This window comes from Anser cygnoides, chromosome 1, assembly GCF_040182565.1.
Source record: "Anser cygnoides isolate HZ-2024a breed goose chromosome 1, Taihu_goose_T2T_genome, whole genome shotgun sequence".
NCBI lineage: Eukaryota > Metazoa > Chordata > Aves > Anseriformes > Anatidae > Anser > Anser cygnoides.
In genome coordinates this window covers 119,541,881-119,601,212 of record NC_089873.1, presented here as the reverse complement: position 1 = coordinate 119,601,212, position 59,332 = coordinate 119,541,881, and the positions used below count along the sequence as shown (strand labels likewise).

The 59,332-nt window shown below is 42.5% G+C and overlaps 1 protein-coding gene across 1 annotated transcript; it reads left to right on the top strand.

Annotated features, from left to right (window-relative positions):
- The first annotated feature begins 19,098 nt into the window (after positions 1-19,098).
- Positions 19,099-56,800, top strand: LOC106036047 (amine oxidase [flavin-containing] A-like). Its single transcript, XM_013181224.3, has 15 exons — positions 19,099-19,285; positions 30,946-31,040; positions 32,941-33,078; positions 40,184-40,288; positions 40,640-40,731; positions 44,256-44,397; positions 46,047-46,196; positions 47,495-47,654; positions 48,996-49,092; positions 50,452-50,505; positions 51,390-51,447; positions 51,865-51,962; positions 53,400-53,511; positions 54,976-55,038; positions 55,429-56,800. The coding sequence occupies exons 1-15, from the start codon at positions 19,210-19,212 to the stop codon at positions 55,582-55,584; spliced, it is 1,596 nt and encodes a 531-aa protein (XP_013036678.2). The 5' UTR covers positions 19,099-19,209; the 3' UTR covers positions 55,585-56,800.
- The last annotated feature ends 2,532 nt before the right edge of the window (positions 56,801-59,332 follow it).

Here is a 59,332-nt window from a genome sequence, read left to right as displayed (position 1 = left end):
AGTGTGGTGATCAGTGAAACAAAGTCTAGTCGGAGCCAGTTAAATGCTGCACACCTCAGGTATTTATACCAGGTTCCATCCTATTCAACACCTTCATTAATATTCTGGATGAAATGTGCCCTCAACAAGTTGGTTGATGATACAGAACTGGGGGGAGTGGTTGATACATCAGATGGGTCATGCTTCTATCCACAGGGACGTGGACAGGCTGGAGAAATGGTCGGGCAGGAACCTCCTGAAGTTCAGTAAGGGAAAGTGTAAAGTCCTGGAGGTGGAAAGGAACAACCCCAGGCACCAGCACCTGCTGGGGGCCACCCAGCTGGAAGGCAGATTGGCAGAATAGTCTCTGGCTGAACATGAGCCAGCAATGTGCCCTTGTGGCAAAGAAGGTTAATGGTATCCTGGGGTGCTCGAGCAGGGGTTGGAGCAGGTGACTTCCAGAGCTCCCTTCCAGCTCCAACCATCCTGTGATCCTATGAAACCTGGCTCCTCTTTGTAAGAGTGTAATCCTAAAATGACTTCTTCAAAGGAATAATATATAACCCTGAGAGCAGACATAATGGAAGTTTCTCACGCACCTGCCATGTTAAATTCTTGCAGGTTCAGGACCATAGTCTCAGCTAGTACCAGTCAGTATCACACCTCTATAGGCAAGCCTAGTCAATGTCACCTAGAGCTGGTCCAGTGACTCTTCTCAGGTGGGTACTCTATTTTTTCCCACTAACTCCCCATTCCTTTGTGTTCATACAGTTTTCTTCTTAACAGCATTTGAGAAGGGACAGGGTGAATTCCTCACCTCTGGTTCCTCATACATTGGTTACTCCTTCCAGATTGTCCTGTCAGGTAGATTTAAATAAGATGCACCAAAGAGAAAGCTATATTTTGTAGTTTCATTTTATATTTTATTGATCCATGTGTTCAGTGACTATGTAAACATTTGGGCAAAGTCAGTCAGAGATTCTTTTTTTCTATTTTAGTTCCTTTTCTTAGTAATCCAAGTCATGCATGTGAAATAAGGGTTAGGGATGTAATTTCATTCTTAATGAAGCTTGAAATTATTGGTGGTGTCCATTGAAGAATTAATAGTGGACATTGATCCAATTCACGGAGTTTAGACATTTTTAGTTCAGCAATTCATTAGCAACAATTAGCATACAACATGTGGGACATCAGGCATTCTTCATTAAAGCAACCAGTTAACTTTCTGTATAGCCTGCCTAACAAACCATCTTAGCGTGCAGTTCTGACACCACATGTGGGGAATGGCCTGAGTCTAAATACAAACCAACAGAGCTGAGGAGGAGAGAGCATGCACAACAACCTGACCCTGCATTAATTAGAGCATTGCTACGTAACTGCCACATTACTCGTTGATGAGGACAACATCTAATCCAGGTCATCCAGGGCATGTCCTTCCCTGTCCTGTTCTTCTTCATGTTTGACTCTCATGAGGCATTAAGTAACCCCAGAGACATCCTGAGACTTAATGAGTGGGGACTCCTGGCTGTGCCTTGACCTTCAGCAGGGACATTTCTCAAACTCTCAGGTCAGCACAGCCCAATTTTTATGCCCTATCCTGAAACTAAGAATACAACAGGACTCAGAACATCTTCAGTTCAACAGCTATTTGCAGAAGTCTTTCAACAGCACTGAAGCATCTGAGATGGGTGCACAGGCTTATGTACCCATGCTTTTTCTAAATTCTTCCCCAGCAGGGTCTGTTTCTTCACCCAGGCCCTACACTTTGCTGTCCTCTTGCATGAACAACTTACAGCTGGAAGCATAGAAATGAATTTTGTTTCATAGCATATTTATTCTCAGGTACCTAGTATATTGATTTAGCATAGCCTAGCCTACTTAGCTGACCACCACTGTGCAGTGAAGTGACCATGAAATATATATTAGAAAAATGCCCATTTTTTATGCTTACTCCTCATAACCCCAAATAGAGCTCTTCACACAAAACAAACACTGCTGAAAACCTTAAAACGTGAGGTTAGACCGCACAGATAACACCACACACTAAACACAGAATTCTGTGGGAAAATTTTCCCCGTTCCCTCCCCAAGGGAGCCACTAACCTCTCACAGCAATGAAAGCTAAACAGGCAGAAGTGGCCAAGGAGCTTCCAGTGCATGACCACAGTTTTTTTCTCCAGACCTCTCTCCATCCCCTTGCCTCCCTCCACTCACATCTCACATCCCTCCCTGGGCTACTCAGCACTGCCACAGCTGGAGTTTGGCCGTGTCTGTCCCCCTGCCCAGACCCCTGGTGAGAACCTTCACTCCAGCTAGACATGGTTAACAGCTTTTTCTCTGCAGCATCTATGCTCCTGGGGGATCAACTAGTGGGAGTGTACATCATGACATCAGCCTAAACTATCCCTAGACATTCTCTATCAACATTAAACATGCTGTACAGGGTTTTTCTTGGAGCACACCAAAGTGGTAAAATAATATCCAAAGTGGAAGCGATCTGTCACCTGCTATTCAAGTTTTGTTGTTGTTGTTGTTGTTGTTGTTGTTTGTTTGTTTGTTTAAATCTGTGGGAATTAAATGTTCAATTACAATAGAGTGGGGCTGTGTCAATGATATTGGAGGTTGGTCAGGCACAGTGTTTGAGAAAATATTCTGAGGCAGGGTCCCCCTGGCAATGGTCTACACGGTATGCAGGACTAAGAAATGCCATCTGAGTGGCTTTTGATGTCTCTAAAGAGCACTGTCCAGGAGGATCCACAAGAACACAGGTTCCCATAGACTTCCCAAGGAAAAAAAAAATCATCAAATTTTTAAAGTTATAAAAACTGTGAAGTTTTTGTGGTATTACATGTTAAGATAAGTTTTGAAAGAGATTATGGCATTTTGTGTTTAACTATTGTTTATCTGATGTGGTTCTGTGCAAGAACTCACTTGGGAAAGGAGTTTGAGTATGTTAACAGTATTATTTTTTTTTAGGAAAAAAGCAAACAAAAAACAACAACAAACAAACAATGTTTTATGTCCATTAATGTCTAAAATCTCAATTTGAGTTTAAATATCCTCAGTGTTGTTACGGATCTGGTACAGCTCTGGAGTTCTGCTTTTCAGGCAGGCAGCCATGTGTGACAAATTATGCCATTGCCTTTACAGAACTATTTCTGAAGCTTTCAAAGAATCACACTCTATCTCCTGAAAACTTGCAATAAAAGATGCGGGACAGCAAAGTATATTCCAGCAGCAGAAAGTTGCAGGATATTTAAAAGCCTCATTATACAAGCCCGTTCCTCATCCATCAGCCATGGGGCCGAGTGCTGGAGCATGCCTTTCACAGCTGAGAAGTGACCCATTGGGAAAGCAAATGCCTCAGCTTTTCCAGCCAGTTGGTCAGGAGCAGCATGGGACCCTGCAGCAGCCCGCTCAGCATCTAGGTACCACAGGAAGCAGCTCCCCAAAACCCAGCTTGGCTGCTTTCCCATGTGGCATGGAGGCAGAGCACCCAGGGCATCCCACAAGCTGCCCTCCCATATGGGATGGTGCCATCCTTGCTCCCAGCTTACTCAGCTAATTGCATCCCTAAGGCCATTTAAAGGAGTCTGCTCAGCAGAAGTGGAGATGGCATAATCTGTCCCTGGTCCAGGTTGCAAACACAAACTATGACCACATCTGTGTTGTCCTGGGGAGCCCAGAACTGGACCGGGCACTCCAGGGGTGGTCTCACCAGGGCTGAGCAGAGGGGAAGGATCATTTCCCTCCACCCACTGGCAACACTTTGCCCAATGCAGCCCAGGATACCGTTAGCCCTCTTTGCCACAAGGGCACATTTCTGACTCGTGCTCGGCTTAGTGTCCACCAGGAACACCAGCTCCTTTTCTGCCAATCTGCTTTCCAAATGGATGGCCCCCAGCATATTCTCAGAGAGTGAGAATAAAAGTCAAGTTGAGACCAAAATCTTGATCCTTTGCTTTCCTGGAGTGCATATTTTTTTTTCAATTTACTGCTTTTAGAAAGAAGCAAGCTGACTCTGGAAAAAAAAAAAAAAAAAAAAAGAATAAATAAATAAAAAGCACAGGAGTTACAGTTTACTTCTTTGGAGGCATCAGACTAAACAAAGGAGGCATTTGCTTTGCATGTCTGCCCCTAGACAAGTGGGGGAATCCCCCTTTGTGGAACACGACTGATCACCCACCAAACGCAAGTTACAGCACACAGACTGATAGGTCAAGGACCAAGACAAGGAGAGAACGAGGTGGTGAGTGACAACCCATGACTGGATAACTCTTTATTTTCACTGCTTTGGCTTAGATAGCTTCCTTGCTCCTATTTAGTAGCAATGGTCTAACCACCAAGCAATGGTCTAACCACCAACGTCATACCCTGGACATTGAACAGCTGATTCAGGATGACCACAGGAATGTTATTCTTAGCCTGTGAGGTATCTGTCATCTGCTATTTAAGGTTTGTTACAAGGAGCAGCTACAGCCCCTGATATTAGTTCTATAGGTTAAACTGAACCAGCTTATGGTTTTATCTTTGGTTAGCTACATATAAGTCACCAGTGTCTCAGCTGAGATGGTGGCTGTCACACAAGCACATATTCTATTTTAAATCTCTCTCCAGATACAACTGAGATTGAAAATTCCCTCAGAAAGGCCATGATGCTGGCTAAATCTTTATAAAGACAACTCCTTTCTGGTATGTTTAACAGTATGAAGTCTGTCACATTCCTGCTCACTCCTGTATTTTCAAAATGTCTCAGCTGCATGACACTGAAGCCAAGGAGATGAGCATCATTATTTCAATTAAAAACTTATGTGGAAGACCAGTAATGTCCTCTGCTGCTGCTGGTGAAATCTGCAACCTCAGAAAGCTTGTTCCATGCCTGTGAATCTTAGCACTCACTGGATTTAAATAGAAACAAAGGTGAAGCTCCACCGCCTGCTCACTTCTCCCAGCAGCACTTCTGCTACACCTGTGTTACAGCCCACACCCTAAACGCAGGAGCACCCCGAGGAAGGGCGCCTGGTGGCTGTGAGAGCTGCCCCCCAGGTTTACACAAGGCTTCTGAGGCTTTGGGACAGGAGTCCCCTGGTACCATGGGGTTCAAACCAGTGCAACAGCCCTTCCGTGGGCAGTGTCTGTGGGCTGGGGGTGTACAGCCTGGAGAAGAGAAGGCTTTGGGGAGACCTCATTGCAGCTTTTCAAAGCTTAAAGGGGGCTTATAAAAAAGATGGAGAGCAACTTTTTGCTCAGTCAGATAGTGATAGGACAAGGAGGAATGGTTTTGAACTAAAAGAGGGGAGATTTAGAACAGATGTTAGGAGAAAATTCTTCACTGTGAGGGCGGTGAGGCCCTGGCACAGGTTGCCCAGAGAAGCTGTGGATGCCCCATCCCTGGAGGTGTTCAAGGCCAGGCTGGATGGGGCTTTGGGCAGCCTGGTCTGGTGGGAGGTGTCCCTGCCCATGGCAGGGGTTTGGAAACAGGTGGTCTTTAAGGTCCCTTCCAACCCACACCAGTCTGCGATTCTGTGATTCTATTAATGTCAGCACTGGTTTGTCTACTACCCAGCCCCATGGCCTTATATTCCCACACACCCACACCACATCTTGGCCTCCACCGCCATGGCGGTGCCCAGGGGAAGAAGCATGGGACGTTGCAGGACTGGCTTTGGCAGGATCCGTCTATCCAGGATACACAAGGAGTAGATAAAGGACAAGGAGATAGGTGAACACAGTAAGGCAGCCAGTGTCCAGATGGCCTGGGGGCCTGTTCTTGCTGCAGTCCCTGGGAGATAACTTGCTGTTTGTTTTGCCAGCTGTGTCTGTCCCTGTCTGGAAAGCAACACCTGCTTTATAGTACCTGTCTTATAATGCCAACATAGTACATTAAGTGGATCTTGCAAAACATATTTGCAAATCTTTTATAAATATTCCATATGTCATTCAGCCTGTGACTTGGTCTGGAAAGAAAGAAGGAAAGCATTTATTATGACTGAGTATTAGAACAAGTGCTGTAGATTGATGTGGAAGGAGATCCATATTTTTACTTGTCATAAAACATCTTGTTTCCAGAAGCTTGATCCTGAGGGTGCCATAAGTTTCTGTATAAGTGATTACACTTGGGCAGAAATCATAATTGCATTACTGGAAATGCTGTATTTTTGTACCAGCTGCCTCAAGCTTGAATATAGAGAAACAGGAATAAAGAAAGCCACACTTGAAAGCTCAGGATTTCTCTTCTAAGAGGCATGCCAAATATCTGGGGTGTTACTACAACTGCTGCATTCTCCACAGGGGCATATAACTGAGACAGAAAGCAAGTACTGACAGTTCTTGTGACTCCACCAAAAATTTTGTGTTTTCTATACTTTGTCTTTAAAGCTTCAGATTCCAGGTTCTTATGATTGTATGAAAATCTCAGACTGTGCTATTTTTAAAGAAGACAACAATGCAGAAGAAACAATAGAAATGCCTCTTTTCTTTCTGGGGTTTTCCTTTTTTTTTTTTTACCTCCTAATTCTCATCAGTTTTAAGCCCATTCCATGACTTTGTAGGCCCTATTGGATGGTGCTTGGACATATGCAGTCTAGAGTCCTGGAAACTTTGTGAGAATGAAGCCACATGTACCCAAAGATTCAGGGGCAACTGCTGCCCGAGTGGTTCCGTTGTGCCACCTGCCCACATCTCTGCTCATCAGGCTTCATCCATCAAATAATCTTTGTACTAGGAACAACAGAGATGCCTTTACAGCAAAACCCTTTCCTTGTTCTCAGCCTCGCCTTCATGGGTAACTAGCTGGAGGGTGACTGCAAAGCCACGAGAAGAACATTTCTCTCAGCTAACAAATTGTCAGAGGGGCTGGAGCGGCAGGGCAAGGAGAACATCACATTCACGGGTAGTTAGGCTTCAGAAACGCTTCCAACAATCCTTCCAGAGTACTGATGAAGAAGAGGCACGAGCAGATGCAGAATCTCTGCATGAGAGGTGAGGTGACCCTCCTCGTCCCCAGCCTGCAGCCTGACCAAACCCGGTGCTGGGAGCTGCAAAGCCTCTGGAAGTAAACGTGGAGCCAGGCTCCTGTGAGAACAGCCACCTCTGTGTAATATCTCAGCATTTTATATCCCAGCTTATTCAGATGGAGCATGGCAAAAGATGCATGAAAATGGAAAATAATAGGGGAGAACTATTGCATTTACAAGCCTCAAAGGCTGGAATTACCATGAAATCCGACTTTGTGGAAGTTCAAACAGGTTCATCAGAAGTGTTTCACCCCCCCGCACTGGAGCTGCACATCTGCTTTTGCAACAGAAGCTGTGAGCGTGGCAGTCACACTAGCAGCCACAGGTTGTCTCTGCATCAGGCCTGTTCTGACAGTAAATAAAAGACTATGCCATGAACTGTGTACACCAAATTATACAAGGAAAAGTGCCACCTTATGGCACTGCATCACTTAAATCACAGCTTTGTATCACCAGTATGATGATTAGATTTTAGCCTTGCCTGTGCAGTTCCCAAGACATCGGGCTTGCTTCAGAAATAAGGAAGGGTAAGAAAAATACATTTTTCTTGCTTGCCTACTTTTGCAGTAAGTGTTGCAGGCACCTAGTTGCTATTCATGATAATGAGAGAAAAGTTCAGCTAAATGCTGCATTAGTTGTTCTAAAAAAAGCTCCACAGCTGCTAACAAAAAATCAGAAATAATGTCTTTTAGGAAATGAAATTATCAGTTAATCAAATGTTTAACAGGTACTCCAAGATTTTGAAGTTTTCTATTTTCATGCCACCACAGCTGCAATCCTAGACAAGGGAAAAGCATCCTAGCTTTTTTTTTTTTTTTTTAGTAGGTCTTTAAAAATACCTGCTGCCTTCTGGAACAGATTTCTGCTAGATAGCCAGAAAACACATTTGTTAACTCTTTAAGTGTTCTGTTAGTTAATGCATTGGCTTATATATAATGAGCTATTCATTTTTTTGAATTAACGTTTTAATTTTTAAAGGCATTCTCAGCTTCTGATGTAATGAATTGTGGAAGTGATCTTAGTACATGGACATTGTTTACTCTATATTCCTTCAGTGTAATGTGTCTTTGAACCCAAGGCTTTTTGTGTCCTTGTGTGTGTACATATACACATACACAAAAAAAAATTATGTGCGTGCAGTTCCTCTGCTACAGGGATCTGGGAATGAGGATGAGATTTTGGCTGCAGTCATCACTGCCAAGTGTTTGCTAGACATAATCTTGTCTGACAGATTTTGACAGGCTGATGGTTTGCAACTATCAAAACACAGGTAAAACCAGAAGCATGGAAGTTGTACAGTTACCTGAGTCATCCGTATATCTCAAACTAAAAAACAATCCTACCTGATATATTTAGACAAACATGGTACGGGCTCAATAAGAAATTTCCCAGAGGAAGCACAATAAAGTCAGCAAATATCCCGTGGGGATAATAAATTGGGAAATTTTTCTCTTGGGATCTCAGCACTCCCCTTTCCACTCTCAGCCATGCTGAAGAAGCACCAAGTGCCCCAAAATGTAAGCAGCAGCCTTGAGCCTACCTCTTGAGCTCCTGCACCTCACTGTTCTGTATCCGTAAAGTTGGCGGTGAACCCAGAGGCAGCGTCCCTACAGGCTGTGCAGGGACTCCTGGGGTCACTGCTGTTTCCCTCCCCATTTTCAATGATGCTGGAAAGAAAGGTCTTATTTTCCTGGAGGATCTCTATTTTTTTTGCAAGAATGTATTTATAATGCCGACCAATGTCACACATTTACCTGTAAGTACAATTCAGGAGGGATAAATCGTGCTTACAAAATATACCCCTCTCTCTGAAATGTAGAGACAGCCTCATGTCTTCTTGGTAGACAGGTGAGGTCAGGTGAGATGGGTTGTGCTGGGTCACTCTCTCTTATTTGGCTGGACACTGAAAGAGGCCTTTGATTATGGGTGTCCTAGAAATAAAGCAGTAATGCCTTTTCACATACAGGGTGGTTGAAATTGTTTAGTGCCTCCAGGCACTTAAGCAAAGTCACGCAGGCTGGAGATGCAAGGCAAGGCCACAGCAAAGTGCCAGAGATGCAGTCCACTGGAGGACTGTCCCTACTCTGACCTGATGGCTGAATGGCCAGGTCAGCAGCAGGTTTCCTGAGAGCCAGAGGCTCAGCCAACGATGGGAGGGGGGAAGCAGGGAGGCAGCATGAGCAGGTGATGGAGGAGGGAGAAGCTGCAAGGAAACTGCATCCATCCTTGCACGTGGGAATGGCCCCTCTGCTTGAGCTGCCCAGTGCAGCCAGCCCTTATTTGTCTGGCCTGGGCAGACAGAGTGACACCCAACAAGTCCATCCGTACCTGTTTCCTGGCATTGGATCACTGCAAGGCGCTTCTCAAATCATCGCCCCGTGCTGCTCCACCCAAGCAGCCGTTTGCTCTCAGACCGCTTTAATGTCAGCTCTGCATCTGCGCTGACCACTGGCTGCAGCAAGGGGGATAACCAAAGCTTGTGTAACAAGGATTTCCTACATCGTTGCTTAGTCCTGGACAATATATGCACACACACACACACACACACATTAAAAAAGAAAAAAAGCATATGCACATAATCTGTGTGTTTAACTCCATAAGTATATAAATTACATGACAAAATAGGTGAACAGCCATTCTTTTTCTGTGGAAAATAAGATAAAAAAGACCAGAGGAGTCCTGATAGGAGAATATTTAATAGATGGGATTATTTGCAATCAGATTAGTCACCAGGGGATCTGAATGTGGTCAGCACACTTCAGACAAAACAAGGAGCTTGAAGAGATGGCAAGCATGGACTAGAAAAGCATACCTACTGCAATGCAAATAGCATGGCTCTTTCACAAAGTTGCTGTTCAAACAGGCACAGAAAAAAAATGTAATAAACTGTTCTGGGAGTGGCTCACACTAATACAAGTGTCATAGCCCACTAATACACAAAAATCATACACCCAAAGATGTATTGTAATTTTGTTCAGTGCCTTTCCTAACGGAATCTCCTGTCAACAGCTGTTCCATTATCATGTGAACATTTTCTCAGGAAAAGTTTGTACATGGGTATCCTCTCCTTAGGAAAACATTTGAAAGAGGAGGTAAAATTCTTCTTTGAAGAGATTCAGTGATTTACTATTGTGTAACTTTCAGTGCTTGCAAACAATGTTCTGCAGGTAAAAAGTTCAGGCAGATATAAAACTTCACGTATGTGATAATTCAGCAGTTCAAAGTATGCACTTTCACGCTAAGAGGAAACATGCCAAATTGTTTATTGTTATGGGCTCATTTTAATCTCTATAGTATTAAAGATAGAGAAAATAAAAACTGCCAGAAGGCAAAATCCAGAGGGCACCACCTAAGATATATGCTTATCAAGCATTGTACAAGTGATATGCAGAAATTGTCTTTACGATGAGGTGTTGCCTTACTTGAGGCAAGCTGCTCAGGGGTTTGGCACCCCAAATTGCTAGATGTTCATGAGGCTTCAGGAACCAGGCTCAGGGCCCCTGGCCTCTCCTCTGATGCACGCATGCTGGTGGACCAGGCACAACCTCCAGCCTGCAGCAGACCCCAAAGCAGCACCTGCCCTGAAAAAAAAAAAAAAAGTGCCTGTTGATTCAAGGCAAATGCACAAGAGAAGATGCTGTGAATCACTCCTCATGGCCAGATGCCTCTGTTTCCAAACCCTAGGATCAGGTGGACAGAGGTTTTCGCCGTGAGAAACGGCCCCAGCAGGCACTGCTGATGGAGCCATCCCCATGCCTGTCCAGACTGGGTGGCCTTTTGTCTCCTGCAGAACTGAGCAAAAAGTAGATGTACATTCCCGTATCTGGTTTTCCTTCAGTCTTCTTTTCACATGTGTAAGATGAGTGTTGATCATCTTTTCTCTTCACAGGTGTAAGATGACGGTTGATCTCCTGATGATGCTTATATCTTATAAGATATGGCATACAAGAAAGAAAATCATTTTTACAGCTACTTAACAAACACCCAAAAATCTTTAGAAGATTACACTAAGATTGCCCTTTTGCTTCAACAACTAAGGAAAGAGACAACAGGCGATGCATTTTCCTAGTGACCCAGGAGCAGAAGGTGCCTGTAAAGCTGCCCACTGATGCACCCCACATTTCCAGCCCTGCAGACAGATGTGCAGCTTCGTGTCCTGGTTGCACAGAGTGACAGCAAAGCCTTAGCTGCCCTGACCAGGCACCTGGTACCACAAGTACTGCACTGCACACCTGTGCTAAAGACAGAAGCAGCATATAAATAAAGTGGCCTCCTGCTGCTGCTGTTCATTAAGCTTGTATCTGTGCATGGCATTTTGGACCTAAGCAAATCAACACCCCAGAGTCAAGCAGCAAGCAGCCCCCTTTTGAGGAAAGTGCTCCTGTCCTCCCTTTCTGTTGCCCCAGTGCTACAAATTGAACTTTGATTCCTTTGCCCTCTGTACCCTAAAAAACCCTCTGAGGCCCTGCAGACTCACACTGCTTGCTGTCTAGAGTTGCATGCAGCAGGGCATCAGCACAGCTGCATGCGCATTTATTAATCAAGATTTGTGCAGCCAGGCAATGCCATTTACCTTCTCGGATGACCTTTTTGGAAGCTGGCAGCTGAGAAACTATGTAAAGTGGCAATGTCAGTGGCTACCCATCATAGGACACAGTCAGGTTTTTGTTCTTTCACAGAAAACATGTTGCCAGGCTTGCCTTAAACAGAGATTCAATTCATTATTATTATTATTTATTTATTTTTCCTATTTTACAACCATATCTGAGACACTTCTTCCCTAAAGCAGTCAAAAAGTTTAATAGTTTACCAGATGGCATGAAGCAAAGCAATTAACAATATTCTAGATCAAGTTTTGATATCACCAGATAAGTGATAGTGACTATTGTAAGTACTGCTGAGGTCAAATGTTTTACAGCAGAGGACAATAAAAATTGCTATCAATTCTTTTTATTTTAACCTTAACCATTTTTTTTTTCACAATTGTCAGTAACAAAATCTGTTAATTTGTTGCTTTGGTCAACTACTAGTAGTTTATTTAAATTTGAGTAATTATTCAGGGCAAAAAGATGCACTTCTCTAAGTCAGTCTTATGCATGAGTACCTTGCAATTTCCAGGGCCTGCTTTAACACCCAAAATTATTGTTTGCAAGGTTAAAACGGTTTTAGGATCAGAGATTCTCTGTTTGGGTTTGCAAAAAGGAAAACATGTAATGGACATTATTTATTCAATATAGAAATGTGAATCCTCCGGTCACACTAGAAAGAGTGCTCAATCCATGGGGTAACTTCCAGTCAAGGACTTGTCAGAAAAGCTGAAATGAACCTTTCTGTCCTTCTTAGTTCAGCTGCCTGACAGAGATGGGAAAACGTGTCTGTGTGCTGGATTTCCACCTGATGGTACTTAGGGCTGGGTCCAACTGCAAAGTGCCCAGGGTCACTGCACAGACAGAGGAGAAAGGGCTGAAATCTCCCAAACTCCTGCAGTGAGTTTGCTTCTTGAAAGGCAGCGAAGGTTTTGTGTATACAGTGAATTCCTCACTAATGTAAAAGGGAGACAAATCTCTCCACACCAGTTGCCTACATCCCATGCAGGGTTTGCAGAGGAGAACAGTCTTTAACTATTTCTGGATGCTTTCAATATGTTTCCAACTCTGTTTTACCTGATAGGAAGTGAAAAGACACGACTAACTTCTCTGACCTACTTCTAGCAAAGGTTTTTTTTGTTGTTGTTGTTGTATCAAAAGCTGGAGTTCAATGGCTCTAACTGGATACTTTATTCTGGCTGGTTTTTCTACCAGGCTTTTCCTTACTCTCAGATCAGATTTTATTGTACTTATTTGCTTTTTAACTGTCTCCACTAATGGTCTTCTCTGATCTCCCAATGTCTCTATAATGGCTGCTCTGCTTCTAAAATCCTGTTCAGACTGCAGTCAGGTTCTGTGATCTCTAACCAACTCTCATGCTTCAAATGTACTATCATATTCAGATTGTAGTTATATCTTATGTGAGCTTTGATCTAATCTTGAATTACACCGGCAATCCACGAGCTGTGTACGAACTACTTTTCTATGGAGCTGGTAATCAGAGGAACATTTTCTTAGTATCACTGAAAGTGCGTTGTAAAACCTGATGCATAAAAATGATCTGATAGCGTGGTGGAGGTGAAGGGCACACAAAGAAACTTGATAACAGCTATGGCAGCGTACAGTATAGCCTGTTTCATGTGCTTTAACGAACGTGAGCAAAGTTCAGATCCTCACATAAAGCCGTATCTACTAGCTGGCGCATACATTGTGTAATACCAACACTCACCCCTCCAAAGGTCAGGAAGCACTTACAATGCATATGGTATCTGACGTGTGAGTCTAGGCAAATCAGCAGGGTCTGCAATACTAAGTATGGAATTAAGTCAATTTACCATGCCCTCAGAAACAAAGCAGTATGAGTTTGGTACACCTAAAACGTACAGGTTAAATGTTAAATCCACGTCTGGTTTAACATCTCTCCTCATTTCCAGAGGCAAAGGCTGCACCACCACAGCTGCTCCTTGCCATCACCTACACACCTGATGGGGTCTTTGCATGCATTTTGGTCAAAACCCTTGCAGATATCACCTGCTGGCAGCTATTTGGGCAGCTCCTTTCAGATGCAATCGAATGTTCCAAGCCACTTGCAATGACACTTCGCCTCTATTTTGCTCCTTCTCTTGTGCAATAAAAGCACTACAGCTGCTACCTTGTCAGCTCCTCTCTTGCGGAGGTAAGCAGAAGTTGCTCCAGCAGCCTGAGCACAGTCTGGAGCCCTGAAAGCGTTAGTAGAACTAAATATCCTGATGCATTTATTTAATTTCAGCTTGTTGAAAGCATTTCAGAGCTCCTTTTGCTTGAAAGCAAACAAAGACATGCATATGTATTTGAGATCCCTATTTCTACAACCAGTGAACATATTTTATCTTGTAGTTATTAAAATAAAATCCCTTTATAGGAAAATGAGTCATGAAGATAAATTAGAGAGAGGAAGAAAGACTTCATGTCTGTCTTAACACCAGCAGTTGAACTAACATCCATAATTAAAGACTAAGGTTAGAGAGCTAAAGAGATTAAAAATGAGCTTCCAGTGTAATGTTTTTAGTTACACATACTAACTTTAACTGGAATCGCTTCTATTTGTGCAGTTAGCATGAGTCATATATCCGAAATTACATTTCTCTCACATCTTATATTAAAAAAACATGTGGGAATTTTAAGTTTTTAAAGGCGTCAATAATACTTTGAGATCTGCTAGTACAGCCCCCACAAGATGTTTATCGAGAGGTTGTCTGAAATCTGTTGGTGCCACTATAATGGAACGTAGCTAGGTATTAAATAAAGATACCTAAAAATAGTCGTTTTCTTTCAGAAAAGCTGTAAATAGGAGGGGGCTGAGTCCTCACAAAGAAAAATGAGCTTATCACACTTCATCTACTTCTTCCCAAAGTACTGTGTACATGTCTTTTAATACTAGGAAGCAGATTATCCTTGCTCTGCCTGCAGCCACATCAAAGAACTATTTCTTTGTGTGAGAGCTGCTTGGGAATATTGGAGTTCTCCCAATATACAGAGATTTTAGTTTTGTTTCGCCCACTGGTGCAGCCTGCCCAGTGCTCATAATATGTTTCTTAAATTTTCAAGATCTATATCACTTAAAAATATTTGAAAATTTTGAAACTTATACAAAGAGGAAAATTTGGTACTGTTAAAAGATCAATAACCACCTTAGTCAGACTGTATAACCACTCAGGAAGGTTACTTTTACATTTTTTTAATAAGGTAATTCATTTTACTTTCCAAACTATTTTTTGAATCTTGGTGCCTCATATGCCTAGGTATATTGTATTATAAAACGAAACGTGGATTTGGAAATATTTTACAAAATGTAATTATTGATGGTATCCTCTCACAGAAAGAAAACATATATTTAACTCTTTGTTGGCTAAAAATGCCTAAAAACTGTAACTTTAGATCACAGTTTTGTGAAGACAAATTATCTTTTGGTGGCCTGAAGCAGTGAAACTTTATCCAGTGAGTATGTAAGAGTTTTCTTTGGGGGAACAGCAAACTTCGTTGCGTGTGGCTGATGGCATTCCCTTGTAGGGCATATGTCTCAGTTTGTATTTTGTTATTCTGTTTCCTCTGTTGTAGAGCAGCACTTTGAAATTTGGATAAATGTTTTAAATCTAATCTAGTAGATTTACTTAGGGACATCAAGGTCAACCTTTCTTCATGGCTTTAAGAAAATTCCTGACATCCAGTCCCCTATTCTCCCCAACCCCACAAAAAGTTTCCAGGCCCTCAAATGCAGCACAGTCACATGAATGATTCATTCTGCATCCAGCACTGCAGCAGGGACCAAGATCCCTGGAACAGTGCAGGAGATGGAAAGCAAATAATTAGGTCTAGTATAGATCTGTCACCAAAGAGCAGAAGCCTTGCCAGGGGTGAGGGCTGGCTAGAAGCCTCCCTTTCCCCATAGCCCTGTGGGCTCCTCCATGTCCCACTGCCACCACCTTGCACCTGGGACAGGCAGTGCACCAGAAGGTCTGCTGGGTGCTCAGGAATTGAGGGAGTGGGAAACATGAGTCAAGGAGAGGGTGAGCACTGAATTTTTAATGCCTGCATTTATTCTTCAGAAGGTTATGACTATAAGGTAAAAAGAACTAATCAAATGTTAATAACCACGAGCGATGATAAATTGCTTCAAGATGCTTATTCATTGATTAAAGCATAGTGTGGTGCCTGAAATAGAGCTAGCCAGGAAGCATAACGCCCCCATAATTGCTGAAAACATGCCAATAAAAATGAATAATGATGAATAAACATCACAGTCATCTTTGTGTACAAAAGCATTTTTCATACCAGTTAAGACTATTTTACCATATGAGACTGGTGATTGTTTCCTGATAGCTTTGAATATATGCCTAAGTAAGAAAGTGGACTTGAAAAGCTAAAGATATATATCACAGTCAATAAAAATGTTCATTAATACTCTACAACACCATTCACAGCTTGATTCTTACCAATTTTTACCAACCTCTAACACAATCTCTTTGCAAATTCCCTCTTGAGGTTACTCCAGTTGATCTACTTGGGAACATGTTTTCCCTCCTTCTGCTTTCATAAATCCCTTGGATAGACTTTGGTCTAGGGTTGTTTATTTGGATTTTTATTTGTTTCAGAGGAAAGTGCTCAAAAGCTTGAAGCATTTTACAGAGCGTCATTTCCTTTACTTTCCTACTCACATTGTACAGCATTGTATATTTATATGTGCTATATTAACATTCATCATTTCTGTTACTGATAAAATCCTTGGAAAAAAAAATAACAAATGACTCTGTAAACATCATTAGCATTGTAATCTAATTGAAGAACCCAAATCTGGTGTGATATTATCTAAGATACTGTTCCAAAATGGAAAACTGCCCTTACAAAATACAGTCTCGCCTACAGCTAAGGCTCGAAGTTACCATATATCCATGCATGTTGGTGCCCAGCTAATGGGCTCTCATCAGAACTACAAAGTCTGATGTGTGGAAGAGTTTGGGTTATTTTTTGCAGTTTTTCATGTTCCAGCTTGATGTCATCCAGAGAACGAACCATATAAGTGTCAGAATGAAAATGTGTGTAAATGTAGATTTAGGTGAATTGAGTTTTGCAAAAGGCTCTCATACTCTCTTGAGTTCATCTTTGTGCCTGCAGAACAGACTGCTAATCAACACAGATCATGAGTTAATGGCAAAAATTTGAGCTGGTGGTAATACTTAAGACGACAAGTTCTAGGATATTTCAGCTAACTCTGTTGATGTTGATTAAGACACAGGAATTACATGGCTTTAGAAGTAGCTTAGTGTTGGTAATTATGATCTTAATGATAATTAGTATTCTAGTGATAATGTATTTTTTGCCTTATTGCACTAAGGTTCTTTGTATTTACCTGTCAAATGACATTCATAAAACAAATAAAGTAATTATTTGAAGAATATTTGAAGAAAGGCACAAATTACATGGTGCAAGTGAATGTAGAATAGAGAATGTTTTCTATTTAGACAAAATCAATTTATTTTAATGCCAGCGTATTTTATTTTTTTTTTTTTTGTGAAAATCTGTGTTCCTGTATTCAAATGCATTGGCAAAATAGAACAGCAGTGAAATCAGGAAGAAATACACACTATGTATGTCTTCTCCAATGTTTATGACTGATTTTACTCATCTCTTGAGGTATCAAGAAGATGGAAAAATAACATTTGCCTGTGACTACTGATGGCATGACCTGAAAAGTTTGACTTCTGCACACGAGTATTCAGTAGGCAAGATACACTTAGTACAATAAAGAACTCAGAGACAACATTTATCTTTGGATATTTTTCTTCCTGATGTTTGACCAAGAAATTGATGCATCTTGGCTCATTCTTACATGTATGTTTTTTCGTTGTTGACATAGCTGTGATGTCAAGTGAAAGCCTTGCTTTGGTTGTTCCACTGTACTTCTCAGCACTGTTTTTTTTTTTTTTTTTTCCTGGTGAATGTGAAAAATCTGTGTCAGTCTTGTGACTTTATATACCTTCACATTAACAATCAAGCACATTCTGCAAACTCAGTAAATTATTACTACAACTCATTTACTGCAGCAGACAAAAGTAAACTAGACAGATTGCTGGGATACGATTTCAGCAACAGTAGTTTCCTATACTCACCCTCTGGAGTTGCCCCCTGTTTGTTGTTGTTGTTGTTGTTGTTGTTTGGTTTGGTTTTGTGGTGCATAAGGAATAGGGCCCATTGGTGAGCATTTCTTTATTGTTAATCTCTCTGATCTGAACAGCAATTAACTTATTTCCTAATCAAATGTTATCAGATTGGAATAAAATATCCTTTACTGTAAAGTTTTCAATTAATTTGTTTCCCATTGATTTCTGACCTCTTCCAGATTTATCTTTGAAAATGTGGTCATAAAATTTCTGAAAGGAGGATCACTCTCAGTATGACACATCACCTGCTTCCTCTCCTGCTTCTTGCGTCTTCAGCAGGTCCTTAGCAAACCCTGATGGACCCTGCTGTCAGATTGGCAAGATACACTCGATCATCTCCCATTGGGGTCATCCTGGTCTCAGGCAAGGCTTCAGCATCTACTTGTTTTGTTTTGCTTTGCTTTGCTTGTTTGCTTGTTTTTTCTTTGCTTTGCTTCGTTTTGTTTTCAAATCCTAGATGTCTGCAGATCTACATATGTCGAGGTAGAAGTATTCCAAGGTCTCTATTACAGAGATGCTAAGTGCTTAGCAGATAGGCAGTTCTGACAGCAATTGCTATTCTTGGAGGCTGCTAATGCCTGAGGTAAATGCTGGTTGCCCCTTAGATAGGTTTTTCAGTCTTTACTCCAAGGGTTGAGGCTCCTGTCATGTGTATTTCATACTTTGATGTCAGCTCTCATCATTAGAGCTGCTCTAGGTAAATCCACTCAAAACTCTATTGCTCTTTAACAAGCCTGTTGCAGCTTCATTTAGCAACAGCGAATTTTTGCCAAGCTCATCTATCAGGTAATTATCTAGATGCACAGAAGTTTCCTATTGTAATTGAAGAGGATGTTTTTGTTACTTTCCACCAAACTTGGCTTCTGGATTATGAGGGAGGTGCCTCTTGGCAATGCTTATTGTTTGTTAGATTGCCTGCGACCTGCTCAGTGGGGCCAGCAGAGCTGCAAGAGGAGGTGTCCTTGCCAATCTCAAGAAGCAAAGGCATTTTTCCCAATAAGCACAACCAACTGTTGATGCATTGCATTTTCTGTTTCTGAATATACTTGTTGGGCTGTCCCCTTTTAGCTCGCCTTGGTAGGCAAGCAGCAGCAATGTCAGAGATGATGAACTCCTTTGTCACTAGAGGGTTTCCCAGAGAGCAGTAGGGGTTTTGCTGTTTGCTGGCTTTGCTACAGCATCTGCCACTTGCGTGTCTGTAGCAAGCGCACCAAACTCAACTAGCCCTGCACAACTACCTGACTTTCCCAAGTACTTGCTTTTATTTTGGAAGGAGATTTATTATTCTGCCTCACATATTCTTGATGCCCACGGGTCGGGGAGGGGCTGGCCCCGCCTTGAGGGCGGTGCGTTGGGGCGGTGCGGCCGTGCGCTCCCCGCGGAGCCGGAGCCGGAGCCGGAGCCGGAGCCGGAGCCGGCGGCGCGGGGCGGGATGGAGGCGGCGGGGCCGAGGGGCAGCGGAGTGGCCGGGAGCTACGACGTGGTGGTGGTCGGGGCCGGCATCTCAGGTGGGCACGGTGGGCGCTGAGCCCCGGCAGCGCTGCCCCGTGGGCGCCCGCCGGGGGCTCCGGGTGCAGGGAGGGGGATAAATGAAGGGGAAATATTCCGCGTGGGGGCGCGGGGGGCGTCCGCTCGTCGGGGAGAGACCCTAGGGAAAAGTGGCTTAGGGGTGCAGGGTGGCGGTTGTGCGTCCCGAGGTGGATAGTGGGGTTCTTTCGGGTGTTTTTGGGTAGCTCTCGGGGTGCTGGGGTTTGTGTCCCGCTGATAAATACGGCAGAAAGGCGTCGGGGAGTACCTGTAAAGGCAGGCTGGGCTCTGGTGCCTTGGGACGAGCTGCTCTCTAGACAGCCAAGTTCCCCCGGTGCGACGGGCTCTTCGCACTTTGCCAGGACGGTACATCCCAGAGTACTCCCCAGATCTACTTTAACCCTGGTCCTCGTGCTTAAAAGAGAAGTCATTTCTCTTAGGACACCCAATGGTACTGCAGGTGAGCCTGTTGCACAGTTGGGGAAAATCCGTGTTTGGTTCGTCCATCGGATAGATGCCGTGTTAGCAGCTTTGGGCAGGTTTCAGGGAGTCCTGACTTCACTAACGATTCAGAAAAAGTGAGTTATGTGACTGAGTGACTTCACTAATAATGCAAGCATTACTGCTATTGCTTTAGATGAAATTAGTTTTTGTTAGATTTGAGGAGTTGGAGGTTTCCTTTCCTTAACCTGCAATGAATTAATGCACAAAACAGGATGTTGCTTACTTAATTACATTTTTCAGTTTCACAAAACAATTATTTTTTTTTCCTAATAATTATTTAAAAATGCAATAACGTATAAAATAATCTGTAGTATCCTCAAACAGATGGAAAGGGTTTAGACCCGAGGTTGGCTTGCTTTTTGGTTTTACCAGATGCCTGGGTATTCTCCTGCTAGCACAAGTCATTTGGTCTTCATCCTTAAGGTTCCTGTAAAGCAGACGGTTCCCTTAGGGAATTACTGCCCATGCTGTGTGCAGCTGATAGTGATGTGATATTATAATGGTTTCTAAGGCTCCAAGAAGCCCTTTGTCCTCAGAGGGCACCGTGCTCCTCTGACTTTCTGATCTGTTAGTAGTATTTTGGAAATTGTGTTGGGCATTTCATACTGGTATCTTGACTCACTAGTATGAGCATCAGTAAGTTACTTCAGAACACTTATTCCTTGGATTGAAGCCTACTGTCAAGTCTAAAATGGAGCCAAGCAGGAAATTTCAAGGCGTTGAAGTCCCTGAAAATTTGATGGTGGCATTAGGAGGACCAATCACAGCACTCTTGGGATACAGGAACGTTTTTCTTGCCAGTGGAAACCCTTAATGTCATGCCACTGGCATAGAAATTGGTGTTTACCTCTTACGAATTAGAACAGACACCATTTTAAGTAAACAGCCTTAGAAAAATGAACAATAAATGCCTTATTTCATAATTAATCCATCTTTAATACACAGTACCATTCATAGCTGTGCACAGTAATTCCTGTTAGCTCTTGGTCTGTTTTGCCTTGCACACAGCTTCTCTGCCGCTACTGTTTCTATACCAAGATGCCTACACCTCAGCTACATAAGAAGTGCTGATTTCTAGTCCTAACTTTTTTTTTTTCTAGTATTTTTGTTCTAGTGAGATAAATAGTAAAGCATGCTCCAGTATGGGCAAGGTTTCTGCCTCTATGGCTCTGTGATCCCAGTCTTGACTTGCTGCTGCTTATTCCTCTGAAGATACATTTGCAGTTGCTTCATCTAATAGAATTACTGTCTCTTCTGCTTCTGTTATATCTTAAATGCACATTACCCAATGCTTACAAGAAAGGATAGAAAATGTCGGGATAAGCCAGTTCTTTAATAGAAATACATGAAATGTGTATGAGGGATAAGCAGGCTGCTTGTTATATTGAGTGAGCTTCCCAGCGGTGAGATTGTGGCTTTTAAAAATATTTGTACAATGCCGAGCAAAATGAAGCTCAGATCCTGACTGGCACCTCTGGAGGTATCTGTTCCTTGGAGCAAGGAACAGTCTTGAGACCCAGTTTTTGTACAGCTGAATGCATTATTCTTGCCCATCCTCCTGGACTCTGTACACACGTATCTGTATGTGGCCAGTGACAGAGGCACTGAATCGATTGCCTGTAGGAAAGCACAAGCTGTGGACCAGGGAAGCTTCTGCACAGAGTACTTCACTTCTTGCAAGAAGTTTGCTCTGGTGGCCTCCACCACAGATCTTTCTGCCATACTCTGTGGAGTCATGTTCAAACTGTCCAGACTGTCTGAGCAAGTATGTTTGGACCTCAACAGGGAGGGAGCTGCAGAGCTTGGGCTAAATTCCCCTTTTTACATGGGCATGCACATTAAGTGTGGATGGTGGCCAGGAAAAGCCCCAGGAACACGTTTGTGTCATGCTTGATGGATAGTGTCTCCCTAATACAGTTAATGGTAATGACAACATTTTATACTCAAGCATCTTAAATAAACTGATACCTGAAATTAAAGACTTTCCTTGTACCCATGGGAATTTCCCATGTATATGCCTCAAACCTTGTTCCGATTTTGTGTTTATGGGATTTTCTAGTGAACTGAAGTTGCTGTTCAGTTTTGGATGAATTTCACAGTTTGCTCACACATTGTGGTTTAGGCTGTCATTCCTTCATTTGCCAGGAAGCAAGCTGACAGCACGTGGCACACCATGGACACATCCGATTAATTGGCAGGGTTGTAACCCTGACATCCCATCAGACAGTCCTCTGCCACTTTGGTTAAGGGGTCACATTAGCTGAGGACTAGTAGATGGTCATCCTCTGTGTGGACTAACTACTGTATTGACGGTTTCCAGAAGTTGTCCCTTTATGCAGCAAGTCACTGTCACACCTGAAACATTGTCCCCATCCTAGCTCCCCTACATGTTCTCCAAGCTAAAGCAAAAATTACAGGGAATTCAGATTTCGGCTCCATATCCCTGGGATGGAGCATACTCAGTTGCTTTGACGTATGAGGTACGTTGTAAGGAGCTCCAGCATGCTCACTCACTCCTTTGGGTCTGCATGTTAAGGGCTGGACAGCACTGAGTGCTCCAAGAGCTTTTAGTGAACACTCAGATATTTCAGCTTTTAAGATCTAGAAAATGACCACAGCGTACATGCGATTTGTAATTCCTCAAAGTTTTCTAACTAACTTTATTGGGGCATATTTTCCCGTGGATAACAAAATGTGCTGTGTTGACTCAAAGGCTACCTCCTTGCCAAATTTCAAGTTGCTGCTAGAACTTCCAAGTTCAAACAAACAAGATTTCAAAACCATACAAGAATGTTTGTTCCTAGAGATTTAGGAATAGCCAGCCAATTTTTACCAAGATTTTCCAGAAAGAAAAAAAATAAAAGAATCAGCATGAGAACCACACCCTGAAAATTCAAGCTTAAGTAGTTCAATATTTGGCAAAAAAAAAGAGTCTAAGCAAAATATTACAACTTTTTCAGTGGGAAGTTTGAGGTATATTCATACGCCAGCCTCTCTTCAGACATGAATTTTAGACACTGGAAGCCCAGTTTATCAAAAAAAACGCATGGAGGATGAAGATTGATTGTCTCCGTAACGCAAACCAGATATGTCAGATATGGACAAATATAGAAAGGAGCAGGCAAGTCCAAGGGAACTTGTATGCAGATATGTTTTGGAAGAATTTTCAGCACATTGTGTTATGAGAACAAGGCACAAGGGAAACACAGCTCTAATTGAAGCTTGTACTGAGGACGGTCACTCTTTGACATGGATAGTTCTTATCTCCGAACAAAAACACATTTGTTTGTAGCTAGAAACAAGAAGATCTCATGGCTAAAGAAAACAGATGCTTAGATTTGCCAGCCACATGCAGGAAACAGCAGTGTTTTCTGTTGAACTTAAGGAGAAGTCCAAGGGCCACAAACTGTAGGAGAAGCTGGGATGTAAAAATGATAGTAATTAGTCTTTATATTGAAGTAAAACATACGATGTGCCATTAGTTTGGTTATTTTTTTCCCCTCCATGGAAGAGCGCTTTGCCTTGGCATCTCCTGCTCCACACTTTGTGATTGACAACCTTACTGCGTGAGCTACCTACGCGTTGGCTGTGGTCTCTGAGTGAAATACCGAATAACAAGGAGATGCAGATTTTTCCTTGCTTGCTATAGTGGCAGCACAACTTGTCTTGTATACTGCTCTGTTTATTTTGACAGCATGCCAACCTGCTGGTGGGTGGCGGTGTCAGATAAACTGTCAAACGCACAGTTACTGGTAGAAGATATAATCAGCTACACCTGTGTAAATCTGGAGTAGTTTCCCATAGATTATTTTTTTCTAACACTACTTCTATGTTCACCCAGAATTTGACCTGTAGGAATGCAGTAGCTGCCCCCTAAGACATGTCCTGTGTTTCTCTCTTTATGTGCACCCTGTGCTGGGCTCTGGCTTGTTGGTCTGTTGCCACTTTCTGTATCTAACAGGAAAGCCAGCAGTTGGTGATAATATTGTCACTTGGTGCTAGAAATCCCTATAAGCCAGGTTTTTGGATGCAGAGATAAACAGCAATGTTTCAAAAGGCTCTCAGTTCCCCATGTACTGCTAGCAAGCTGAATGTCATTACATGACGAATTTACTGCAGGAACAAATCAATCAGACCCCCACGTAAAGTGTTAAGGGCGTTATAGACAATACTTGCAAATAAGCAGAAATGCCAGTTTACACTCCCGCCTTGTTTATGACATGTTCCAATGTTTTGCTACCAAAGATACAAAATCTTCTGACCATGGGGCAATGGGGCCTGGCTTTTTGTTTGTTTTTTGTTAAGACACTCCTTTGTGTTATACTCCATAATAGATATTTAGTTTTGGCCCAAACATAGTTGGGATATGTTCCTTATATAGCCAAATATTATTTTCTTCATCTTCCTTCACATTCTTCATATGGTTTTCTATGGTAAATGCATCATTTATGAACATCATCTAACCCTGGTGGTAACCTGAGTCGTCACAGCTGGTTCTGTTACTGAATAAAGCATGTGCTGCTTTGGTTTCTGGTAAAAAAAATAATACATGCACCACTGTGATTCGTTGGTTAGCAAATTCAGAGTTCCTAGGAGAGCACTGTAAATCTATGGTTCCTCCTTGAGGAGCAGATTTTGCACCATGCCTCCAGCTTAGCTGGAAGCTGTTGAAAGGTGGGGAAGAATATTCCTGTTAGCTAGGTAGCTCTGAAGTCTTAAGAGTATTATTTACTCCAGTGAGCAAAAGAAATAACCAAGTCGTTAGGGTGTATCTCAAAATATCATAGTACAATGAGGATAGGGGTGGGACAGGTGTTGTGTCCTTCCCAGGAACACCAATGCTGATGTTCTTGGTATTTGTAGTAATGATGTTGTTCATAGGGTCACAGCAATATTTTTTTTCACAAACATATTTATCTGGTGATCACCGTTTAACTGATAAGAATTTATTCTGCATGCTGATCAATACACTTAGCAATAGTTAAAAAATGTGCATAAATACCTTAGATGTTTCCATAAGCCAAGTAGTATTAAGGCATCAGCTTAATAACTGTTTAATTGGTGCTACTCATTTTCGTATGTAAGGTGAAGGAGCATGCTCCTGTTTTAACTCCATGCTTGTACTACTTAAGTTTTTTCTGCTTTTATTTTGGGATTACAGAGGAAGTTATGCTGGGCCGAGGGGTTTACTGCAGCAGGCTTTGGACTTAAAAATCATAGTGGGTGTGTACGTAGGAGTGGAATTGTCCTCCAAATACAATTCCCTCTTCATGTCCACTGTGTTTTTGTTAACACTGTCTGTGAGAAACTGTCTTTGTACCCTCCAGGACAAGGTTTGCATCTGTTTAAAGCATTTATACAGTAGTGCCATTGAAACCAGTTAGAGTGGCTTGCTCTCATTCAGCAGTGTACTCTGTAACAGAAAATATTTGGTCTTTTTTTGGTTGAAATCTTAGATCAATCAACTGGACTATGTTTGATGGGGGGAAGAAAGATGTATACAAAAATATTTATCTGGAAATGACAAGCTAAATATATGCACCATGATCCCCAGTGTCAACTGCAGTATGACGGGGATTATGAAACAACGCATGGAAAGACAAAACAGTTTCTGACAGTCAGAAAGTTAGTGTTGTGGTATTAGGCAACACTGAAAGGAGAAATGAATATAGACATGTGATCAGTGCTGTGCATTCTTGCTGTTCTGTGCAAATTTAAGGTATGTAATTTAATTAGTAAGTTCTTTTGTTTGTTTTCAGTGGCAAATTTAGGCCTTTCAAACTTTTAGTCTGAATAGGAAACCAGTTCCTTCGCTGTCAGCCTTCTGTGTGGTGTTGTCCATTAGTGACTCCTCTGGAGCCAGTGTGATGTAACTAAGTACATTCTGACTATATTTTAAACTAACTTATTTTAAAACTTACTTGAGTCCCACAGTACGCTAAAAAATGAATGAATGCAAAATCTTGTAGGGGAGAAGTAGAAGAAAAGAAAGAAACGGAGATTTTACTCTACAGCCATGATAGAAATGTTTTGTATCTTTTATTGGCAGGTTCATGTTTACTTGGCAAAGAGACTTCTACTCTAATGAGAAATGATTCTGAGGTGACCATTGCCAGATTTAATTGCTCAATTGTACTTGGGAAAAGTTTCATTTTCCATCAGTGGAACAGTGAAAAACAATCACAGCGTTAGCATGTCATTACAGTGGAACTTTAGTGAGGATGTATTGACAATTGCCTTACTTTACTGATGTGTATTAGAATAATGAGTGAAAAAGTTTAAAAATCATTCTGCTGTTAAGATCAAAAAAATGTTGAGACATTCCATAAAGATTTTGTCCTTACATGATTCAATTAAAGATTGCTAGAACAGCACAATAATGGGCTTGTAGACTTTCATATAATGTAATTATCTCACTTTATGTATAGTAGGGTGGATTACCAAGAATTTTAAGGAGGAATGTCATATTAGGTTGGTTATGGTAACATCGGATTTGTAACACCCCAACGTTGGATGCATAAAAAGCAAATGCACTTTTTATAAGAAGCTAGCATCTAATACATCCAGAAAAACAGCAGACAGTTACCTTTTCTGTAGTAACTGTTAATTTTCTCTGTCATTATTTTGGTGTGCTCAATGGGACACATATGTAGTGGGCCTCAGTTTGAAGGTAAATGTCCCTGAAAAATGAAGCTTCTCTAATACGTTGAAACACCTTGTGAACTCAGTAGTACTTTTCAGACTTTGTACCCATAGCATGATCTTCATCACCAGCTATAAGAGTGTCCAGAGGTACTGTAACAGTTTTGCTGTGCTATAATGCAACTAATCTCACTGTCACTCAGGCTGCAGCTAATCCAGATAGAGTTTGCAGTGAAAAGTCATGACTTTTCATTGAGAAGACAGTGCCTGGTGGGAGACAAACTGTGCTGTCCGGGATATCTGTGATGGAGCAGAGCACCCATGGCTCCTGTTCATACATAACACAGGTGGGCCAGTCTTCAGTTCAAATATTTAATTGTTGCTCAGGTGATGCAAGTAATCTGAAGAGAATGGGGGCAGAATCTAAAACTTCTGGGCCTGATGTTGTGATAGTCAGAAACGTTCTCTGTCTGGTGTGGTGGTATTTTTGTGGTTTCCAATTGTCACTACTTCCTTCACCGCCCCTCGTTACCCTGCATGGGTACTGACCTTGCATGTTTTGGAGATGTTGAGCATTCATCATATAAAAAGTGCTGTCTCTTGGAATCTGTTTGATGTACTGGATTTAGAGGGCAGATTTTGAAAAATAGAATTACTATACTTTACCATAATATCATGTTTCCAATGAGGTAACTTTTTTTTTTTTTTTTTTTAACTCCCACCATTTATGCTACAGTATCTGTTTATATGTGCTGTATCAACCCTGGTATTAAGGCAACTTGGAATTGTTCTCATAAATGCTTCTCTTATAAATGCCTCCCTATTTCGTAGGGAAACACTCCCCATACCATGTGGCTCAGCTGAGAGTCAAGCTCAAGTCTCTTAAGTCCCAGTTTTGTTCTCTACCTGTAGGGCTGAACTTTTCTCTCCTATAAGATACAGGCACGCTATGTTGTATTTTCCATCTGGCTACATACAAAACCCAGTATTCTTCAGTATTACTGAGTTTCGGCCGTGATGTATGCCTGGTACTCTGCAGATTGGCATAAATTCATCTTAAATTATTCTTTTTAAAAAACAAAACAAAACAAAACCAAAAAAAACCTGTGCATCCAATGTTTTTATGCACTTGAAACCACTTTGCTTGATAGGATTATGACAATTTTCTGAAATGAAAGCAGCAGCAGTATGATCTGCGACAGCAGCAGTTGCGGGCTCTTAACAGCGCTGCAGAATCAATTGGAGAAGAGCTTTCTTGTACAGCGTCTTCAGACAGAGGGAGCTTGGTATGAGATTGCCATAGAAACCCTTGTGGAGGATGTATAAGTCATCTCGTTTTGTTTATTCTGATCTAATAACAAGTGAATTTCTCCAGCCAGATACTTCAAATGAGGCATGGTTTTGGCAGGCTCTTTTCATCTTACTTAGGCAGACAGTATTTCTAACTCACAGAACGAGAGTGATATGTGGAAGGAACATGGCCAGTGATCTGGGTGGCTTGCAGCTTTATCTCTAGGCCACACTCAAAGGAGGTGGAGGACACAGTGAGGCACAACACCAGGCTCAGATACTGGAAGCCACGGTGTGGATGGGAAGGTGAGGAGGACATCTCCAAGCGTGGTGTGATGAGAGGGGACAGGCTGTGAACCTGTGTGAGGTGGCAGTGATAGGCATGTCTGTGCTGCTGTCCTACAGGCATACACAAATGCATCATGAAATACCTCGCTTGAGTCCTGGCTGTGGCGTGAGATGTCATAGCCCACTGCTCGGCGTGGCCTGGTGTGCCATGGTTGTAGGACAAGGTGGATATCCACAGTGTGACAGGATATTGTGGCTGTTTTCAGAGTACATGTGTAGCAGGGGGGCACAGCAATCTATTTTGAGGCTAATTATGCCCATGTATCAAAAGCACATGGGCTTTGTGACCTGTAGGATGCTTAAGACATGCTTCTGGAAGCATCTCTACCCAGTGCACTTTGGTTCAAACCAGAATGGAGCTGAAAAGTTGGGTTCAACAGACAGCTTCATGTAGATGTGTGTTCTCTGTGTGTGTGTTCTTGCTAGTCTTCAAAGAAAATTGTGTCTAGGCTTTAAACAAATAATTGCATAGTAACAATTTTCAATCGACGTATTTTGCTTGTCCCCTACTATTTCTGCCCAACACCCATCCCCTGCCTTTGTTGGTGGTTTTATTCTATTGGGAAAACAAAACTATTTTCATCTTATATTGCTCTCTCTTTTTTTTTTTTTTGTATAAATATGCATAATTTTAAATTCGACCTTCCAGGTCTCATCTTTAACTTTAGGCTCTGTAATGTTAGGAATATTAAAACAATAACCACCTCTCTTTATGCTGTATCATTGACCTTTCAAGTTTTGTAAACCTGAATTTACAAATTGGCACTGCTTTTTCTCAGTCAGGCCCTCTGTCAGTTGACGTTACGTCACTGCTGTCCTGGTGTATGTCTTGCCCTTTCCTCTATAGCTCTGAAGCCTTTTTTTGGATCAGTCTACAGTGACACTTGGGTTCAACAATAATGAATCTAAAAATCTGTATGGCTGGAGTGCAAGAAGTACAGTTTAAGACGCAAACAGAATAGAGAACCTCAGTCATATTACCTCATGTTGTTCATTCCTTAGCTGCCCTTCTTTATTAGAACACATGATTTAATTAAGGTACAAACCAGCATTAAGGTTAACTTCCAATCCAGTCCAGTGAAACTATTATTCTTCCTAAACAAGCTGTGGCATGGATATTACTATTGTATATAGCACAAAATGAGAGATAAGGTTATCAGTCTTTGACACTACTGGGTTTAGAGGATTATACAATCCTTTCTTCAAACCTAGGACAGATTTTTTTTCCACTTCGTGTTACTTACTACATGTATTTTCAGAAGACATAATATCTATTCAATATCTATCTATTTAAACTTTCTTATAAGAGAATTATCGTTCATGTTTGAGTGTCCAATGGTATTTACAAAGAACAGAGAAATTCCACCTTGTGTTTTGTATATGTAGGAAATCCACATTTTTGTGACTTTTTTTTTCTCATATGAAAATATGTGTTCATAAGAAAATGCTGTAGTTTGTGTTTCCAGCATTATAGACTTGTGTTTTCTATGATTATGTTGAGGATGAGAACACTCACCAAAAGGATTAAAGAATTAACTATAATTAACTGTGTTGTCTGTAGTCTTTCATGCAGAAAAAAAGTCAAAAGCCATTGAAAGAAATTAGAACAAAGATGTTCATTCCTACTGAGAAATGGCTAGAATTTTTAAAATTTCCAACATTAAATAGATGTAAGAATTAAGTACGCTTTTGCTCCAGCAACAATCCAAAGAATATGATAAAAGGACATGAAGTCATTTTTTGGTGAGCACTGAAATCATATATATCATTTTTGTCAGTGTAAGACAGAACTTCCTCCATTCTGGTTTCCAGTGAGTGCTGTTCAACTTCCACATTAAAAGATCACGTGCACAGAAGTTTATGGGCTACTCTGTATTGTCCTCAGAATAAATGAGTACACTTAGCACTGCCCAGCACCTTAGAATGATTCTTCTCATTTGACCTTTTAAGACTTGCATTCTTTGTGGGTTCATGAACGGTTGCTTTTAATGACATTTTGAAGTAGTGTAATAAACATGAATATAATATTATTATTCCTTACTGCAGGGTATCTTGGAAGTTCTGATCAATAAGACTGGCTTTTGTATACTTAAGGAGGGGAAACAACTCCAGAGAAACAATGCTTCAGTGCCAAATTGGCCTGCAGGACAATGGGATAATCTGATTTCACAAACTCATGATTGCTTTTTACAATTTCATTTCGCATTTGTCAAAAGTAAAGAGGACTCCTGTCCTATTGAATTTTCAGTTTTCTCTAGTGTTTCCATCACAAAGTCCCATAATTAGATGATTTTTGCTGAGACGGTAATTCCTTTTATAAAGTATCTATATACAGGCTATTTGATTGCCATGGTCAAACTCCATTGCTTAAAATTAATCTTGACAGTGAGGCAGACTTTCTTTCTGCATATGAATGAAGACAATGGGTGGCAATAAAGTGGAGAGTTGAGGAGTGAGAGAAGAAATCGGAAGCCTACTTTGCTGTATTTAGTATCTTATTATTTCTGTCACTTTAGCCATGCAAGCCCCTCAAGGTGGATTCTACCTTTTCTCTGCACTGCACAAATGAAGAATAAGATGCATGCTCTTAATAACCAAGATTTTGCTTTCTTTAAAATGCCAAAATGCAAGCCCTAAGGAGGAAACTTCAGTCTGTGGAATGCTATTTATGCAGATGCAACTAGGCAGCAGTCGCATGATTTCTGTGATAAGGAACCATGAAAAGTTTCAGAATTCTCTCAGGAGTTTTTGAAAACAGTATTAAAATCTCTGACCATGAAGCTTTGGTTCAGTTTTTGAGCATTGTAATTGATTGCTGCCACTTGCTTTTAAAGCGCTCTTTCTCTTTTTCTGTTAGGTTTATCAGCTGCCAAGTTGCTGTCTGAGTCTGGGCTAAGTGTGGTGGTTCTTGAAGCCCGGAACAGAGTTGGAGGAAGGACATTCACTATCAGGGTAAGTGCTTCCTTAAAGATCATCTAGTCTACCCCTCTGACATGGGCAGGGACATCTTTCACTAGATCAGGTTGCCAAAAGCCCCATCCAACCTGAACTGGAACGCTTCCAGGGATGGGCATCCATGCCTTCTCTGGGCAACCTGTGCCAGGGCCTCACCACCCTCATAGTAAAGAATTTCTCTTTATATCTAATCTAAATCTTTACATGTCCTATCAGTACACATCCTGGTAAAGAGTCCCTCCCCATCTTCCTTAGAAGCCCCCCTTTAAGTATTGAAAGGCTGCATTAAGGTCTCCCTGGATCCTTCTCTTCATGCTGAACAACCCCAGCCCTCTCAGCATGTCTTCGTAGGAGAGGTGCTCCAGCCCTCTGATGATCTTCATTGCCCTCCCCTGGACCCACTCCAACCGGTCCATGTCTTTCATGTGCTGGGGTCCCCAGAGCTGAACGCAGCACTCCAGGTGGGGTCTCACAAGAGCAGAGTAGAAGGGCAGAATCACCTCCCTCAGTCTGCTGGCCACGCTGCTTTTGATGTGACCCAGGATACGGTTGGCTTTCTGGGCTGCAAGCATGCACTGCTGTCTCATGTCCAATTTCTTCATCTGTGAGTATCCCCAGGTCTTTCTCTGCAGGGCTGCTCTGAAGCTATTCATCCTCCAGTCTGTGTGGACAGCAGAGTTGCCCTGACCCAGGTGCAGGGCCTTGCACTTGGCCTTGTTCAAGTCCATGAAGTTCACATGGGCCCACCTCTCAAGCCTATCTAGGTCCCTCTGGATGGCATCCCTTACTTCTTACCATATCAACCGCACCACTCAGCTTGGTGTTGTCCACAAACTTGCTGAGGTTGCACCCAATCTATGCAAATCGATGTTTTTAATAAAGATATTAAACATTACCAGTCCCATTATGGAACACACTGGAGAAAATCCAACAAAGGGCCACCACTAAAATGATGCCATTAAAAAGAAAATGAAAGAAACAATGAGTCACTTGAGGCGCAGGGTAATGTAATACAGATATTCCCTGTGCTTCCTAGCCTAAAAATGGGAGAGATTTAAATTAAGTCAGATGCCATTGCTTGGTAACCAGAGATAAACAGGGGTGTTTTAGTAGAAATCATTGTACGTGAGATATAAACAGCATTCCTCTGTGATACTGCAAATGCCTAGCTTGAACTGCTCACTATAAACAGCGTTAAAAAGTTAGCTATCTGCACAAGTGTTACTGTCTTGGGCAATCAGCCTGCTTCTAATAGTATGTGTCTCAAACTTGCTTTCTTTCCACTTTCCAAGTGAGCGTGATGCTGGTCTGAGTGGTGTGTGGGGTTTCTTTGCTGGCAGGCGTGGCTGGATGCTGATAGCCCAAGTGCAGCGGGCTGGAGCCAGGGTGTGCCCTGCTGGAAAGGAGCTTACTCCCTTTGAATACTGCACTGCTGTGCTCAGCATCTACAGTATTAAATCTAAGCAGGTATCTGCAGAGACAGGGAAAACAAGCATTGGTGCTGGAGATGGTTTCAACTTGAGAAGGGTTTTGTGAAGACAAGAAAAGTATCGTGAGTTCTGAGAAAGTGGTGTTAGATTTTTAACCAAGGTATTTAGTTGGATATTTCTTCATATTTGCATGTCTTTTGTGTGACTACAAAGCCAAAACTGGTAAGTATAGTGAGATTTAAATAAGAGTTAAACCCACGTGCAGTGGAGTGAAGACACCGTGATCTCTTGTGTGTCTGTTGTTGCAGAGCTCTGCACTGCCTACATTTAAGCCAGTCAGAGTGCCTTGTCTCCCGTTCACTTAGATGCAGTGCCATTCACCATGGAATAATTCTTCCTAATTCTAGGTATTTACATTGAGGAGTTTCACACAGAGTTTTTGATTCTTGTGTTATTTCTTTTGACAGAATAAGCAAGTTAATTACGTAGATGTTGGTGGAGCATATGTGGGACCTACCCAAAATCGGATTCTCCGTCTAGCAAAGGAGCTGGGTATTGAGACCTATAAAGTGAATATAGATGGCTATGCCATCCATTACAAGGGGGTAAGTGTTACATCTTTCATGTTCAGACACCTAAACATAACACTAAATTTTGGAAACTGCTGGCAGTCATTCAAGGGGTTTCATTTAGAGCTCACGTTTGGGAATTCAGGAAGCACCTGTTTGAAGTGTTGTTACTCTGTTATAATTTATTGGCAATTAGATCAATGATTCTTGTTTTCTTTTGAAAAGTCCTAAAAAATGAGAAAATTCTAGTTCTGAAATACAAGGCCAATTTAAATACAGAAAAAATATAATTCTGTTGGATAATATTAAATTACAATATTAGACAACAGTATTATGGGACCATCCTGGAGTATTACAAAGTACTTGGTCCACTTATGTAGCTAGCTTCACATGAGATCCTAGTCCCTTACAGTGGGATTCATCCTGCTAAAAATTGGATGTCTAGAAGCTGGAAATTGGATTTGAGACTTGTTGAGATTCTCTAGCTAATGGTAAGGAACAGACACCTCCCAAGGCTCACCATAAACTTTGTGTCTGAGATGTGGGGCAGAGAGAGCTCAGACAGCTGCTTCTGAGTAGACAACTAGCATGCAAGTGGCTAAAGTGAACTGGCATGAAACCTATCTTCAGAGCAGATTTCAGGCCCTTATCTTAGTTCTTCAGCCCACCATTTTTTTGCTCAGGTCCTATTGAGGACCTACTGCCAAAATAAGTACAGAGTGAGAGCGGTAGGGAGAGGGACAAAGAGAGGCCTAAGATTCATAGGCATAAGGTTCATTGTCCATCTCCATAACTCACAAACTAATTTCCATCATTTATTTATTTTTTAATATTCTTTTGCTGGGGTACTTCCCAGACATTAGCAGAACAAGGCTTGAAGCCTACATGAGTAAGAGTTGACATGCGTGATAGAGGCAAGGCTATGTGGTGGATCCTTAACTGATTTAATTTTTATCATCTTTCTGCTTTTTTTTTACTATAAGTAGAACAATGTGCTCATGCTGGATGGTTTTATGATCTGGTTCTAAGTAATTTCTCTTTACTGTGAAGATTCATACCATGCTTGTAAAATAGTCACATGTTAAATAATTGCATAGCTTCTCCACAATACTCAAAAAATAAACTGCACCACCTGGTGTAAAATTGGTGTGGTTCTACAGCAAGGGAGCTGGGCTGATTTTACCAGCTGTATGTTTGGCCCACTGTATTTAATTTAAGCTCAAACATGGAACTGTTAGCTTCTTAAAAGGCACTTATCTTCTGTGTGTTAAATAAAAGGCTCTAATGGGTTACATGAATTTGAGCCCTTAATCCATTTTGACAGTGAAGCTACAGCTTTTTTTGTCCCTTATTACATTATGCATGTCCTTGCTAATGACCATGTAATTTCGTAAGTTTTCTTTGAAGTGGAAGCATGTTCCTAAGCAAGAGGCAGAATTACGAGCTGTTCAGCTGGATCACAGGCTGTGGATCAATTCTAGATTTGGCGTTGTGGTCTTGCTGAGCAAACCAGTATCCTCAAAGGAGGCATAGTTGTTGGAACAGGGGATCAGCAAAGGGACTCCCTTAAGCACTGAATAAATAATAGTTATGCTTTTACTGCAGTCGGTTTCATTCCTCCCACATTATTTTCCCATGGATTACAGGCCTTTTGTTTTCCTTTCTTTCCCTAAGGTTTTTCACTGCTTTTTCTCCTTACTCTTGAGAATTCATGTAGTCAGCCTGTCCTTTGTTTTAAGGATCTGTTGCTAAGTCCTCTTTTAAATCCCACTTCTTCTTGGAACCTATTGAAAACAAACTGTGCAGCCCAGGCTGTTGGCTGGGTTGATGAGTGCTCAGTGATCTTAGGACTTGTACATTTTGCCTACCTGCTACATACTGTTGTCATGCTTTGACGGTGTCCAGGTGGAGATATGTGCTTTCCTGGCTATATGTATACCTCTCATATTCAGTAGAGGCTCTTTGGAACCAGAAGTAGTATTTTCTAGGTGATAAAAGATGTGTTAGAGAAGAAATTGTTTGATATTAAAGGACTGTCACTCCAGAAATTAAATATTAATCTAGAATAGGGACGTGTTCAGCTTCTTGGACACCGTTGGCTGTGGGCCAGCTGCTGCCTTTCAAGTTTGAAGAGTGTGACTGAAAACTTCTCCTCTCGTGTCTCATTCGCTGTTTCTGCCCCTTAGGGGCTGTCCGGCACTGTGGAGCCAGGGGCAGACAGGAAGGTCTCATCCCAGGGGCATATCTCTGAACTCTGTGACTCCTCAGCAGTTTTGCCGGATGTGAGAGGGAGAGTTGTGTTGAGGAATGGCTAAACATGGCTTTAGATGTTGTTGTGATAGTCGTTCATTCAATCGTATGCAATCCCCAGCATCTCCAGATTAAGAGATTTTTGGTCACTTGTTTACCACACTGGTCTGGCTCAGTTTGGCTCTTTCTGCAGGTTTTCAGGATACAGCTCGGGCTGGGTTAGAAGAAAGTGGGGAAGCCTTATCCTACAAGCGGAAGCAGCCAAGGGAAAGTGGAAATCCCCCGGGGGATTTCATGAGCTGCTCTGCTCTGAAAGGAATTTTTCCCATATGTATGTGGAAAAATCCCACATGCGGCATGCGTTAGAAATTGTATTGCTTCGTGTGGGCAGGTTTCTTCTGTAGTCACAGTTTATTTGAAGATTGAAATATGTAATTATTGTTTATCTTTTTTTTGTCTGTTTGTTCATTCTCTCCCATTGGTTAACATGGAAACACAGACTGCTTTGATATCAATCAGGAACTTGTTTGTATCCTGTCACGGTAAATCTGTAACTTCTAGCTGTAGATTTTCTTGCGAGCCCCAGACTTTCTTTCCAGCCTGATTGCTCCACGGCTGCTCTCCCATAGATCATAAACAGCATTTCTGGACTAAGAAAAGGCAAATGTGCAGCAGTTGTCCCTTTCCAGAGGGGCAGATAGCTTTTTATTTTTACAGAGGTCCTTGAAGCTCACGCCGTGCTCAGTTTTCACTTTCTCTTTAGCAGAAGACATTAGAAAGTAAAGGCATTCATGCCTTGGTGTAGTATTAAACTTCTCGAATAACTGCAGTCCTCTAGTGCTTGGCTGCAGCACTCAGCTCCAGTGTACATACCACTAGTAAATAAGAACTGGTTTTGCTTATTTGTTTGCTTATCATTTTCAGAGCAAGGCAACACAAGACAAAAGAATTTTCGTACATAGTGCTTCACATTTGCCATCTAGCCTTCTATTTCCTTCCTTTAGCCTTAACGTTAGGAGGTTAGCGTGCAGCAGATAAGTCTGTGCAGATCGCTGTAAATGTGTAGTTCAGACACAGGAACTGCAGGCAGTCCCTGGCACTGCAAAGCTTGCAAGGTTAGGAAGCACTGAGCAGGGAGGGATGCGTGCCAGAGGGCTCACACCGTAAGGAGCTGTTGCTCCAGCTGGGCACGTTGTGCATGGCCCAAGGGCTAGAGCAGTCCTGCTCTTGGGGCACAAGAACTGCTCCTGTGCTCCTGACTCATAGTTTCAGCACAGGGGGCAGGAGCCACGTTTGCTTTTCTCCAGCTGGAAAAATTGTCTGTTCTTGGCGTGGTGTCACAGCTTGGGCTGTGTTCCTGTGGTGATGACTACAAGCTGCAACTTAGCCCTGGGCGGAGAGGTGGACCTTGCAGAGCACGGCATCTTTCTGTGGCCTTCTTTCTAGCCATTGAACTATGATGCCTGGGCATATCATTTCCTTTGGATTGGTGTGGTGTACCTAATCCGGGCAGGCAGCAGGACGCAAATCTGAGGTCCACAGGAAAGCGTTCAACATGCCAGGAAATGGAAGAAAAATTAGATAAACTCTGTGGGTCAGCCAAGCAGCCTTGTGTTAGCTTGCAAACAAAGCCAGGAGGTTATTTGCCTTTTAGTTAAGAAAACAGTAGTTGTTAAATAATCCACCCAGAACATTATAAACTCGTTTAAAAATGGACTATTGCAAGATCTTGCCTGCCTGCAGTGAGCTTCTCTGTGAAGCATGCAGCCAGAGCTCCTTTGCCTCGTAGGGAGCCGATATTAAAAACCAATGAATAATTTACCAGCCCCATGTCAGCTGGGCTGGATTTAGTCCCTTCTGTGGAAGTACTTGTGCAAGAGAGAGGGCTGAAAAACTGATATGACTAAGGCAGTCAGTCTGTCTGTCTGGTGGACAACGGGGACTTCTCTGCTGGAATTTCTTAGATTGGGATTTTTGTCTGATCCGCTCCAACCTGTTACAGATCCAGACCTCTGCACAAGGAGATACCGTGCCTATGAACTATTTCAGGCTACATAAATTCTGTCTTAGCCACTTCCAGGTCTGCTGGCATTGTATTTTTCAAGGTTTTCCTTCCCTTGGTCTTGAATCTTACTAAAGTTATGGTTTTTACATGCAGAAAAGAGCAGTAAGTAATGCTGGTTTAGACTGTATTCATCACCATTAGGAAACTGGTAGTTCTGAGTGGTTAAAATACATTTTCCCATTGATCCTCCTGGGCTATGCCATTGACCAAAGAAGTGGGAGTATTTTTTATCATAAGTTTTCTTGATGAGTTCTCAACAGATTGTGGTCATGCTGATTTAAAGCTAGCACAGTGCTGGAAAATTTGGAGGAAGACATGAGGCAGCCAGGCAGTGGGCAGGTTCTCCCTGCCTCAGCAGGGAAAAATCTGCCGCAATCAGGATACTCTGGGAGTTTCTGAACCTGGAGCTGTTTAACATGGTAGAGTAAACACTGGGAGCTGGAAAAATGTTTTGGCGCAAACCCCATCACAGAGTTATTGAGAGATATTTTCTTGGGCTGATGTTTTGGGCTGATGTAGGTTTGGCTGGGAAAAAGAAAAAAAAAAAAAGAGGAGGAGAGGAGCCTTAGAAGAAATTACTTTGTTTGACTTTCTATTAAAATAAGTGCTGATTTTTTTTTTTTTTTGAGTTAAGTAACCCAAGGACAGGAGAGGTGTTTTCAAGTTACACCCCTCAGTTCCAGCACAGTCACCCTTTCAACAAGCTGCATGGACAGAGGTCTTACTGAAAAGAGAAAAGTGTTTTAAACTGAAGAAAACAGCCTTGAACTGAGGGCTTATCTTTTCCCTTACAATATCGCCGTCACAAGACCTCAGTAATAACTCGTCTTCACCTGTTGTTAGGTGGCCTGGCAGTACTGCACCTCGTCTCTGCTTAAGGGCAGGATTATTAGTTTTAAAGCACATAAAGGAAGACACATTGTTGGCACCTGCATCCCTGACCAGAATAAGAAGGGTAGTAATAAATAAGCTCTGAAGGAGTGGTATGCGATGATCTTTTTGAAAAACAAAATGTTGTGCAATAAGAAGAAAAATATTAATGATACATTACAGCTTTGCGTGAAGATTACCATGCTTGATACAACATCAGTTTATGACAGTAAAAGCTGCAAGCAAGCAGTTTATCACTCTGCATGCATTTTTTGGTCTGCTCTTCTAAGGCTGAACGCACAGTGAAGAAATGGCAGTGAGAAATGCTGCTCCAGGAAAAGGAAGAGGCAGTATCCTGCAGAGGATTCCCTTGCTTGTAGTTTGTAGGAGCATTTTCTCTGTTCTTGCCATGGCAGGACTGTGTTTTGCATGCACACGTGCACCTAGAGAAGGATGGAGCAACCTCCTCCTCCAATTTACATATACCCAGAAACCCAGAGGCAACCAACCACTTCCAGAGTCCTCCTGGTGACTTGAACAGAAAATTCAACATCTGTTGAAAATTAAAAACAAACCTTTAAGCTCTTGTCTCTGAATGTGGGATCACAGCCTTGTGCTTTGCTCAGCCCAGAGGTTGCTGTGCCTAGAGCACACTGGAGAGCGTGTTTGGTGCTGCCATCTGTGAGGATGGGGAGTTCAGTATTCTGTCTGAGTTTCACCTTGCATCTTTTATTTTCGTACCATCTTTGCAGAAAAATGTTCTGAAGAATATCAGAAAGCTGTACACATACACATACACAGTTATCATTGTATCAATTATCAAGCTGTACACACATACACAATTATCAGTGGGGAAGACTGATAAATCATCTCACACCGAGTGTGAGGATGGCACTGTCGGCTCCAGCTTCATTTCCCCCTGCCCCTGGGTCTGCACCTCATGCACTTGCAGCACTGCAGCCTCTCGCTTGGCCTGTGAATCCTACCCGTGGGTGCAACATGGTGTATGCATTGCACTAAAAAATGTGTTACACATGGCATAGCACCACAGCTCCTACCTGCCATGGTCCAGCTCGTTCACTGCACCCTGGCACATGGCCTCGTGCAAACTTTTGACACACCTGGAAAAGCAAACATGTAAGAGGTCTGATGAGAAATTTGCCATTGACTTACACGGTGGAAAGTTCAAAGCAATTTAATAAGAGAAAATGTTGCCCACTCGTCCAGTCCTCTTTCAGATTAAAGTTATCAGAAAGAACCAGCTGCTGTTAGATTGTCTCACTTATCTTTATATCACAGGATTATCTGCAAACAGTCTCTATTCCTGTTGCATCTATGTGTCATACACACTGTGATTATTGGTACTATTTTTACAATTGTGCAGAATTTTCTTTCTGCGGCCAAAAACTTTCTTTTTGGCGAAACAATTTTTTGCAGGCTAATTTTCTCTCAAGGCACTTGGAACAATAAAGAGGTATATATTTTTTTAAAGGTGCTACATATCATAAGGGCACCTAGATAGTCTAAAAATCTAAAATGCATGCAATTTTAAACCCATGCAAATTTTAGGATGCACATTAGAGCAGGCAGGTGAACATTACATTCATTCATATATAATAAAGAATACTTAGGAACAAGGAATATCACCTTGGCCATTGCTTGAGTCTCCTTAGCCCAGAAGTTGACAGAATCTGCTCAGAACAAATGCACTCTCCCACCCCAAATGAAAAACCAACAGCGTTAATGTCAGACGAACTGTCATTTTTTTTTCCTTCATACTTAGATTCCTGCATTCCATTGCTTATACGTGTATGTAGGGAAGAAAAAAAAAAAAAAAAGGCTTGAATTTAGGTCATTTGGGCCAGAAGTTTGAACGTGTGATGACTTTGGGAATTCTCTGTTCTTGACTAATGCAGGTATGCTCTGTAGTTTCAGTTGCTTGTGTTGTTGTTTTAGGGAAAGTCACGCCGCTTCGTGGGTATCCGCCCTTCAACATGGAATCCCTTCGTTTATCTGGATTACAATAACTTCTGGAGGACCATGGACAAATTTGGAAAAGAGGTAGGTTCTGTAAATTGCACCTATTTCCTATAGAGCTCATGTCACCATAAGTAAATCTGTGTTGGTTATATTTTTCTTCTCTGGCAGGCTGTAGAAGGATTTTTTCCCCTTCCCCTGCTCGAGCCTTTTAGAGGATGGATGGGTCATCTTTGTAGCTTGCTAAGCTGAGCTCTGATTTGTCTTTGGAGTAATTTTATTTCTAAAATTCTTAAATAGCAAATGCCTCAAAAATTCAAGTAGTACAACTTCAGATCTCTCTGTGTACAAAAAGTAGCCCCTGGGGATTCATGCTGGGACCTGGCAACGATAAAGTGCTGAATAATTTATTGGATAATTTGCCTCTGTCTCTAGATTCCTCTTGAAGCACCATGGGATGCTCCACATGCTGAAGAGTGGGACAAAATGACCATGAAAGAGCTAATAAATAAGACTTGCTGGACCAAGTACGTAACTCTTCATACATTCTGAAATCCAAATGCAGAATGACAGTGGGTCCCAAGCAAATTCTGTGGTACAGCTGCATGAAGCCTTCTTGTGGAGAGCTTTCTCGTGTTCCAATTGAGTTCAGATGGGGCATACTCAGATCTCTGTTGAGCCAAGTACCCATGGCAAGGAGGGACAGCAAAAACCTTGCGGAGTCCAAACGAGCCCGAGAAGTTAGAAATGTCTCAAGTTGATGAAATGTGGTTCATATCAACAAAGGCAATGATGGTAACATGTGACAGATAGTGACAGAGTAGAAAAAATAAATGTACTGTGGACAGTACATTGAATGCATTTACAGTTCACACTGCTTTAACACACTGTATCCCAGGTAAAGCAAGGTAAGTAATTGTTCCTTTTTATTCAGTGCTATGGAGGAAATAAAAAGAATAGTTTTTCTTAGTGTGACAAAAAAGAAGGAACTGGAAAATTATGACAGACTCAAAGAGGAAATAAATTACTAGATGTTTGGAGAAAGTCTTCATAGAGGGGTTGAGAAGCGTCACTGTGTGACATGAAGTCTTGTGGGAAAATTCCTGTGGTCTTCAGTGCAGTTAGTGTTTCAGCTGTGCGGGGGCTAGCAGAAAAGATTAGGGTATGAACATCTACTTTGAGCATACGTACAGATCACAGTGGCATAATCCAGTAGCTATTTCTTCCAGTAGCTAAGTCGTCTGAAGCATTTTTGAGTACTTAAGGGTGTGCCATCCACATAGCATGAAGAAGTAGTTATCAGTGACTTGAGCTGGCTAAGTTTTATTATCATCAGTTGTTTTAGTGCCTTTGGGCCCCCTTCACAGACCACATACCCACAGAGTAAGATGCTGTACAAGCACGAGAGAAATGTATGGCATCTCACCCAAAGTGCTTAGGTTTAGGATGAGAGACAGCAGATATACAAAGGCAATGAGAGAGCAGGAGATGTTTGAGATGAGATTGATCTTTGTGAGGGACTGTTGTTAGGCGCTGGGTGAGGGCATGTGGATGACAGGGTAGGACACAGTGCTTGTGTGGGCTGGCAGATGTGATTAAAGATGCTGGAGAGACCTGAGCTTTGCCTCTGCAGGCCCACATACACAGGAGTGACAGAGTGTGCTCTTCTCACCGTATTTCCACTTAATTCAGGTGAGAAGATGCCTTTCCTCCTCTGCAGGAGGAAACAGCACAAAAAAAAATCAGCACAAATGATGTCCTCTGACTCTTGGCCATGTCATCTCCTACATAATTATAGTGTGTGTCTGCTTTAATCCTTGGAGAGAAAGAAGGCCTTCTTGTTGCCCTTCACCTCCCTTTCTGGTTTGTGCCTGGGTTTGGCTAGGAGCTTTGTCTTCATCCCTGCTGGCCTTTTGCCAGGCTTGCTCATTGCAGAGCACCATCCTTCTGCTCCCAGGAGGCTGTCCTTGAGTGCTAGCCAGCTCTGCTGGGCCCCTTTGCCCTACAGGGTAGTTTCCCATGGGATTCTGCCAAGCGGGTCCTTGAGGAAGCTAAAATCCACTCTTCCAAAGTTCAGGGTTGTAACTCTGCTGTTTGTCTTACTCCTCTCAGGATCTTAGACTCCACAGTTTCATGCTCACTGCAGCCAAGGGTGCCCTTCACCTTTGCATTATCCAACAGGTCTTCCTCATCTGTGAGCAGCAGGTCCAACAAAATGTCTCCCCTAGTTTTCAGCATCAGGGCCCAAGGTGATATATTGCTTAAAAAATGTGCAGTGTATTTTATATGTCTATGAAGGAGCCCACTATATGAATAGAAAAAGGAACAATGTTCAGTATGGGGCAACAACAGCTGGAAATACTCTTTTCTTCATTTCCTTTTTCAATAAATTCTATTTATTAGGCAAAGAGAAGCATGCTCATGCTAACACCTGTATCCCTGCTTGCTGTGCTGGCCCCTGTGCTTCTTTGTACTTCTCTCCTCCCTTGCATTCAGCATCTTATTTGTTTGGCTGTGCTCTGTTTGCCTTTTCATGCTGACTGTGGTTTAGCACTGTGCTTGCAGCTTCCTAAACAAACCTTTCCATTTGAAAGGATTTTGCTAGGTTAAATCTTACTCCGACTCCATGTGACACAATATACAGCAGTTTGGACTTTCTCTTGCTCTCTGATGCACTGCAGTTTTCTTTACAATAAATTTCATGAGCCATTTCTCTGCAAACTCAGTCACTTTGAGCTACCCTTTCTGTTCCAAGTGCACTGGCTCTTCCTTTTCTAGTTTTTACTGCTCCTCTTAGTCAGGAAGTCAGTGAAGTATAAGCAAAACCAGGTTTATAGTGATCTCTGCAGGAACATGTTTATCTGCAAGACTGCTTCTACTGCTGGTGGCTTTGTGGCACTCCAATTTTAATGGACACACTCAGCCGAAACACGTTCAAAAAGCCATTTTAAATCTTCAAGCCAAACCAGATTTTTCTAAACATAGTTAAAAACAGTACCACCCTAAATGGAAAAGCTTTTTTACAACATTTTCTGTATGACTTGGGTCAAGATTGCAATGTGAGAGTAATTTGTCACATGCCACAGATCAGCCTCTACTAATCCTGGAGACTCTCCATATTTCTCAAGCTACAGCAGTTTGGCATCTCAGTGCTTTCAGGACTGTTACAGAGGTCTGTTGTGTGCATGATGTTTTCATATTCTTACTAATGAAATAGAGGTGACTGGACTTCATGCCTAGGGAAATTAGGTTATAAAAGTTTAAAAGTTATATATTTTAGCCTGGACAACTTGCAAAATTGCTTCCTTTAGGAGATGGTTATAAATCCATGTGGTTTTATGAAGCTTCATCTGAATCAAAGACCTTTTGCCGTCTTTGCAAAATAATCTCAATTCTTTTACTAATATGTAGCTACAGATGAAACAAATGTTCATAGATAGCAATGTCCTCATCTCCTGCTGGTGTAACTCTGTTTATGTTCAGAGGATTTACTTCAGAAGACAACTGGTCCTCTCCCTATATTTGTGGCATTAATTGACATTTTGGTTTTTCTGGGTTAGTTATGGTGTCTGATTTTTGGTCTTACAAAAGCACTGTTATACCAGAGATGGGAAATGTCTTAGCAGTGTGGCTAGCTGAGTCCCTGAGGACCAATCAGACCTTGGAAATTATGTGCCTGATGAGCTCCCCGTGGAGGGGAAATGCAGAAGAGGTTTGCTAACAGGTTACCAAATGCATTCTCCTGTTGAGAAAAATATTTGTTTTGATGAAAAGAATGGCAACTGGGAAAGTATTTAAAGAAATAACTAAGGTAAAATCAGTGGGATTTCGAACTGCATGGGTAAATGCTTTGGGAGGAAGGGAGGGAGGCGCTGATATAACCATTGAAACAATCAAACTCCAGGCTAACAAATGAGGCAAATATAAATCATTTTGGCTTCCCTGACTGTGGGGTAGCAGCCCTTATCAAGAATAATAAAGAAAAAATAATGCAAGCAATCAGGAAGTCGCATTTATTCAGTACCTGTTTCTGCTCCTGTGTTTCATGCAGAGCCGGTAAAGAATTTGCTACCCTCTTTGTGAATGTCAACGTCACGTCTGAGCCGCATGAAGTCTCTGCTCTCTGGTTCCTGTGGTACGTGAGGCAGTGTGGGGGCACAGCCAGGATATTCTCTGTCACCAACGGGGGACAGGTACAAAATGTCTCCTATTTTTCCCCCTCTTGAAACCATAAAGGGCAAGTGGAGTGTTGTACCCGCCAAACTCCTGTAATTAATGAAAGGAGAACAAAACACCAAGTTTATGGGGCACCAAAGACAGTTATGTTCTCATGGGGCTGAACGGCCCTCTCAGCTAACTCTGTGTAATGAGGAATTTCATTAGCTAGGCTGTGGGATAAATTGGGACAATTTAATTAATTTTTCTGTCCTGTGTTCACTTCAGCACAGTTCTTTTGTTGCAGATTTGTTCCCCCCCCCACCTTTGTGTGCCAATTTGTTTTCTATGGGATACTTACCACATCTGAATGTTTTCAACAGTTCAAAGCAATTGTGCTTCAGACTGAAATACCGATTTATTCGTTTTTTTGTGAAAGTCTCTAATGCCAAGGGTTGGAAGTAGGAAGCAAAAGGCCCTTCCTTCTTGAGACAGCTCACATGGCAGCACGTTTTTTGAGTTACTTGAGTCTGTTCCTCACCTTGGTCGTGGCAGACAGCTGGTTGCCTGCAGAGCCTCATTTTTCATCTTATTGTTCTGGAGGAAAATTCAGAACAGGGAAGAGGGGGGCTATCAATACTTGTATATTGGGGTAGGAATAGACAACCATGTGTCAGGAAGGCTGGAAGCAGAGCTAGTGCTGCCCTCAGGTAGGAGTAAAACCCAAGAGCCTTCCTCCTTAGGGGCCTCTCAGCCACAGTTGCTGTCCCATGTCAGCAGCTGCTAGATGTTGTGGTAAGGATTAAAAATAAAACGAATACCCTTAGCTAGACAAGACGTGGAGAGGAGAAAGCTAGGCTGAGAAGGGCACTTCCTTTTCTTTGTGCCTGGATGTGTCAGGCTGCCTTGGTTGCTGCCTTCCTTCCCTCTCCCAGATCAAAATCAGCCGAGCAAAAGTATTTCTGACTTAGCAGCCATGACGAGTCTTAAAAAACTTCTTCAGGCAGTCATTTCAGTCTTTCAGCACAAGAATTTGTGGCTCCTTTCCTCCCTGCCAGTACCAGCATCTTCTATGTAAAGTGAGCTGCTTGATAGAGCAACGGCGGCTGGCGGATAAAAGAGGGCTAGTGCTACCAATGGGCCTCTGCACAGACATCGCAAAAAATATGTGTCACAAATTGTGCTTTTCCCAGACGACACTGTCTCTGTGTCATCCCAGGGACAGATAAAGCTCATTGCCTGCTGCACTCAAGGCCAGACTCGGTTAAAGACCTGTCTTACTTACGAGCTTGAGAAGGCTTTAGCTGTAGAGATGCAGGCTGGTATCTTTGTCACACATGAGGGTTTTGATAGCACAGCGATGGGTAAAATATTAAAAACTTCTTTTTAATGAGGTGATTTGTTTATTCTAGCTAAAATACCTGCATTATACTTCTTTATTCTGCAGGCTTCATGAGCCTTTAAGCCAGCTAATTGAGAAAGCCATTGTAAAAATGTCTCAGCTATCAATCTCCATTGAGGTTCAGGCTTCTGTCTTAGCTCTTCTGAAAGTCTGGGCTACTTTATGCATCCTTAGGACTTGCAGATTTGTCCTGGAGTTTCTTGATTATGAGCAGGAGTCATGTTCAATGTCATTGCGATTAATACTTGTGAATTTTTGTTTATTTTTTTTCTGTTTGTTTTTTAGGAGAGGAAGTTTATTGGGGGTTCTGGTCAGATATCGGAGAAAATAAAGGATCGCCTTGAAGGCAAAGTTAAACTGGAGAGACCTGTGGTCCGTATTGATCAGACAGGTGATAATGTCATTGTGGAGACTCTAAACCATGAAATATATGAGGTAATTTGATTAAAATAAAAGTAGAGTATGCATTTAGTGGGTGAATACATCTGCTGTAGCTCTTAGCCAGATGTAATCAGGAAGTACCTATTTGTGTGTGTCTATTTCTCAGACTGTCCGGACAGTCTGTGAAACCTGCTTTGCAGATTTATTTATGGCTGGGTCACATCTTGGTGTTCTGCTAATTGGTCATTAGTCTGCTTTGTCTATCTGACCTTTTTCTGTGATTATGTAGTTTTACATTTTAGTTCCTCATTGAGACCATTTCAGATAAAGAAAAATAAGGTTCCTGTTTGTATCAAAGTTTGTGGTTTGCAGGGGAAAAAAAAAAGGGGGGGGGGGCAACATTTCGAACCCAGTTAGTAAGATTTGTGAGGTCAGCTTGTCACAAGTTAGGAAAGGCCAGGGCTCAGCCCCATCCCATGCAGTGACAGCAGCTCCCTTCTGAACGCAGAGCTAAGCCTGCTGTGGGGGCGAGGAGGGTTTGCGGGGCTCAGTCACCGCCTGCAAGATCCTTGTCTCACCAGCTGCAGTGTTCAGAGGATATTTAAAGAAAGTTAGCAGAAAGGGAAGGGGCTGTTTGGCAGAGGAACCGGTCTGAGGATGTCCTGAGGAGGGGCTCTCTCCCTCCCCCAGGGATTATTAACCGCGGAGTCAAACCACAGGCTTCTTCCTCTGTGCCGGCTGAGCCCAGTCGGAGCAGATGGGCTTCCTGCACTCAGTGGCCCTTCCAGCATCAGCACTCCTTGGAGCAGCAGTGAGTGCAGTGATTCAGTGTCAGCCTGAACCCTGAAGCAGAGCATCCTTCGTCACTCCAGTCAGAGACAGACCTGTGGGAGGAATGGAGCGTGTTCAGGAAAGCTGAAATCAGTGTTGCCTGTCTGGAAGTAGAATATTGGGAACATGCATTGAAGTGATATTTTTTTTTTAATAATAATAAAAAAAAAAGGTCATATTTTCTTGGGAATAGTAAAAGACACTTCTACCTGTGCTGTAAGATCTTTCTTGTCCCACTCCCTGACCTGTCTCCAGCCAAGTTTCATCTCTAGTCCTGTAGCGTCCAGAAAGCTATCAGGAATCACATAATCGCAAAATAATATATTTTCCCTTTCTTCTTTTTCTGAAATGGCAGAAATTCTTCTGGCCAGCTGGAAATATCTGTGTGGGAAAGCCAAGTAGGAAAGTCAGGGGTGAGAAAGTTGTTAATGACGGATAAGAGCATCTTTCAAATGTGTCCTGCAGGGCAACCTAAGTGTGAGGCAGTGCCTTGTCTCTGCTGACTGTGGTTTACTTTTCAGGGCAAGTATGTGATCAGTGCTATCCCTCCTATCCTGACAACAAAGATCCATTACAACCCAGAACTGCCACCGAAGAGAAACCAGTTAATTCAGCGTTTGCCTATGGGGTCTGTCATAAAATGCATGGTGTACTACAAGGAAGCCTTCTGGGAGAAGAAAGGTATGTGGGGGAAGCGAAGGACTTGGGAACCCAGTGCTATGCTAATTTTGAAGCTCTGCTGTCTATCAGGAAATAAATCTGGGGGGGGGAGGGGAGCATTAAATGTGCAAAACACCCAAAACTAAACAGAAATAGAAAAGCAAAAGGTAACTCTCCCTGAGAAGGAGAGCTCTTTGTCCAAGCTTAAGTATACACCTTTTCCCAAAGCAGAGTTCAAACCCCAGCAGGATCCCAAGTCTCAGAGCTGCCAGCTGATGACTGATAGAAGAAGCCAGGTTTCCCTGGGAAGTATTGCTGAAAGCTGTGAGGCCACCTGCAATGCACAGAAACAACAGCCATGCAGCAGCAAGTCCCTCCTTCTCCCTGCAGAGACAGAGTTAGGGCAGCCAGAGGGAATTTACAGCAGGCGACAGTGAGAGCTTTGGGTGTAAGTGAGACCTTACCCTGTTTTTAATCCTCTGTTCTACAGACTTGGTATCTCAGAGGAATGGGAAAAGTAGGTTAGCTTTTTGTTTAGCTCAAGATATTTTTTCAGGTACTGCAACATCACATTTTTTCTCAGCTTTAACTGTTAAAGAATGATCAAAAAATGATCAGTTACCATTTCTAGAGCTATTTGCATGAACAGGTTAGTTTCCACTTCCTATATAATGCCACCGAAAGTTGCACTGGATGAGAATATTTCTTAATCGAAAGAATATAATTTTGCATGTTTCAGGGCATAAGACAGCTACCAAATGGGATTAGAAAGAAATGTAGGTAGGTTTATACATTGCTATCTGTGCAGGATTTTTTGCGTGTCCATATGAAACATGTAGGTGGTGCCAGGGATGTGATACTAGATTAGATTGCCCATGTTTCTGCTGCATTACTGTTACTGGACACCGTTCATGACAGTCGTATCATCAACAAAATCAATACAGAGTGTATATTTGAGCCCACAGTGACCAGATATAATTACATCGGGTTTTGTTGCTGCTCTTGTTGTTCTAACCAAAGTTACTTATGGAATGAACCATCGTAGTTCTTGCTAGATCGATTTATTTTTAATGCTTACTGAGTCCAATATAGAAAGCCACAGGGATTTGCAACAAGCCACAAAAATTCCTTACTAAGTAGTAATGGAATTTAAATACGACTTTTATAAGTCCATGTACAAAATTTCCCAGAGTCAGAGGGAAGAGAGGAAAGACTGTTACAGACTTGTAGTTATTATTGGTGACCGAGGAATTACTGTGCAATTCCTTTTATTGATAGTTTTCCCAGTTCACTGCTGTCAGTAGTAGTGATTATCAACAGGTCTCTCTGACAATTATTTTGCTTTTTTTTTTTCCCCCTTAGGTTGCAGTGCTTCTCTCCTCATTGAGGATGAAGAATGCCCAATTGGAATAACCATAGATGACACAAAACCAGATGGATCTTTTCCTGCCATTATGGGGTTAGGAGCTTCTAGCCCATACTTACAGATATGCATTTCTTTTTGTATAAAGGAGTGAGAGGAGGAGGAGGAAGAGGGGGAAATGGACAGATCCTATCAGTGGTGCCCACTCCCACAGCCCTAGTAGAGGGTGGAGAGTACTTCTGACAGCTCCCTTGTGCCTCTCTAGTCCACATAAGCTTTTATGTGAAACTTATGCTACAAATAGCCTGATACAAAGGTGATCATTGGGAAGGGGTTGCTGGATTCACCTTTGCTCGTTTGAAGCATTCAGACAGTGTTTTGCTGCTGAGTAGACTTAGAAATAAATCCTTTACTTACCTAGTTTTATGAGAGTCTTATGAGCCTGTATTCTGCTTATGTCAGGACCTTGTATTTAGCAAAATGAAAATGCAATTGTCCAAGACATCATCGTTTGCATCCTCTCCCCATCTAGCTGAGGAGGGACAAAGAACATCAGCTTGTGGTTACGTTAGGCAGCAGCTGTTCAGTGAGGAAATCGGAATTCCGAAGAAATTACCAAATATTGGAGCTGGACTTTGGACAAACAGATGAGAAAATGTGTAGCAGCATTTATTGGCTTTTAAAAATGAAATTAAGCCAATATGAACAAACAATCTTTACAAATGTTTCCAATGTAATCTGAGGGGAACCTGCCAAAAAAGGCCAATATAAATGTCAAGCAACTATTTGTGAAGTATTTGGCAAGGAAAGCATGCTACTTCTACCAAACTGTACATGCTTATGGGCATATTCAAGGCTTAAAAACTTCCGTCCTGCAAGTGGTAAACCTCCTCCAAATGGCAAATCGTTTCTTGCTTTCTCCTTGTGGATTTCTCCTTGCAACTTCACTCTGAAAGAGTGCAGGAACCTAATTCATCCCTGGGGTATCTCTACTGAGGTCAGAGCAACTAATCACCAGATTTGCTTCTTTCATGCTGAGGAAAAATCAAGCACAGTTCTTACAGGACTGGTCCATGGTGTTGTGCAGTGTTTGTCAGAGCAGCAGGCTACCAGCACGTATTAACACCAAGTAGCATGGGCAGTGGTATGGCCAGCTGCCTGTGAGACGTCAAAAGCGCAAGAAAACTCAGGGTCTCAGCCTTTTTGGATAAGAACTAGGTGTAAGAAGGGAGTCGGTGCAGGCTAGTTTGTTGAATGCAGGGTATCCCACAGGGGCCTTACACCTGTCCGTCCTATAGTTATTTAGGGATTAGATATCATGAAAAACTGTCAGACCCATTACATGCCATTAAAATGCTTTGTCCATCTTTTTTAGCGTCATTTCAAGCAAGATGTTGCAAATCAGCTGGAGTGTTAACACTGTGTGATATTTATATGCCATATTTTTCTTTTCAGTTTCATCCTTACCAGAAAGGCTGTTAAACTGGCCAGTCTCACTAAGGAAGAGAGGTAAGAGGTCAGAAATTGTAAATATTTTGGATACAAATCGGTTGTCTGGAATGCTTCCCCACAGGCGTGTATGTGGGTTTGTGTGTGTGTGTGTATGTAAATACGCACATACTCAGTGCAACTACAAGTGCTGGAAATCGGGGTGAAAATTTAGCTTTTAGCATAAACAGGCCAAGACACTAACACCGATATCCATGCAGTTATGGTTATTTCTGAGTTTCAAAGTCCTGACTGCTCTTCCGTTTTATGATTGATCAGCTCTGCATGTGCATTGATAAGACTTTCCTCAAGACGTTGCCAGGCTGCACCCCACTGAATGATGCTTCGTCCCAGGGAGAGATGGAGCACTGACAACCATAGTTTTGGGTTTCCTTCACATTCGGACTGGGCAACAAAATTGTTAAACCTCCATGCATACAACAGTGTTGTTCCTCTGTTAGTCTGTGGCATGAACAAACAGTACTTTCTAAATGTGATTTTAGTATACATGCAAGTGAAAGAGGAGTTCTGCTTAGGAATGTGAGTAGCATTCTCCGGCTCATATTTTGTTCTCAGGTATAGTAAATCTGTAAGGATTTCATTGATTTATATTATTTCTCTTCTGGTCTTACATCAGTGAACAGGAGAATGAATTGGCTCTGCATCCTAAAATAACTGCGCAGAGATTTATTTTTTTAGAGCTCATTGCCAAAATTGGCCTTCATTTCCCATTCCAGGGTCCATTCTGTATATCACAGTTATGCTTCAGCATTTGAATATGCACACTAAGATAAGAACTGGAAATCAGACTTAAAAGCAAAGCAAAAAGAACAACTTTCTTTCCTATGTGTTGCAATATGTTGTTTTTTTCTTTTTTTTTCCTGAATATTTTTGTTCTCATATAGGAAGAAGAAAATCTGCGAGGCATATGCCAAGGCAATGGAGATGGAAGAGGCTTTACATGTAAGACATGAATATTTGTTTTCACCTTTGTTGTATGGTAACATTGCTACTTTGTTCTGGAGGATGAAGCCAAATTGCCTGGGACATAAAATTGTATGTTGTGCCATAGAACCTGTACACCAGAGGTGAGGGCAGCAGCATCTAGTACAGGAAGAGAAGACCTGGGAGTCTCACTCTTTGCAAGAAAAGAAAAGGCAGTGCATGGTTTAATTTGTCCTGCATTTCTCTGTGGGAGGATAGAGCTTCTCTAGAAGTGCAAATGTTTGTTTGGTGTTAATGGATAGCATTAATCAGATGATATGACATTGTACCCTTAACCTGTTTTTTCCGTCTTCAAAGGAAATTTGTTTTTTTCTTTCTTCTATTTCCAGTTTCTTTGCCACTGTTTCACTCTCTAATGTTTGCTAATACTTACAGCCAGTGCATTATGAAGAAAAGAACTGGACCATGGAACAATATTCAGGGGGTTGTTACACAGCCTACTTCCCACCTGGCATAATGTATTCGTACGGAAGGTAAAACAGAGAACGCTTTGCTTTCTAGTTTGCATTTCTTAGCTCATTTACAATGAGGCACTTTGTGCAACAAACTTAGGACATATGTAGGCCTCTGGGGGAACTCCAACCCTCTTTCCGCTCCCCTACACCCCAGCTAATAAGAGTCTTGCTTTCGACTTTAATGAGAGCAGTTTCTCTTGTGACATTCAAGAAAACAAAGCACAGTCACAAGGGGACCTGCTACAGCTACAAAACCTTTCCCCACAAGTCAGGCTACTTAGAGTATTTGCCACTATGCAGTATTTGCATGTTTTCATTATACCCTTTAATGCTTTCCGAGGTCTTGAAGACATGCATCTTGGACACAGGAGGAATCTCCACTGACTGTGTAGGTGGAGCATTGGGTTCTGGCAAAGCCTATTGAGTCACATAACCAGGGGAAGACACAAAACCCTTACATGAAAACTCATTCTCTCCTCCTGCCCAGCAAAGCCTCCCATGCCCTCCCCACACAGAACTGCTGTATTCCTAAAGGAGCGTGTTCAATAATACCGATTAATATGTGGTGTATCACTGAAAAGCTTGTGGAAAGCACAGTTCAGCACCTATTGGGAACAACCAGACAGATCACGTATCGAAAACCAAAGAGCAAGCAAATCATGTAGCACATGACAGCGTGAGCTCTTTAGCATGTTCTCCTCAGACTGTCCATCGTGGAGCTACACCCTGCCTCTGTGCCAAGATGTGAGTTGGGAAGCAGTCATCCCATGCACAGACTTTTTTGTATCAATTAAACTGAAAGCTCGGGTAGTGATGGGTGAGGTCTCCGGCCTGCAGTTGGATGGGAACTGTTAGAGCAAGCATGTCCCTCCCTGGGAAAGGCAGCTCACTCCCTATGGCTGAGTTGACCAGGATCCTTGTGCAGCTTTGCCCAGCTGAGGGGCTGGTTTATACCACCCTACAGGGCCAGATGCAAATCCCTGAATGCAGACGCCTTCATCTGCCAGCCTCTATTGGCAAGCAGCCAGGCAAGTCCACCACCCTGAAGAGAAGCTGGTATTGGTGACCCCTCGCTGAGAAAAACATCATTCATATCCCATTGTAATGGCAGGATAACAACAAAGCTGCCATGCAGAACACATAAACCTATCAGCTGCACTGCATTTCTGGAGGCCGTTAAGATTATCCCTTATCCCAGCACTAAAATAAGGCTCGTATTATTTTGCACAGAAGCTGATTTACGCTTTGGATTTTCTTTCTCAGATCTTGTGTCTGTGTACAGAGGCAGGTGGGTGGTTTTGCAGGGACAACTTGTTGCTCTGTGCTCCCCAGCCCTGGTCCGCAGGGATTCTGGAGAAACCAAGTTGAGTGCTCCATCAAAGCCAGTGAATTGCTTTAAGAAGGATCATCGCCTTCTTATTACTTGTCATCTGACATTCTCCATTTGTTTTGAAGGATCATTCGCCAGCCAGTTGACAGAATCTACTTTGCTGGCACGGAGACGGCTACCCAATGGAGCGGGTACATGGAGGGGGCCGTACAGGCAGGAGAGAGAGCAGCCAGAGAGGTACAGACTGTTGGCATGGATCATCTCTTTTAAAAGGCTAAAAAGAATTAAGTACAGCTTGGAGGGTCTCATTTGGTGTATCGCACACTGTAATTGGGCTGGGGCTCCTAGAAGTGGTGAGGAAAAATCCTGGAAAGGAAATTGAGCCAAAGGCTTTCTTTTTTTAACTTCAAAAACTGTTTAAACTTTACTTTGTTTGTTATTGAATAAAGTGCAGCCAAAATCTCACAAGAAACTGAACATCACACACTATGTTGCTGCACTAGAGACTTAAAACAAAGCTCAAGCTATATACCTCATGTCCCGATGGACAAACCCTCCAAACTGATGCAGCCCTTAGATATTCCACCACAATTTCTATCACATTAATCACATTAAAAAAAAATAAAAAATCAGTCATTACAAATGTGTGCGGTTATTTCCTGTGCAGCAATCTGGAAATCTGAGCATTATTCAGATTTTTGATCTGTCCCTTCTGCTTCTCCTTTCACCAGAGAGTATAGTGAGCTCGGCTTTATGAATCCATAACGGGTGGCTCTGATAATGTCTAAATCTCAGAATGACACACATTGGGCTGGGTTCCCAGTCACAGTAAAATCTCTTTACAACTGTCTGGATGGAGGGGAAAAAAACATCATTAAAGGGTATACATTACAATTAAAACTGCTGTATGGCAGAGCCACAGAGTTGTTAAATAATGGAAAATCAGCCCCTTGCTTCCCTTTGACAGAGTATCAAATTCACCTTATAATCTTCATTGCTTGCTCTGTTTCAAGTAACCTAATTTCTCATTTCTTTTCTCTGTGCCTGTGAGCAGCTGTTACAAAGTTAGCTGTCTCTTCTGGAGACATTAATTTGCCCCCAAGAACCTCCATGATTTTTACAACCAGTCTATTGTCAAAAAAACCTTGATGAACTTTGTATGTTCTGATTGTAGCCAAGAGAGAACTTCGTAATAGTATGCTTTGAAAGCCCAGGACTTGAATATCTCCTCTTTCTAGTTTGGAAGCGTTGTTCCCAACAGGCTTTGTGTCCCGAGCATGTGGCACTATGCTATTTCTCAAATGTCATGTGAAAAAGCATTTTTACTTGTACTCAGGAAGAAAAATAAACATCTGGAAAAGCTGTAGTTCCTTTGGATTTCTGTGTGTAGGCCTGCCTTTTACACACAGGGTGAAAGAGTCTGTGAAACTGTCCTTGTGTTCTTAAAACAGTGGTTAGGCACACACATAGCCATTTGATCACCAGCTACCATATTTTTAGGCAAACTATCAAAACTCCCTCCTTCTCTCTTTGCTGATATAAGCAGACAAATCACTGTATGTTTTCTGGTTCAATGCACTTTCAGCTAGTCATAGTTATGCTTTTTCTCAGTGTCAGCTTGCTCTGACTTGCTGTCTTTTTCCAAAACAGAAAGTAGTTGGTGTGGTTTTTCACATGTGGTACCAACGTTTTTAATTCTAGATTTTACACCGTATGGGGAAGATCCCTGAAAATGAAATTTGGATGCCAGAACCAGAGTCAAAGGTGAGTGACTTTCTCGTTGTCACCAGAAGAGTGAACCCCCTGGTTGGGCTGCGGTCCCTGTGATGGTGGTTCCTGTGGGACCTGTCCCTCTACAAGATTTTAATTACCTCTTGTGCTGACAGTATTCATTTTTTCAACTTGTCCAAGGTATATTGTTACCTCTGGTTAAGGGGTGGATGACTAAGACCCATAGGTAGCTCCACATTGACTGTCCTGTGGCGTTACGGGCCAACATAAAACACGTGTTTCACGACCATGACCCACCTTCCCCCACCTTATGTGGCCCTCAGGAAAATCTTGTGATCTCCCCAGCCTAGTGGGAGACATTTACTGCATCCCCTCACACAGTGAGGGAGAGTCTGTGGTCATACAAATTCCTCTCTCCTCCAGGATGTCCCATCCCGACCATTTACCACCACCTTCTGGGAGAGGAACCTGCCGTCTGCGCCGGGACTGCTCTGTCTGCTTGGGAATACTGTTTTTTTCACCTCTGTGGCTGCTGCAGGGCTGTTTGCCTATAAAAAGGGACTATTAATTCGAAATTAGTGTGGACTAAATGGCCAGTTGAAGCTGCGTACTCACTCTTCATCCCATTTACCAGATGAGGGTTATTTTTGGAGAGAAGTGGGCTGGAAAGGGCAAAAGGTATTCTCCTTGTGATTTTCTTTTTAGTGTCATAATTAATGCATTAAATCTACTGCAATTGCTACCAGCAAAACAAACTTAAATCAACTGTGGGGGTATTTTTTAAATTTGCCTTTTCCTTGTCCATTTGTTTTGATTGGACCCGTTAATATCAATGTTATATTCCTAACATAGGGAAGGCAAAATGCAGATTGGACCTTTTCCAAAAATCAAAGAGGTTTTGGATCATGCATTCATTTCCACTTGCTGCTCTATTTTTTGCCACACGAGTTAATAAGTACTCTTATGTATTCACCTCAGTTAGTGTCTCAGAATATTTGAGGTTACTTCTGTAGCATCCCTGCTGCACGCAAGAGATTAGCATGCCAATCAGACATAGAATTGCTAAATTAATTTCCAAAGGCATTTGATTAATTATTAATCATCACAATTGAAACTTAACTGTGAGCAGGATGAAAGGAGATAATTAGCATGAAGTAGATTGCTAAACAGTGAGAGGAGAAGCACGGGTGGACTTTGTTCCACCTGCTGCTGAACGAATAACTATGCTTTATGGTCGCAGAAGGTGCGTAGGGCAGTGAGCCTCACGCTGCTGCAGTTCTTCCACAGAGCAGCTCTCAGTCGCTTCCTGGCCCAAGTGCATTCGACCCAGGCTGGCCACTGACTGTTAAAGCGGAGAGAAGTGAATTAGCAAAGTTGAAGCCCCTCTGACTTGCAGCAGATGCTGGCTGTTATTTTCAGAACATCAGCAGTTTCCTGGCTCCCTGTCAATTCGCTGTCCCTCATTTTGCTCATACTCCATACTGCCTTCCTACAATAAGGAGAAATATATTTGGGGCTTGAATTACTGCCTTGTAAATTACAGTAATTGGATGCATCTGCCTGTTCCGCTCTTATTATGTACATGACACACTTAAAATAATCAGTTTAGTGTTAACTGAAGTCTAGAATATATGTTTCACAACGTACCGTCATTATGCGGTCTTTTTGCCATGAAATGTGACCATTGTATGTGTCCATGGACTCAATTGTCATTCAACATCAGTGAAATGTGCCTTTCAATAGTCCTGAAACCTTGATAAGAGGATCTCTTCTATAAACTTTTCTTCATATTCTTTCTCTTGTGTCATTTTTTGTGAGTTCGTGCAAGGTGGTATTTCTCTGCACCTGTGTTAAATCATAGGGCGTATCATATACAGCAGCCAACAAACCCTTGTTCTGCTCAACGTGGTCTGTATGTGTACACAAAAGTTTACACAAAACAGACCTACCTACCCAGCAAGATGACTTCACTCCTGCTCACCTCTTCAACTACATTCGTATATCCTCTCACTTTTTTTGTACAAAAGCTTTGCAGACCCCGTAATTCAGTGCAGACCAATCGCAGCCTATGTGCTGGTGGGCTTAACAACAGAAGCTCTTCCCAGAGGGAAGGAGAACTTCAGGTGGCCCCTTGTCATCAGGCTCTTTTCAGATGTGAGCAGGTGCTCAGAGTGTCGGAGTCAAGCACAACACATAAAAGGTACAGCTGGTACGCATCTCCTGAGCTACTTTCTTCATTGTTCCCAGCCATGCTGTGTGAGGATCAGACAGCCCCTACCAGTTTCTCTGGGGAAAGAAAACCTGACAGATTATTTATGAGACTATCTATGTTTTCAGTTTCAGCTTTCCCATCTACCTTGAACTTACATATGTGCTTCGTGCTCCTTGTGCTTCGTGCTCCTTTCTGCACTGGAAAGAAGAGAGTAGTTTCAGCAGGAAGCAGCAATGTTGGATTTTGTGGTATTAAACGGTCATTTTTTCTCCCTCCACCCCAGCCTTTACCATGCAGGTGTTTCTGTGCACAAGGACTGCCTCTGTGCATGCAGCCTGGCATCGCTATAGTGCCAGGGGAGCACAGGTTGTCTTCTGAGACATCTTCAGCGTTGTAAAATAGTTCTGCACTGCTACATCCTCTCCCCCTGGGAATATTTCCACCACCAGGAAAATACTGCCCATACCTGTTCCAAAACATTCACCCATACGTGTATTTATGGCAGTTAGAGACGTTCATTTTGCTGCTGACTTGAATCTTCTGAATTTCACAGCCATAAACAGCTTCTGTGCAATATGCCTGTGGCCTGACACTGTCCAGCTTCGCTTTCCACATCACTCCTGCACGTTTCCATTGCAATTTGCTTGGGTTTTGACATGCAAGTGCAATCCAGCTGAACCACTGGCAAACAGGGCCAGGTACAATGTTCCTCTCTGCACAGGAAAGGAGCACGTCTCGCTGCTGTGGGAGCGGTAAATGGTGAATGAAGTGAAAGAGGGTGATTAAAACTGGCATTTCTGAAACTCCTGCAGCTCCCAGGCCCCGTGCTGCTACAGGAAAGGGCAACGTTTGTGACTGTCAGAGATCACAGACCTGCTTTCATGCCTCTTTTGACTATCAGAACAATTTCCCTGTTTAAACATTAAACATCAAGCTTAAATATTAAACAGCCAGGCATCTTTCTTAAACCAATTTTGAAGCAGAATGGGACTGAGTTAATCACTACTGACAGCTCTCAAAGAAGCGAGCTGTTGCCATCATTAAAAAGGCTGAAACACAGTGGAAACACCTCTTTTCACTGGGAATGGAGCAGAGACTTCACCAGGCCGAGGGATGGGAAAGCCTTCAACAACCCCTTCCAAGGCTGGGGGTGCTTTGGGCACCATTTGTTGGAGGAAGAGCCCTGCACCCCCCTGGCAGATGTGGGGGATGCTCTGTCTTCTCTGAGCGAGGGGTGAGATGGGAGAGACAGGCAAAGATGGGGCAGCCAAGGTGCACACCAAGTCTATCAGCAGCTGGGTGGGAACTAAATTGCGTTTACACATTTCTAAGGGCACAAGGACCCTCAGTTTGGGTGTCAGTCTTCAGCTCTCCCATGCAAGCCACCAATCACCTGCCCACCTACTTTCAGCCCCGCTCCTCTTGGCTGCAGCCCCTGCCTGTGCAGGGTGGCACTGCCATCCCCTCCGTGGCCGCCACCAACCAGCCCCATGAGGCTGGGGAGCTCCAAGCAGGATGGGCTGGCAACTCACACCCGTCTGGCTGGAAACCCACCGTGTGAGAGGTCTGGGAAGGTGCCCGCTTCACAAAGACGAAGCACTGGATTGCAGGGGCTGCGTGCTTCAGCTCGGGGGATGTGAACCTCCCACCAGTGTGGGCAGCATCCATCTAGTCATGCTCCTTGTACGGGGCAAGGAGGAGGTCTGCCCACCTTCACCCAGGATGCTAAACGCGGCACATCCAGGTCTAAAAACCATGCTGGGCAAGCAAGTGCTTGCAGCCTTCAGCCCGGTCTCTTTGATAGTCGTTCATCAGAGAGACTTTCCAGTTTGTGTTTGATCCGGCCTCCAGTTTCATGCTGTTTGATCTTTTTTCCCCAGATCAAACACACCTCCAACTGTAGGCAGAAATTACCATTATATATTTGAACAAAAATACCGCCCAGAGGGGTGTGCCCAGCGCTACCCACTCACAACATGCAGGTTTCTGGTCACTCTCTTCCTGTGCCCTATTGACCAGGTTTGCTGCTTAACACCAAGTGCTTTTCTCTGGCTACAAACCATGCCATGGGCAAGCTGGATGCTGGTTATATGTGCTTTATACAGAACACAGCTC

Bases quoted from the DNA above. Each gene is read 5' to 3' on its own strand.
- LOC106036047 (XM_013181224.3), top strand. From the start codon at position 19,210: ATGGAGGCGGCGGGGCCGAGGGGCAGCGGAGTGGCCGGGAGCTACGAC. The intron at 44,398-46,046 runs GTACAAAATGTC...TTTGTTTTTTAG, and splicing joins CTGTCACCAACGGGGGACAG to GAGAGGAAGTTTATTGGGGG. The intron at 55,039-55,428 runs GTGAGTGACTTT...TCTCTCCTCCAG, and splicing joins TGCCAGAACCAGAGTCAAAG to GATGTCCCATCCCGACCATT.